General features: G+C 42.4%; 1 protein-coding gene across 3 annotated transcripts; it reads left to right on the top strand.

Annotated features, from left to right (window-relative positions):
- Positions 1–17,468: 17,468 nt before the first annotated feature.
- mtf2 (metal response element binding transcription factor 2) lies at positions 17,469–45,881 on the top strand. Of its 3 annotated transcripts, none has more exons than XM_033028937.1 (15): positions 17,469–17,634; positions 24,559–24,785; positions 28,232–28,313; positions 29,724–29,819; positions 29,909–30,009; positions 31,067–31,215; positions 33,382–33,477; positions 34,482–34,550; positions 35,062–35,185; positions 36,836–36,903; positions 37,594–37,776; positions 38,639–38,750; positions 41,558–41,649; positions 44,252–44,359; positions 44,893–45,881. In XM_033028937.1, the coding sequence occupies exons 2-15, from the start codon at positions 24,579–24,581 to the stop codon at positions 45,239–45,241; spliced, it is 1,836 nt and encodes a 611-aa protein (XP_032884828.1). In that variant the 5' UTR covers positions 17,469–17,634; positions 24,559–24,578; the 3' UTR covers positions 45,242–45,881. The 3 variants fall into 3 exon arrangements, with proteins under 3 accessions (XP_032884828.1, XP_032884827.1, XP_032884826.1); XM_033028936.1 differs by lacking the exon at positions 17,469–17,634 and adding an exon at positions 17,690–17,770 and having other exon boundaries at positions 44,908–45,881; XM_033028935.1 differs by lacking the exon at positions 17,469–17,634 and adding an exon at positions 17,692–17,770.
- The last annotated feature ends 9,286 nt before the right edge of the window (positions 45,882–55,167 follow it).

Below are 55,167 nucleotides of genomic sequence, written 5' to 3'. Positions count from 1 at the left end.
AGGTGAAAACAAAGGAAGATCTGGCGTGGGGAAACCGCCGCGGGGGAGGAGGGGAGAGGGAGGGGGGAAGGGGGAGGGGGGAGGGGGGACCGCCGAGAACTAAGGGTGACCACAAATGGAATGTGTTAAAAATGGTTCGTATAAAATGGAAAACTTTGTAACTTCTCCGCCTTTTATGTGGCGACTGCTCACCTTGGGTCCTTGGGAATGCAACACAAAGAATGTCTGAAGAAGGGTTTCGGCCCGAAACGTTGCCTATTTCCTTCGCTCCATAGATGCTGCTGCACCCGCTGAGTTTCTCCAATTTTTTTGTGTACCTACAAAGAATATCACTTTGGCTTGTCACATGTGACAATAAAGTGTCATTTATTCATTCCAAGCTGTATAATTTGTTTCTTTTACTGAAGATGGGATTTTCAGCTAATGAAATACTGTGTGAAGTACAGCCATCGATGCAAATGAAGTGTAGCAGACAGTCTTGCACAGCAATGTCATACTGGAATGAGATAAATGGGTACTTGATTTAGCCGATGTTGGCTGTGGCATAAATATTAGGCAAGACGCAGGAAAAAATATCTGCTCCAATTACGGCATAAATTATCGGCTCCAATACCCAGATTGGGATTTGAACCCTGCAATCTTTTGATTCTGGGCTTGTTGGTTGTTGTTCTTCATCTGTTCTCCAGGACATCTAGTCTATGGAGTTGTGATGTGTTCGAGATGGCTGATTTGACAAATCTCGGCTAGAAAGTTCCTTCCAGAAAGGTGACAAGATGCAGAGAAGCTACTGCATCACCGATTTTGATATTCAAGATCAGTAAATGCAAGACATATATTTAAATGTAGGGGACTGTTATTTCTCATTGGTGGCTTGACTGAGAATCTGCTTGCAAAATAGTTAATCCCACTATTTTTACAGACAATTTTAACTATTTCCAATTTTAAAAATCTGATTTTCAAGTCCAGACTTAACTTGGCAACAGATTGATAGAAATTAGAGTATGATAGTTTTATTTATGATGGCTACGTTTAAATACAGCACCGCAATTAACAAGGCAAGCAATATGCTTTTGATAATAGCAGTTCTAGACAGGCGCTGTGGAAAAAATATCTGGTTTGGCCCGAGACAGAACTTAGTTTTGGTCACCAAAGCACAAAAATGTTCTTCAAACCTTGGATGAAGTGTAGAGCAGCGTTTTAAAGCTAATCCCTCATGTCAAAGGACTGCATTCACTCCAACATTTAAAACACAGAATGGCTGACAAATAACCTAAAAAATGCTGACAGTTCATAAAAATATAACCGATCAACATGTCTTGAATTAATGCCTATGCAAACTAATGAGTCGGCTATTTTAAATGCAGTGGATGTTGCTGAGTTCATTCACGGTCTGTTCTATTGGGTATTTTAGTATAAACACTGAAAGCCGATGGGCGAGTATCAGAATGAAACAGGTCAGGAGATCACCCTGAATATTGTTTTTGTGCCATCTCTAGAAAGAGCTTGCTAAAAACCCCAAATCTTTGCAAAATTCTCCCAGTCGAAGCAGTAATGCAATTTCTTGTCAAATGCAATAATTGAATCTGTTTCAAACACCAGTTAATAAAGCAGTGCATGCCTGCTTGAAGCCAGACTTGGTTTGGGCTGCAAAAGTGCCAGAGGATGAGCAGCCAAATAACGGTTAACCATTGTTTACTGGCATTGAATCACCACTGACCGGAAATTTACTCAGACTGACCACATATTGTAAAAACAGGTCAGAGCCTGGGTATTTAAGCGTGGAAACAATGGGCTGAAGGGCCACCTTCTTTGCTGTAAATGTCCATGTTTCAATAGTATTGCCATGGGGTATCCACCTCCTGTCTTCTCCTAGGTCCTTTTGCCACCGATAAGGTATCACTCAAAATACATGTCTTTGCTTCTTGGATCTAACTGTGAAAATTTAAAATAACCCAGTCCACAACCTTACATATTCATTATTCGGCTGCATTTGTACTGTTTTTGAAAATGAAATTGTGCAGCCCTTCAAGGCTCTTCAATGGGAAATGGCACACACATATCTCTTCCACACTTAGAAGGACAAAGAAAGAAGGTACAGTACATAGTATCACAACCATCTCCAATTTGTCCTCCATGTCACACACCATTCTAAAATCTTGGAAATATATAATCATATTTCTTGAATGCTACTGGGAAACTGGAAATGACTAACTGCTCAGTGGGAGAATTATTACTTAATTAGTATTTGAAGGTTGCTGTCTACTACTTTCTCAATGCAATGAATGCTTCCTTTGGAAGCTTTCAAAGCTGATGATTAGAGAGGGCTTATGCCTTCTTCAAATCAGATCTGCACCATATATTGTTATTTCCCTTTTTTAGTTCATCTTCAAGAAAATCCAATTAGATGTATCAAATATAATATTCCTATCATAAAACCACATTGATTCTCTCGAATCAAACAAAAGTTTTCTGCATTGATAATTGTTAAATAAATTAAGACAGGATAGTTGGGCAAAATGTCCACCTGTGTTGCAGCATATTTACCTATATACTGCAAACTATCTGAGGTCCACTTACAGAAACATTGGACATGCACAGTCAAAGACGTGAAAGTCCTGATATACTGATTAGTTCCTAAATGGGTCTGATGCTGTGACTGACATATGGATTTTTTTCATAAGTAATGGGAGCAGTTAGGCCATTCGGCCCATCGAGTATAGTCCACCATTCAATCATGGCTAATCTATCTTTTCTTCCCAAACCTATTTCCCTGCCTTGTCCCCATAATTTTTGACACCCCTTCTAATCAAGAATCTGCCAATCTTCGCTTTAAAAATACCCAATGACGCCCTCCATAGCCGTATGTGGCAATTAATTCCACAGATTCACTACCTTTTGACCAAAAAAATGAATCCTCATCTTTCTAAAGTATGTCCTATTACTGGCTGTGTCCTCTGGTCCTAGACTCTCCCACCAGTGGAAACATCCTCTATGCATCTACTCTATCATGTCCTTCTCTTGGGATCCAGTACCAACCTGATTTCCCAGTCTACATGCTTATTGAAATCCCCCTTGACCACTGTAACATTGCCTTTTTTTTATATGCCGATTGGATCTTCTGATGTAATTTATACCCTACATCGTGGCTACTGTACTAATGTAAGTGTGCTCCTAAACATAGATACAAGAGCCACATACAGGAACAAATTGACTGGAAGAATTGAAAATAGACAATTCTAGAAATACTCAGCAGATCCGGCAGCAATTGTGGAAAAATAAACAGAAATAATGTTTCAATCAATCAATCAATCAATCAACCTTTATTGTCATCTTACAAGCAACAGTTGTACAGTGCAAAATGAAAAGACGTTTCCCAGGGAATACCGGAGCATCGCACATGAAATTTAAAACATTTCACACATAATAACACTAAAAACAATCCAGTCCCTGATGGAACAGTATAAATAGTTAAAAGCAGGTAAAACAACGTTAAAATATAGTAAAACCAATCATAAAAATGTCCGGGGCAGCTGATTTGAGTGGCCAGTGCCAGTTATTAAAGTGGCCAGTGCCAGTTATTAAAGTGTCCGTGCCAAGCCTCAGAATCAGGTGACTGTGAGTACAGAGTGACTGTTTAGCAGCCTCACAGCCTGTGGCAGGAAGCTGTTTAGCAGTCTTGTAGTCCGGGCTTTGATGCTGCGATATCTCTTGCCTGATGGCAGGAGATCCAGGTGTATGTGGAGGGGGTGCAGTTTGTCCTTAGCAATTCTCTGAGATTATTTCAGACAGCGGGTCTGGAACATTTCTTGTACCGAGGGTAGGGAGACGCCAATGATCCTCTCTGCTCCCCTCACTACCCTCTGCAGAGCCTTCCTGTCCGAGCAGTTGCAGGTGGAGTACCACGTATTTATGCAGTATTTATGCAGTTTCAGGTCAAAACAAATTCAGTGTGAGGGTGACTCATGTATTCCATATATTTGCATGGATCAAACTGAATCTTTCTGTTCATATTTTATACAAATATAATTATAGGTAAATTAATCTGACCGGCTTTTAAGAGTCAAGAGTGTTTAATTGCCATATGTACCAGCAACAGAAAAATGAAATTCCTGCTTGCTGCAGCTTTACAGGCCCATTAATGTGATGCCATACAAATAAATATGCACTAATCAATTGTACAATAAACTAATAATCAATAATATGAAGTAACCAGACGATAATAGTGTAAAAATGAAGTCCTTACTGCAACCAAAACAAAGTGCACAGTTGATCATAGTTGCTGAGGTAGTGTTGTGCAATGCTCAAGAGCCTGATGGTTGCTGGGAAGAAGCTATGCTTGAACTTTTCAGGCTCCTGTACCTTCATTTCTAAAGCAGAGATTGATAGTTTCCTGATTAGTAAGGGTGTCAAAGGTTATTGGGAGAACGCATGAGAATGGTGTTGAGAGAGAAAGATAGATCAGCCATGGTTGAATGGTGGAGTAGACTCAATGGGCCGAATGGCCTAATTCTGCTCTGAATTACATAGGAACTTATGAACATCTTCCTGATGGTAGTAACGAGATGAGAGCATTGTGTAGGTCTTTGATGATAGTTGCTGCCTTTTTGAGGCAGCACCTCTTGTAGATCCCTTTGATGTTGGGGAGATCATACCCATCCTGCCAATGTCCACCATTTTCTCCAGCCTTCTTCATTACTGGGCCGCCGAGTTACCAAAACAAGCATTGATATGACCAGTCGGAATGTTCATAACCATATGCCTGTATAAGTTCGATATAGTATTCAGTGAACTGGCAAATCTCCCCAATCTTTGAAGGAAGTAGAGGTGCTGATTAGCTTTCTTTGTGATTGCACCAATATGCTGGGCTAGGTCTTCACAGACATGCACGCCCAGAAACTTGAAGCTATTGACCCTTTCCATTGCTGCCTGGTTGATGAAGACAGGTTCATGGATCCCAGGCTTTCCTCTCCTGGTCAACAATCAACCCCTTGGTCTTGGTAACATTCAGAGCAAGATTGCTGTTTTGGAACAATTCAATCAGATTGTCAATCTCCTTCCTGTACTCTGATGCATCGTTACCCATTATTTATCCAACAATGTTGTTATCATCTGCCAATTTAAATATGGTGTTTTCTAGCTCAGTCTGGATACACAATCATGGGTATATCGAGAGAGTAGAGTAGGGGACTGAGCACAGAAACTTGAGGTGCCCTTGTGTTGTTATAGAAGAGAAAATGTTGTTGCCAATTCCTACAGATTGTCTATGACAAAGTCGAGGATCCAGTTGCCTCGGGTAAAGTTTAGACTCTGTTCTCTGCAGTTGATGATAAGTTTGGAGGTGATGATGGCACTGAATACCAAACTGCAGTCAATGAACAGCCTGACGTACATGTTCTTATTGTCCAATTGGTCAAAAGCAGAGTGGCGAACCAGCAAGACTGCATCCCCTGTTGTGGTGGTAGAATTACAGTGGGTACAGATCCTTGTTAAGGCAGAAGTCTATACGTGTTATAACCATCCCCCAAACAAATTCATCATGTTAGTACACTAGTTGGTAGTCATTGAAGCATGTCACCTTACTCTTCTTGGACACCTGGATTATTTGTCCTTTTGCAGCAGGTATGAAGCATGGACATTACTAATCAGAGATTGAAGATATCCAGAAAAACTCCAGCCAATAAGTCCATGCAGGTTTTTAGAATGTGTAGATACACCACTGGGGCAGGATGCTTTCCGGGGGTTCAGCTTCATAAAGGATCTTCTGACATCACGATTATTGAGTTGGAATACGTATGCATTTAAATTACTAACAGTATTACTACAGTATACATCAATGCATCTATAAGGACTGGAAACAGGTGATGGCAGACTGACTGGTCTGTTACATGTTTCATATAATTTTATTTACTACAAAAATAACTTCTATTTTCATTATTTAGCATAGAAAACACATCCCAATATGATTCACTGCTTCACAAATAAAACTGACACTGAACCATTTTAGAGCAGATGACAAGATTATAGCAACTGTATTTAGGGCGGCACAGTGGCCCCAGCGGTAGAATTGCCGCCTTACAATGCCAGAGACCTGGGTTTGATCCTGACTATGGGTGCTGTATGTACAAAGTTTGTACGTTCTCCCTGTGACCGCATGGGTTTTCTCCGGGTGCTCCGGTTTCCTCCCATACTCAGAGGATGTGCAGGTTTGTAGGTTAATTGGCTTCTGTAATTTGTAAATTGTCACAGGTGTGTAGGATAGTGCTCGTGTACGGGGGTGATCGCTGGTCATCGCAGACTCAGTGGGCTGAAAGGCCTGTTTCCGCGATGTATCTCTAAAGTCCAAAGTAAAAGTGAAGTATTTCTTAAAGATGAAAAAGAGAGATGACGAGACTTAAGGTCTTCGTAAATAAAGGCACGGTAGTCAATAAAGTAATCAAAAAACTTAGAGAATAGAAAGGAAACATTCACCTTGGGGTGCAATTGCAATCTGCAGCAGCTATTGTCAGCTCTTTTGATACAGTGCCAAGCTACCCGCCACCAACAGGAAACAACAGAAAGGAATAAAAAGGGAAATGAACTACAGCATAAGAAAGAAACGAAACATGAAGAGGCTTTCATGTCTTTTGGACGGTAAAATCCTTGGCCGCCAATAAGTGCTTTTTGTACTATGATCCCTATTAAACAGAAAAAGTTATAATCATTTTGCTGAAGGATAAAGGTAGCTGCACCAAGGTTACTCTTTTGCTCTGCTTCAAGAAGTACTTTGGAATATGTGATGTCCATTTGTGAAGACATATGGGACAATGGATAGAACTCCCTCACTAGTGCAGCAAAATTTCAGTCTATGTCTCTGAGATGAGTTTGAGCTTGTGAAGGAGTATCGGTCGGTGGGGCGCTGCAAGCCCGTGCTCTGTCAGCAGCGTGTTAGTTTTTTTCAAATTTTTTGTTGTTGTATGTTTTAAAGTATGTTTTTAATGTCTCTGTGTGTGTCTGGTGTGGGGGGTAAGGGGGAAACCGTTTCAGTCGCCTCCTCCATGGAGAGGCGACTTTTCCCATGTTGCATCCCTGTGGCCTAACAGCAAGGATCGGCACGGCCTTTCCTGGAGATGTGCCCGGGGCTTCAGCGGCGGGCGCAGCGCGGACTCTCGGCAAGGAGCGGGCGAGCCCTCGCTGGGGCTCGCCGGAGGGGAACGCTCCATGCGCTGGCCCGTGGCAGCCGGCAGCCTGGAGCCACGGTCTGCAGAGCTCCAGCTGGCGCGGCGTCCTTCGTGGGGGACCCGGGAGAAGAAGCTCCGAATGCTGACCCGTAGCCAACTTCTACCGCGGGCCCGGCGTGGACTTACCATCACCCCTGGAGGGGAGCTTCGACTGCCGGCCCTGCGGTCTGCAGTGCTTCTGGCTGCGGCAAAAACTTTAAATCTTTGACCGCCGGCCTGCGGCCTACACCAACCTAAAGCCGCGGTCTACGGTGGGGAAGAGCCGACTCTGGACTTACCTGGACTTTTACCTGTCTGCGCATCTGGACGCCCGCAGCGACGGCTGCGGAGGGTTGAGGTCCCGACCACAGAGGAAAATGGAGGAGGACTGGCCAAATCTTTGTGCCTTCCACCACAGTGATGAATGCTGTGGTGGATATTTGTGTTAAATTTTTATTGTATATTGTGTGTTCTTTATCATTGTACCGCTGCTGACAAATTCATTTCACTTGCACTTTATGTGCAATGTGACGAATAAAACCGTATTGTATTGTTTTGTATTGTATTGACCTTCTGACTAAGGTGAGTTATTATCAAGACATGTTTAATGCTAATGAGATAGGACCCAAAGAAGCAGAATGTAACCCCACTTTTTAAGAAGGGAGGGAGAGAGAAAACGGGGAATTACAGACCAGTTAGTCTAACATCGGTAGTGGGGAAACTGCTAGTCAGTTATTAAAGATGGGATAGCAGCACATTTGGAAAGTGGTGAAATCATTGGACAAAGTCAGCATGGATTTACAAAAGGTAAATCATGTCTGACGAATCTTATAGAATTTTTCGAGGATGTAACTAGTAGCGTGGATAGGGGAGAACCAGTGGATGTGGTGTATCTGGACTTCCAGAAGGCTTTCGACAAGGTCCCACATAAGAGATTAGTTTACAAACTTAAAGCACACGGCATTGGGGGTTCAGTATTGATGTGGATATAGAACTGGCTGGCAAACAGGAAGCAAAGAGTAGGAGTAAACGGGTCCTTTTCACAATGGCAGGCAGTGACTAGTGGGGTACCGCAAGGCTCAGTGCTGGGACCCCAGCTATTTACAATATATATTAATGATCTGGATGAGGGAATTGAAGGCAATATCTCCAAGTTTGCGGATGACACTAAGCTGGGGGGCAGTGTTAGCTGTGTGGAGGATGCTAGGAGACTGCAAGGTGACTTGGATAGGCTGGGTGAGTGGGCAAATGTTTGGCAGATGCAGTATAATGTGGATAAATGTGAGGTTATCCATTTTGGTGGCAAAAACAGGAAAGTAGACTATTATCTAAATGGTGGCCGACTAGGAAAAGGGGAGATGCAGCGAGACCTGGGTGTCATGGTACACCAGTCATTGAAAGTGGGCATGCAGGTGCAGCAGGCAGTGAAGAAAGCGAATGGTATGTTAGCTTTCATAGCAAAAGGATTTGAGTATAGGAGCAGGGAGGTTCTACTGCAGTTGTACAGGGTCTTGGTGAGACCACACCTGGAGTATTGCGTACAGTTTTGGTCTCCAAATCTGAGGAAGGACATTATTGCCATAGAGGGAGTGCAGAGAAGGTTCACCAGACTGATTCCTGGGATGTCAGGACTGTCTTATGAAGAAAGACTGGATAGACTTGGTTTATACTCTCTAGAATTTAGGAGATTGAGAGGGGATCTTATAGAAACTTACAAAATTCTTAAGGGGTTGGACAGGCTAGATGCAGAAAGATTGCTCCCGATGTTGGGGAAGTCCAGGACAAGGGGTCACAGCTTAAGGATAAGGGGGAAATCCTTTAAAACCGAGATGAGAAGAACTTTTTTCACACAGAGAGTGGTGAATCTCTGGAACTCCCTGCCACAGAGGGTAGTCGAGGCCAGTTCATTGGCTATATTTAAGAGGGAGTTAGATATGGCCCTTGTGGCTAAGGGGATCAGAGGGTATGGAGAGAAGGCAGGTACGGGATACTGAGTTGGATGATCAGCCATGATCATATTGAATGGCGGTGCAGGCTCGAAGGGCCGAATGGCCTACTCCTGCACCTAATTTCTATGTTTCTATGTTTCTAATTGGAAAAGAGATAGACTGAGAAATAGCGAGCTGTAGATGATGAATCGGGTGAAACTGGACAAATATCCTGGATTCGATAGCTGCAACCAATAAGTCTAAAAGTGGTAACTTACGTGATAACCCAAGAGGCACATCACATTTGCCAGGCTCAATTCTTAGATTCCTTTTAAGATTTTCGCAGCGTCCAAGTTATGATAAATTATTCACATTGTGATCGAAGGCAAAATTACAGATGTTTGTAATATTAGGAATAACTTCATCATCTACAAAATCCACTGTAGCAACTTGCCAGGTAGTCTTCAACAATCTAGATGAAGGTGTCATCTGCTCATTTCCACAGATGCTACCTGATCTGCTCAGTTCCTCCATCTGCTCTCATAACCATATAACAATTACAGCACGGAAACAGGCCATCTCGACCCTTCTAGTCCGTGCCGAACACGTATTCTCCCCTAGTCCCATATACCTGCGCTCAGACCATAACCCTCCATTCCTTACACGTCCATATAACTATCCAATTTATTTTTAAATAATAAAAACGAACCTGCCTCCACCACCTTCACTGGAAGCTCATTCCACACAGCCACCACTCTCTGAGTAAAGAAGTTCCCCCTCATGTTACCCCTAAACTTGTCCCTTAATTCTCAAGTCCCCTTGTTTGAATCTTCCCTACTCTCAGTGGGAAAAGCTTATCCACGTCAACTCTGTCTATCCCTCTCATCATTTTAAAGACCTCTATCAAGTCCCCCCTTAACCTTCTGCGCTCCAAAGAATAAAGCCCTAACTTGTTCAACCTTTCTCTGTAACTTAGTTGCTGAAACCCAGGCAACATTCTAGTAAATCTCCTCTGTACTCTCTCTATTTTGTTGACATCCTTCCTATAATTAGGCGACCAAAATTGTACCCCATACTCCAGAATTGGCCTCACCAATGCCTTGTACAATTTTAACATTACATCCCAACTTCTATACTCAATGCTCTGATTTATAAAGGCCAGCACACCAAAAGCTTTCTTTACCACCCTATCTACATGAGATTCCACTTTCAGGGAACTGTGCAGTTATTCCCAGATCCCTCTGTTCACCTGCATTCTTCAATTCCCTACCATTTACCATGTACGTCCTATTTTGATTTGTCCTGCCAAGATGTAGCACCTCACACTTATCAGCATTAAACTCCATCTGCCATCTTTCAGTCCACTCTTCCAACTGGCATAAATCTCTCTGTAGACTTTGAAAATCTACTTCATTATCCACAACCCCACCTATCTTAGTATCATCTGCATACTTACTAATCCAATTTATCACACCATCATCCAGATCATTGATGTACATGACAAACAACAGTCACTGGCCTCCAACCTGACAAACAACCATCCACCATTACTCTCTGGCATCTCCCATTCAGCCACTGTTGAATCCATCTTGCTACTCCACCATTAATACCCAACCATTGAACCTTCTTAACCAACCTTCCATGAGGAACCTTGTCAAAGGCCTTACTGAAGTCCATATACACAACATCCACTGCTTTACCCTCATCAATTTCCCGAGTAACCTCTTCAAAAAATTCAAGAAGATTAGTCAAACATGACCTTCCAGGCACAAATCCATGTTGACTGTTCCTAATCAGACCCTGTTTATCCAGATGCTTATATATATTATCTCTAAGTATCCTTTGCATTAATTTGCCCACCACTGACGTCAGACTAACAGGTCTATAATTGCTAGGTTTACTCTTAGACCCCTTTTTAAACAATGGAACAACATGCGCAGTACGCCAATCCTCCGGCACTATTCCCGTTTCTAATGACATTTGAAATATTTCTGTCATAGCCCCTGCTATTTCTACACTAACTTCCCTCAATGTCCTAGGGAATATCCTGTCCGGACCTGGAGACTTATCCACTTTTATATTTCTCAAAAGTGTCAGTACTTCCTCTTCTTTGAATCTCATAGTTTCCATAGCTACTCTACTTGTTTCCCTTACCTCACATAATTCAATATCCTTCTCCTTGGTGAATACCGAAGAAAAGAAATTGTTCAATATCTTCCCCATCTCTTTTGGCTCTGCAGATAGCTGTCCACTCTGACTCTCTAATGGACCAATTTTATCCCTTGTTATCCTTTTGCTATTAATATAGCTGTAGAAACCCTTTGGGTTTACTTTCACCTTACTTGCCAAAGCAACCTCATATCTTCTTTTAGCTTTTCTAATTTCTTTCTTAAGATTCTTTTTACATTCTTTATACTCCTCAAGCACCTCATTTACTCCATGCTGCCTAAAATTATTGTAGATCTCCCTCTTTTTCCGAACCAAGTGCCCAATTTCCCTTGAAAACCATGGCTCTTTCCGATTTTTACTATTTCCTTTCAACCGAACAGGGACATAAAGATTCTGTACTCTTAAAATTTCAGCTTTAAATGTACTCCATTTCTCTTCCACATCTTTCCCATAAAACGAAAAGTCCCAATTTACTCCTTTTGCATCTCCTCAAAGTTAGCCTTTCTCCAATCAAAAATCTCAACCCTAGGTCCAGTTCTGACCCTCTCCATAATTATATTGAAACTAATGGTATTGTGATCACTGGTCCCGAACTGTTCCCCAACGCATACCTCTGCCACCTGACCCGTCTCATTTCCTAACAGGAGGTCCAGCACCGCCCCTTCTCTAGTAGGTACTTCTATGTATTGCTGCAAAAAACTATCCTGCACACATTTTACGAACTCCAACCCATCCAGCCCATTTACAGAATGTGTTTCCCAGTCTATGTGTGGAAAATTGAAATCTCCCACAATCACTACCTTGTGCTTACTACTAATATCTGCAATCTCCTTACATATTTGCTCTTCCAATTCTCGCTCCCCATTTGGCGGTCTATAATACACCCCTATAAGTTTTGCTACCCCTTTCCCATTTCTCAGTTCCACCCAAATAGCCTCCCTAGACGAGCCCTCTAATCTATCCTGCCAAAGCACTGCTGTAATATCTTCCCTGATAAGCAATGCAACACCTCCACCTCTTGCCCCTCCAATTCTATCACACCTAAAGCAACGAAATCCTGGAATATTTAGTTTCCAATCACAGCCCTCCTGCAACCATGTTTCACTGATCGCCACAACATCATACTTCCAGGTGTCAATCCAGGCTCTAAGTTCATCCACCTTTCTTACAATGCTCCTAGCATTAAAATATACACATTTAAGAAACCCACCCTCTCTTATTTTCTGTTTATTGTCTTTTTCTTCTCTCCCCTACATTTTGGGTCAGAGTGCTACCATTCTCTGCCTCCTGCCTCACACACTGACTGCTAGCTTTCCCAATTTGAGTGCAAGCTTTCCCAATTCCCCCCAACCATACTAGTTTAAAGTCTCCCCAGTAGCCTTTGCAAATCTCCCCGCCAGGATATTGGTCCCCCTCGAGTTCAAGTGCAACCCGTCCTTTCTGTACAGGTCGCACCTTCCCCAAATGAGGTCCCAATGATCCAGAAACTTGAATCCATACCCACTGCACCAGACCCTCATCCACTCATTTATCCTCCACCTCGCTCCATTCCTACTCTCACTGTCGCGTGGCACAGGCAGTAATCCTGAGATTGTTACCTTTGCAGTCCTTCTCCTTAACTCTCTACCTAACTCCCTAAATTCTTCTTTCAGGACCTCTTCTCTTTTTTTACCTATGTCGTTGGTACCTTTATGTACCACAACTTCAGGCTCCTCTCCCTCCCATTTCAGGATTTCTTGGACCCGTTCAGACACATCCCTGACCCTGGCACCAGGGAGGCAAACTACCATCCGGGTCTCTTGTCTGCGTCCACCGAAACGCCTATCCGACCCCCTGACTATAGAGTCCCCTATTACAATTGCCCTCCTCTTCTTTTCCTTACCCTTCTGAGCAACAGGACCGGTCTTTATGCCAGAGGCCTGGCCGCTGTCGTTGCCCCCAGGTAGGCTGTCTCCCCCACCCTTACTCAAACATGAGTACTTATTTTCAAGGTGTACAGCCACCGGGGTACTCACCAGTCCCTGTCTCTGCCCGTTGCCCTTCCTAACTGTGACCCAGTTTTCTGTCTCCCGTGGTCTTGGAGTGACCACCTCCCTGTAACTCCTATCTATGACCTCCTCGCTCTCCCTGAGCAGACAGAGGTCATCGAGTTGCTGTTCCAGGTTCCTAACACGGTCCCTTAGGAGCCCTATCTCGACGCACCTGGCGCAGATGTGGACGTCTGGAGGGCACTCAGACTCCATGACCTCCCACATCTGACATCCAGAACAGTAAACTGCCCTGGGCCTCATTCTCCCCCTTATCCGAATACAATAAAGCCTTACCCGGGATACTAGCCAATCAGCTGCTTCCTCTAGTCCTGTGACGGCTGCTTCCTCTAGTCCGTTTGACCAATCAGAGGCTTCCACCAGCCCCCTTAATTTGAAGTGTGATCTGCGAATGGAACGTTGCAGATTTTGGTAGTCCTCCCTCTGTAACGGCTCCTGGGCCTCTGTTGAGACAAGCCCCGCGATGGATTTTTTAACTCACCACACGAAGGTCGCTCCTCCCTCTGTAACGGCTCCTGGGCCTCTGTTGAGACAAGCCCCGCGATGGGTTTTTTAACTCACCACACGAAGGTCGCTCCTCCCTCTGTAACGGCTCCTGGGCCTCTGTTGAGACAAGCCCCGCGATGGGTTTTTTAACTCACCACACGAAGGTCGCTCCTCCCTCTGTAACGGCTCTTGGGCCTCTGTTGAGACAAGCCCCGCGATGGGTTTTTTAACTCACCACACGAAGGTCGCTCCTCCCTCTGTAACGGCTCCTGGGCCTTTGTTGAGACAAGCCCCGCGATGGGTTTTTTAACTCACCACACGAAGGTCGCTCATCCCTCTGTAACGGCTCCCGGGCCTCTGTTGAGACAAGCCCCGCGATGGGTTTTTTTAACTCACCACACGAAGGTCGCTCCTCCCTCTGTAACGGCTCCTGGGCCTCTGTTGAGACAAGCCCCGCGATGGGTTTTTTAACTCACCACACGAAGGTCGCTCCTCCCTCTGTAACGGCTCCTGGGCCTCTGTTGAGACAAGCCCCGCGATGGGTTTTTTAACTCACCACACGAAGGTCGCTCCTCCCACTGTAACGGCTCCTGGGCCTCTGTTGAGACAAGCCCCGCGATGGGTTTTTTAACTCACCACACGAAGGTCGCTCCTCCCTCTGTAACGGCTCCTGGGCCTCTGTTGAGACAAGCCCCGCGATGGGTTTTTTAACTCACCACACGAAGGTCGCTCCTCCCTCTGTAACGGCTCCTGGGCCTCTGTTGAGACAAGCCCCGCGATGGGTTTTTTAACTCACCACACGAAGGTCGCTCCTCCCTCTGTAACGGCTCCTGGGCCTCTGTTGAGACAAGCCCCGCGATGGGTTTTTTAACTCTAATACATTCACTACATTTATCTAACAGCTCTTCCCTAATCAATTATTTCTGTTGCCACGGGTGGCTAGTGCATGGGAAGAATATGGCTTACCAATTTACCACCAACTCACACTATTCCAAGCTGGAAATTCATTGCTGTTCCAATATCATTGCTGGTCTTAAATCTGTGAACTTCTTTCTTAACAATACTGTAATACTGCCATCAACAGAAGAGTTCAACAAATTAAGACTATGGCTCTCCATCTGTTAAAAGAATATTAGCGATGGATATCAAATGGCAGGATTGCTAGTAATGTGTTGGTAAATAGTTGTTAGAAAATTAGGACGTAACTTCTGCACAATTGTTTTTTTGATTGCCATTACATGTGTGCTATTTTCAATACCATAATTTAAAACATAACATAAGGCATTAACTTGTTCAATGCCAAATGTGAAGTCACAATTTACAATTGAGCAATCAAAAACTGACCATTCTTCTACATCATCTTCACCTTCTAAATGTGCACAAAGATAATTTATAAAAGTCAACAGCAAACTAGTATCTACTGATACATTTTCTTTATGTTGTTGGTCTAGCAAAACTTTAACATTGTCACTCCACGAAGCACTGCTTCCCAGATACTGCTTTCTGATCTTGTTTATTTTGCCTTGCGCAAATTGAAGTGCATCAATTGGTGTCAAGTTACTCCTTTGCAGAATCATGCACAATGCAGCTAGTTCTTCAAAGACATAATTTAAAACCTGTAAAACTACTTTATGTTTGTTAATTTCTTGTGCAGTATTAATTTCTTGTGACAGCCATTTAAGTTATCTTCCTCAAAATCTGTGACTAGTCCCTCATAATTTATTATTATTGTTGGCTGCAATGCAAAGTCTAGATAACCATCTGACTTCAGTAAGTTGTCTGAAAGCAATCACTTCATTTTCAGAGGCCTCTGCAATTTCTTTAAAATTTTCCATATGTTCATTAATGTGTTGAACTGAATATAAAGAGTTATTCATTTTAACAGCTAACAACACATTATCGATAAGAACTTTGATCTGCTCTGGGTTTGATCGTTTTCGCTCTCGATAATCCGCACTCTCACGTAGTATGCGTAGCACTCCAGTAACAGATAATGATGGGTTTTGTCGCTTGAGTTGTTCAGCATCCAAATGCGATTTATTCACCAAATGCCTCTTCAAAAAGTCACGCTTCCAATCCTCTGTTCAGGGTGAGGGGGTTGGAGGTATGTCTCCCCATCTTGACCACCTGAGGCCTGGCGGTGAGAAAGTCCAGGACCCAGGCACACAGGGGAGTGTTCAGTCCCAGTTCCAGCAGCTTCTCAGCAAGTCTGGTGGGGACTATGGTGTTGAAAGCTGAACTGAAATCATTGAACAGCATCCTCACATAGCCCCCACTTCTGGCTGTCAAGGTGAGAGAGTGGTGTGCAGAACCTGGGAGACCGCATCATCCATGGATCTGTTTGGACGGTATGCGAATTGCAGCGGGTCCATGGTGCGAGGGAGGAAGGCGCAGATGTAGTTCTTGATCAGCCTCTCGAAGCATTTCATGACTACCGAGGAGAGGTATTCCGAGTAGGCATTCAAGCAGGCTGGAGAAGCATTCTTTGGCACTGATACAATGGTGTATCTCGTGAAGCAGGCATGGACCATGGACTTGGCCAGGGAGAGGTTGAATATTGTGGTGACTACTGGAGCTAGCTAATTAGCACAAGACTTTAGTACTCGCCCAGATATAACATCTGGGCCTACAGCTTTCCTCATGTTCACACGCGTCAGAACCCTCCTCACATCGTGCTCAGACACAGAGACTGTGTGCACATCCCCAGCAGTGGAACTCTCTCCAGCCTCGCTAGCCAGCGCGCTGACGATGTTGTTGTTAGCCGGCGAACTAGGGGTGTTGTTGCCCGCCTCGAATCGTGCGTAAAAAGCAGTGCCGCCATTTTTGAGGAGGGCGACCCTGGCCCTCCGCCGGGTGAAGCGCGCCCGCGGACCGGATGTGACCCGCGAAAGGGGTCCAATTGATGATTTCCCCGATGCCAGAGCGGGCAGCAGCTGTCCCCGGTGCTGGATCGGGCTGCAGCTGCAGCTATATCATTTATAGCGGAGAAATTTTTTTTTCTCCAAATTTCCAAATCCGCGGAAATCCTTTTGTGCGCACATAAATTTTGTTTGTGCGCTGGTTGCAAAACGTGAATGCGCGCGCACACCGCACAGCTTAGAGGGAACATTGCAGACAGGAATGAACAATTTCTGGAGTTCATCAATGCAGTCTTTAAATCTTTGTCATTGCATCTCCACCACAAACTGGAGACACAAGGAACTGCAATCGCTGGAATCTTGCTCAGAACAAAAAAAAGCTCAACATGAGTGCCCCTCTTTGCATCTGGGTTATTGTGGTCACGAGTACCGAAGTACAGTGAAAAGCTATTGTTGCGTGCTAACCAGTTTGCGGATCGACAATACATGATTACAATCGAGCCATTCAGTATACAAATACATGATAAGGGAATTACGTTTAGAGCAAGATAAAGCCAGTAACAGCTATTATTGTCACAAGTACCAAGGTACAGTGAAAAGCTTTGTTTTGCCTGCTATCGAACTAGATCGGGTTACTCTTGCCTCCTGCAGAATGTTTGGGAAGAGGCGGAGTGAGTTTGCTCCTGGGCTTGCTGAAGGTGATGGACGTACATCTGTGCTCATCACCTACCTTCATCCCGCGCCTGTGGGCAACGCGCATGCGCCGGCTTCCTCCTCCCCACCCCCACAATGCACAGCCGAGCCCGCGGGAAACCAAAATGGCGACGGTGTGAGTGGAGCTGGTGTTGAGTGAGAGTGAGAGAAACGGCTCCGATGAGAGGGGTAGCCTCGTACAGCTCTGCATGCTTTTAAATAGACAGGTGTGATTTCACTACAGTGGCCGAATGAGGTGAGCGGCGCCATCTAAATTATATTTTCTTTGTGTGTTTTTGTTTTAAAGAGAGGAGAGGGCTTCTGGAGCCAAGAGAGAGAGATGGGCCTCTCGGTTCTCGTTTCCGTGAGAGGAAGTAGCCCCGGGGTGTCTGGTCAGTAGATGGGGAAACTGCGGGTTACTTTCATATCTTCCGCGCCTGCTTCGTTGTGGCTCGCAGAAGTCGATTTTGGGCGCGTTATTTTCTTCATTGTTTACATTTGCCCACCGTCTTTGTTTAAGATGAAGTCAAACAGGTTGGAGGGGATTCGATTTCTGCCCATTTTAATCGACTGAAGGGAGTGGCCAGGGGTTCACCAGCCTGAACCTTTATTGATATCTTAGTGAGGTTCCGTTTTCTTAAAAAAAGTTTAACGTTCGAATTCATTGTACATTTTGTACAAGATACTGCAAATTGGGCAGAATTTCAATGAATTTGCGTGAATAGGATGCTACTATAACATGATGTAAGGCAATTTGTTAGTATGAACTTGCCTTTAAATGTTTTGGATTCAATTTTTGTTAGTGGAATTTTAACTCTGGGAAGCTGCATTTAAAGTTGGTTTAACAATATCCTAACAGTTATAGCATGTTCTATTTTATGTATTATGTGGTGTTATCGCGATGAACACATTTTTTAATTTGGGTGAGATTTTAATTTAATTTAATGTATTTTGATGCAACTAAGTGAATCAATGGCCCTTTTCATTGTTACATTTTGTAACAAACTGTTTTAATTAAAGCAAATACCTTGGAAATCTGGTTTTAAAGCTTCAGAAAGTCAAACCCTATATGCACCATTTATTCAAAAAAATTAAAATTATTGATTATCTTCACTTTGTCAGTTGAAATTATTAAATGTTTTCATGAAAATAATGAAATGATTTGTGTCAGTTATTTAAGAAAGAACTGCCGATGCTGGAAAAATCGAAGGTAGACAAAAATGCTGGAGAAACTCAGTGGGTGAGGCAGCATCTATGGAGAGAAGGAATAGGCAACGTTTCGGGTCGAGACCCTTCAGACTGACAATTTATTTGTTCAGTTTATTTTTGTGGGCTTGGAAGTTTGGAAAAGTAGCGCCCACTGCTGCTGTGCCATTAATAAATAAAATCAGGGAACTTGTTGATGTCATCAGTACAAACTTTACATGTGTCCCCATAGCCTCATTTTATGCAGGTACAAGAGACTGCAGTCCTGGAGTCTGGAGAGAAAACAAACTGCTGGAGGAACTCAGCAGGTCAAGCGTCATATGTTGTATGTGTGTGGTGGGGGGTTCTTTGGCAATTTGGGTTGAGACCCTACATCATAACTGAGAGTGGAGAGGGAAGATAGATAGCCAGTATGAGGAGGGGTGAGATGGGCCAGTAGGTGACAGGGATCCAAGAAAGGGTGCAAAATGGAGCAAGATGGGGGATGGAGAGGGTTGTGGCGTCCCCTTCCACCTGCAACACTCCCTTTTCTCTTGGCATCCCTTTTGGGCTTTTTAATTTCCAATAGCTGTTATGTCAACTGCCTCGACTTCTCCATTCCTCTCAGTCACTAACCTCTCCCCTACCAAACATGTAACACTCCTCTCACTTTGTACAAATCCCAATCTAGTTATTCCACCAGGGGAGGGGGAGGGGTAAACATGGTGGTCAGATTGAGTGACCACTGCCTTGTTGAGGCCAGGCACCACCAGCAAACACAAGTACGCTGTCTCCAATGCAGTTTGACACCTCTTCACATCAGGTGATCTCCCTTTCATAGCTTCTATAGAAGGGTCCTGACTTAACTTCACATTCATGTTTTCTGGAGATGCTGCCTGACCCGCTGAATTATTCCAGGACACTTTTTTGTAAACCGTCATCTACAGTTACTTGAAAGTAGACACGGAAAGCTGGAGTAACTCAGTGGGTCAGACAGCATATCTGGAGAAAAGAAATAGGTTGTTTTTTGTGTCTTCCAACCATTTTTCCCCAAGTCACTGTCTCCACTGCATCTGTTCTCAACATGAGGCCATCCGTTTTAGGACATCTGAAATGAGCTTTTTCAGGAAACATGATCTCTACTGTGGTTGATGGAGCCCTCTCATGCATTTTCTTTCATTCTTAGATTTCTGATGTTAACTCTCCCACGAAAAGAGATACAATAGTCCTCTCCTCTCGTCCTACTAGCCTATGCACCCAGTACACCATCCTTCACATCATTTTCACCAGCTATAACAGGAACTTACCATTAGCTGCTACCTCTCCATACCCTTATCTGTCACATCTCAGCAAGCACACTGTGCTTATTCAAATTATTGGGCAGAAATAGCTGTGCACTGCAAAGAAGGAATGGATGACGAGAAAAGTAAGTAGAGCTAAGATAGACACAAAATGCTGGAGTAACTCTGCGGGCCAGGCAGCATCGCTGGAGAGGAGGATTGGGTGACGTATCGGGTCGAGACCTTTCTTCAGACTGACCTGAAACGTCATCCATTCCTTCTCGCCAGAGATGTTGCCCTTTTCTGCTGAGTTACCCCAGCATTTTATATCTATCTTCGATGTAAACCAGCATCTGCAGTTCCTTTCTTCAGAGTAAGTAGAGCTTTTTAGTTGAATTAGTTTAGTGATTTAAATGTATCTAATGGTTTTGGGGATAGCTGTTAGAGTTAATCTAAATTTTTGATACTCTTCCTTCCTTTGTGCTGTTGAAAATGAATAAATAAGTTTATTGGCATACAAGGAATTTGCCTTGGTGTTCCGCCTCCAAGTGACAACATAACATACAGTGACAGTTAGGAAATGCACGTAAAACATTATCGATTAAACGTGAATTAAATAAACTACCAGAGTAAAATGAGGCTACAGATTTTTGGTTATTGAGTAGAGCTACTACTCGTGGAGAAAAGCTGTTTTTATGTCTGGCTGTGGCAGCTTTGACAATCCGGAGTTGCCTTCCAGAGGGAAGCGATTCAAAGAGTTTGTGGCCAGAGTGAGAGGGGTCAGAGATGATCTTACCCGCTCGCTTACTGGCCTTTGCAGTGTACAGTTCGTCAATGGAGGGAAGGTCGCAGCCAATCACCTTCTCAGCTGATCGGACGATTCGCTGCAGCCTCCGGATGTCGTGCTTGGTGGCTGAGCCAAACCAGACCATGATGGAGAAGGTGAGGACAGACTCTACGATGGCCGAATGGAATTGGAACTTCATTGCCTGTGGCAGATTGTGCTTCCTCAGCTGCCGTAGGAAGTACATCTTCTGTTGTGCCTTTTTGACTGGAGTCGATGGTGGCCCCCCATTTAAGGTTCTTGGAGATGATGGTTCCCAGGAACTTAAAAGACTTGAAGCTTAACAAAATTGTGAATATTTAAAAACGAATGAACATTCAGTTTCATAAACAGTAGTTGAACCTCGGTTCCTCTGGCTGTCAGTGTTGACCATTTGTATTGGTCAAATATAAATTAAGTTGGAATAATTGAATCACTTTTAGGTTAGCAAGATAGTCGGATGTCACGGGAATCAGTACTGTGACGTCAACTAATTATAACCCACATAATGTCTTGAATGAAGGAACTGTGCGTTTGTAGTCACATTTGCCAGTGATGCAAAGATGGGTGGTAATGCATGTTGCGAGGTGGATACAGGTTAAGTGAATAAGTAAAAAATTCATAGCTGGAATAAAAGTGGAAAACACCAGAACTTACTCTTTGGTGGAGGAATTGCAGAATATTAAATGGAGGGAGATGACAAAATTCAGTACAGAGAGATCTGGGTGTGCTTATGAATGAAACAAAGTAAGCATATAGTACGCAGGTAATTAGAAGAGTGAGGCATCAGTACTGATGAGAGTGCGGTTCTGCAGTGTGGCCAGTAGATGCATTTGATCTCTAATGTTTTTCCAGGCTTGTTTTGTGGGCCTTGTCAATAGAGAACTTTAAAGGTTAACAGACAGAAAAGTGCAGTTTAGTCAAGATCAGATTTGATGACTTGATTGAAAGGTGCAGCAGGTTCAAGGAATTGTATGACCTAATTTGTTCAACTAGATTATGTTCTTTATGTACAAGCAAACATTTAGAAAAAGACTAGACCAAGTGCAGACCCGTTGGGTCTGCTCCCCAAAAGTGCTGTTCCCCCAGCGCTAATTACCCCCCTTGATATTATATTAATATTATTAATTTGCTCCTTTTACCCCATAGCCACCCTATCTACTGACGCATAGCCCCCAACTTGCAGTCACATCTAGAGAGGGGGGGGGGGGGGGTTAGAGAGAGAGGGCAGAGAGAGAAGGGGCAGAGACAGAGAGAGAGACAGACACAGAGGGGCAAGAGGGATGGGGGGGTGGAGAGGAGGAGAAGAGGGTGGGGTGAGGGGGGAAAAGGTGGGGGAGGAGAGAGGGGGTGCTGAGAGGGGGTGAGGTGGGGAGCAGGGAGGGTGGAGGGAAGGGGGTAGGGGTGTGGAGGGGAGGGGGGTTTAGGGGAGGGACGGTGGGGAGGGGGAGGAGGGAGAAAAAGAGGCGAGAGAGGGGGAGGAGAGGAGAGGGGGAGGAGAGGAGAGGGGGAGAGAGGAGAGGGAGGGGAGAGAGGAGAGGGGGGGGAGAGGAGAGAGGAGGGGGGGTGATAGGGAGAGGGGGGAGAGAGGAGAAGAGAAAGAGGTGGGGAGAGAGAGGAGGAGAGAGAGAGAGTGCCGTTTTACTTCAACCCAAACAACCATTTGCAGGCACACAAAATTGCTGGAGGAACTCAGCGGGTGCAGCAGCATCTATGGAGCGAAGGAAATAGGCGACGTTTCGGGCCGAAGAAGGCCGAAGAAGTCTGAAGAAGGGTTTCGGCCCGAAACGTCGCCTATTTCCTTCGCTCCATAGATGCTGCTGCACCCGCTGAGTTCCTCCAGCAATTTTGTGTACCTTCGATATTCCAGCATCTGCAGTTCCCTTTTGAACCATTTGCAGGCAGTGCTTTTTTCCTCAAACTAACCATAATTTCATTTTCAAACCACATTATGGGTACTCACAGCTGTGGAGACATTTGTTCAGTGTTATTCAGAGCTCTGATTGAGGCACACCACTTGCAGAGACTGATTGAGGCACACCACTTCCTGGTTTTATAGTCCCTCCCCCTCCCTCCAGCAGGGGCAGCAGAGAGAATGGGGAATTTTGTAAAATCATTAATATCTCTGTCATTTTTCATCGACGGGAAAATTCCTCGGCACACATGCGGCGGAGGGGGGCTCTGAGCGAGGTGGCCAAAAATGACGTCCGTAGGTGGCGGCGTTCTCTCGGAAATCGCAGCACAGAAGGCCAAAGGCGGTCAAGAACAGAGATTTAGTAATATAGATGTGCGAAGCTGTGATGTATAAGCATTGCCAATTAAACTAGAAACTGACCTCCAGCTAAAGAATGTGATTTGGACCATATCGGATGAAACGAGCTCATCAATGGGAGGCTGTTAGTGATCTTTGAGATCAGCACTCATGTTTCAGCAGTGTTTGGGCCATTAATATTGGGTAGGGCAAGGAAGTCTTGTCTCCTTTATAGGATTCCGAGTGACAGCCCGATAGAGCAATCCAAATTCTATTTTTATTTCCTAGTTTGGAAGAATATGTTGTACCGGAGCTCACAGTTTAAGAATAAGGGGTGGGCCATTTAGGACTGAAAATCTGTGGAATTCTCTGCACAACAGGTAGTGGAGGCTAATTCACGATGTTTTCAAGAGAGAGTTGGATTTAGCTCTTGGGGCTAAAGGAATCAAGGGGTATGGGGGGAAAAGCAGGAATGGGGTACTCATGTTAGATGATCAGCCATGATCATATTAAATGGCTTGAATACTCCTGCACCTATTTTTTTCTATGTTTCTACATTTACTCACTAACTTTTGTGACCATTTTCATAGCTCCACTTTTGATTGGGACCTGCCAACTGATGAACAAATTTCGCAATGGAGCGGACAAAATGTGTAGGAAAGAACTGCAGATGCTGGTTTAAATTGAAGGTAGACAAAGAATGCTGGAGTAACTCGGGTCAGGCAGCATCTCTGGAGAGAAGGAATGGATGACGTTTCGGGTCGAAGTCTGTAGAAAGGTCTCGACCCGAAACGTCACCCAATCCACCTCTCCAGAGATGCTGCCTTGCCCGCTGAGTTACTCCAGCATTTTGTGTCTATCTTAGCTTTACTTACTGTTCTCACAATGGCTGTTTCGGGTTGAGACCCTTCTTCAGACTATGTTTCTACTTTTAGTCTGAAGAAGGGTCTCGACCCGAAACGTCACCCAATCCACCTCTCCGGAGATGCTGCCTGGCCCGCTGAGTTACTCCAGCATTTTGTGTCCATTTTAGCTGTACTTACTGTTCTCTCAATGGCTGTTTCTGGTTGAGACCCTTCTTCAGACTATGTTTCTACTTTTAGTCTGAAGAAGGGTCTCGACCCGAAACGTCACCCATTCCTTCTCTCCAGAGATGCCAGCATTTTGTGTCTATCAACTGATGAATAAATCGGCACTGTTACTTGCTCTTGGCTATTTTAGTTTTAGAGAGCTAGGAGAGCATTTTAGCTGGTATAATGTCATACCTTTATCTTTGTCATGAAGGAGCAAATGTTTGGTTAACCTTTGTTTATATTGTTCTATTTCAACATTGAGGGAAATAGTGAATATGTATCAGAATTTTTTTTTTTGTTAAGTACAAACATTTGAAATGTTCTGAGAGACACCACAAATCCAATCTTGTATTGAACCTTTCACTTCCCCTCAAATATGGTGTAGGTTGGGTCTTATTTCATGGCAAATTGGGTGACGCACTAGAAAAATTTCAGATGAAATGGAAGTATGATCAAATTTCATTGCGTCTTAGACTGGACATACAGGAGCTCCATGCTAGATGTGACTTTACAATGCAATATGGTCGATAAATAATAAAACGACTTAATTTTGAACTTTAATTTGCAGCTGATGATGCCATTTTCCTGATGGACAGAGACGGAACGGGAGTAGGTAACTCATCTCTCCACAAACTATCTCCCTCCCATCGTAACCTGAAGACGCCAGTGTCCTCGGTTCACTTGTCATTACAAGATGGATCAAAAGGAAAAAGACCAGTATGCAAGTTTGAAGAAGGTCAGGATGTCCTAGCCAGATGGTCAGATGGCTTGTTTTATCTTGGAACAGTCAAAAAGGTAAAATTAATATACTCTTGTTCTTCAAGTGTGTTTATTGTGAAACAAGACAGGATCATGCAAAATGGCTAATGTAAATGTAAAGGATCTTGTCTCAACTTTTCTAGCTTTATGGAAGAGGTACAAATTATTGTCTGCAAAAATGATAGCCAGAATTCAAGAATGAATCAACTTTCATTTTCCTCCTCACTAGAATCAGTTACAAAAATTAACTGAATGCATAAACGTTCTATTAAATTCACAAATATTTCATACTGTCAAGTGTTAATATCTTCATTTTATTTCATACATGATGCCCACTGCTTACTTATGATTGGTGTTACTTTTTTTTATAACTCTAGTGTTTTGAATTTTCTGATGGATTGATTATTTTTTGCTATTGAGGATCGGACAATTGCTCGAGGATCTTAATCTAGCCGAATTACTCTCCCAGTGAAATTAAGTTGTTAAAAAATTGGAATGGACAAAAGTAGACAGGTTGTGTGATTAGTATAATAGTAAATTACAGAGACAGTATTAACTACTTTTGAACTATACGCTGAAAATAAGAAACATGAGTTTAGTAATGCTGAAGAAGTCAATGGGATTGACACCTGACTTGCTCTGTGGCTTTGATATACACAAGGCTTTTAAGTATCAGTGACCAGTATAGTAAAATACTCAGATTTTGATCATCTAGCCGCAGAGATTATGGAGCACTTGGATTGAAAGGTAGAAAACATTAAATATAGACAACTATTCAAAAGGAAGAACTAGAATCACTTGTAAGGAGGTTCCTGACATCTATTTGTGACACTTTTAAAGTATGGGTCTGAGTTGATCTCGTGAAACTTTTTTCTCAAACCATTTTCTTGACGTTTTGGCCGGAAGAGTGGTAAAACCAGGCATCACTTCCTGGTTCGGGAGCTGCAAGGCGTACGAACGGCACCAACTAGACAGGATTGTGAAGACCGCCAGCAGGATTATTGGTGCTCCACTCCCTTTCCTGCTGGACATATACAGGAAGAGATGTATCAGCAGAGCCATCTCCATCATCAAAGACCCCTACCACCCATCGCATCACATATTCTCCATCCTGCCATCTGGGAAGAGGTACAGGAGCATTAGCTGCAAAACCAGCAGGATGCTCCTCAGCTTCTTCCCGCAGGCTATAAGACTGATAAACGGACTTTGCCCCCTGCCAAAGTATCGCGCACCAACCACCAACCTGGACACACTGCAGCAGAGCCACTGTCGTGCCGCTGCCGATCGGAACGCCTGTTGATGTTTAGTAGAGAGTAGAGTGTTTAATTTGTTCATGATATATGTTTTTTTATTTCTATTTATTTTTTACTGCACACTGAATGGACACTTGAGCAACGTTTTTTTGTTTCCTCTGGGTATGTGAGTACTCAGGAAAATGACAATAAAGATATACTATACTATTCTATACTAAAAAGAGCCAGTAAATTAAGGCATGTTGATCTTCAAAAAACATTTATGCTGCAGGATGAAGTATTATTACATAAATACGGGCTTGTTGCCTTGGAGATAATAACATGGATTGAGAATTTAAGAGTTTGAATAGCCCGGTCACTTTTAGATTGACCATTTAAAAACCTTTTTTTTTTTTTTTGCTGTTATGACTCCAGGGAATGAAATTTTGTTCAAACTTTTGTTTGTTTGAATGACAATAAAAGGCATTCTATTCTATGCTGGAACTAATATGGTAATGAAAGGATCAATCCTTGGGTTTCAAATTTCTGACCAACCATATTCAAAGGTTTTGAAGAAATTATGGGGTATAATGTTTCTGAGTTTGATGCAATGGTAGGTGAAAAATAAAACTGGGATACAATCGGCAAAATAAATATGTAACTTAGGTGAGTACGGTGACTAAGAATGTGGTTGATGGAGTATGAGAACCATAACATGATCTAATGTGGTAGGGAAAATTGAGAGTGCAATTGTCTTTTCAGCATTAAGATTCAGGGAATGCCTGTTATTCAAGAAATCTAGGAGTTCCTGTTCATTGTTTTTATTGTGGCTATTTTCCTTCTGCAGAAGCTTACGCATGCACACTGTATATTATGGATTGATTCAAGTTTGATCTTTTTTGATTGCCAAAGCAATTGAGGGACGTACAGAAATTGTGGGAAGGTGAAATTCAAATTGATTGGCCGTGGTGTTTTTATGGCAGTGCAGCCGTGTAGGGTCATTATTGCTGTTTGTCCCCATTTTCTCGGGCATCATGTGAATATTTTTGTATTGTATCAGTTTCTGCATATTTGTTCATCCAAGCATTTTCCTGATTGATATAATAGGGGAACTACTTCAAATAGTGCTACATTGTATTGGGAATTTGAGTTTTGATTGTGGCATGTGTAAGGAACGGGCAGGAGGAGGAATACAGGAACTTGACCAGTTCCTTTTGTGCCTGGAGTGAAGAGAACTGTCTCATCCTGAACACAACTAAGACTAAAGAGATGGTGGTTAACTTTGGCAGGTCCAAGCTCCCCCTTCAGCCGGTCAACGCTGCAGGGGCTGACCTTGAGGTGGTGCAGACATATAAATACCTTGGAGTGCACCTTGATAACAAACTGGACTGGTCTGTCAACTCTGACTCCCTCTACAAAAAAGGCCAGAGCAGACTCTTTTTCCTCAGAAGGCTCAAATCCTTCAATGTGTGTAATGAGATGCTGCACATGTTTTACAACACTGTGGTTGCAAGTGTTATTTTCTACGCTGTTGTCTGCTGGGGCAACAGCATTAGTGCAAAAAACAACAAGAAGCTGGTCAAACTGGTTAAACGAGCTAGCTCGGTGCTGGAGGGGAGAGTAGACTCTGGGATGGATGTGCTTGAGAGGCGTATGAGGCACAAGGTGCAGGTCATTCTGAAAAACCCCAGGCATCCCCTCCATATAATTCTGGAGAGTCAAAAGAGCACTCGGAACAACAACCGGCTCCTCTCCCTGCCCTGTAGAACGGAGCGCTTCAGGAGATCCTTCACCCCTGCAGCCATTAGATTTTATAATTCGGACCGCTAGGCTGTAGGGGGATGCATTTTGCAATTTTTAATTGTTAATTATTGGTCTTTTTAAGTATTTATTGCTCTCAGGTAGTGTCCACATTGTATTCTATGTATTTTCTGTCTGCGTTCGTTTTGAATCTGTGGGTTTGTTGGTTGGGGGCTTCTGGACATCTGAATTTCCCTGAGGGGATCAATAAAGTATTTATTATTATTATTATTATTATTATTGTATTTTGTAATGAGTAAACGCCCAAAGCTACTACTCATACTTTGGGGCCAGGGATTTACTTTCCTTTACTAATTGAATTGAAAATTACTTGGCTTGGTGAGAAAAGAGGTGTCTACGAATGAGGTGAATATAATTGGGAAAATCAAGGGAGTATTTTAAGTCTGCATTTCTATAAAATATAATGTTTCTTCCCAATTTCCTTTAAAGGTAAACAAACAGAAAGAGAGCTGCTTTGTCATCTTTGAAGACAGTTCAAAATCTTGGGTCTTGTGGAAAGACATACAGACTGGTAACTATTTCTAATTTTCTTAATGCTTTGTTGGAATCAAGTTTGTTGAGATTAGTACATGAATCTGGGGTAAGTCGTTTCTGTTTTTTGGCATCAGATTTGTTAGTTTAGTATCGATTGTATATCAGGTTCCCTGTGCAGACTAAATTTGGTGATCACTGATATTCTGCCATGGTGTGTTTTTTTCCCCCATGGTGGAGATTGTAAAGAGTGATTGATTTAGGGGAAGTATTATGCAGAAAGGTGAAAATTATCACAGAAAAGATCCCCAGTATGGGTTGATCTATAGTTTGCACATCTATGGGAATTTAAGCAAAATTTTAGTTTTCTCAGCTCTTATTTGTAATTGAATTTATTTTTTACACATTTAGGAATGATCAAAATCAAATTTCACTTCCCATATAATATTTCGGTCAAAGATGTCACACTTGCATTCTTTGTAATGGATTTGAACAGGCAGGGAATGAAATGGCAAAGCTGCATAATTCAAAATGTTGTTAGTTTAGATTAGATACAGCACGGAAACAGGCCCCTTGGCCCACCAAGTCCGCACCAATCAGTGATCCCTGCACATTAACGCTATCCTACACACACTAGGGACAATTTACACTTATACCAAACCAATTAACCTACAAAGCTGTACGTCTTTGGTATGTGGGAGGAAACCAAAAATCTCGGAGAAAACCCACGCCATCATGGGGAGAATGTACAAATTCATTACAGACAACACCCATAGTCTGTATCGAACCCGGGTCTCTGGCGCTGTAAGGCAGCAATTGCTGCTGTGCCACTGCCGCCGCCCTCTTTGTGTGGCAAGTACTCAAAGAACTTATTTTACACGGGTTTCTCTTGATTTGGCTTTTTGCGGGCATTGATTTTCCACTTTATTTTTTGACTTGCAGATTAATTTGAGCTTGTATGAAAAATATCTAGCTGTAAAGAGTAGACTCCATTTTGGAACAATTATTAAGTCAATCAGATCATGGCCATCCTTTCCGTGGTTAGGTTTAAGTTAGTATGCCTCATATGCTGTGTTTTTCTAAGTTTGCTAAAAGTGAAAGCTATAGGAAAATTTAATGTTCTCTGAATGTGGTTGCTGGTAGCAATGTAAAATTCTAGAATTGTCCTTCTGTATATGTCCATGAGCTGCCGATGGGCATCTTTCTTGGAATGGTTTAATTATTGGCAATCATCATTTTGATCCAGCACCAATGATTGAAAAAGTTACTATTACCATTGGTACTGTAGTTTCGGTACAATGACCATATTAATCTTTAAATAATTTAAAATTTTAATCATCTGAGGTAGCTGAAATGTCAAAGCAGGTTCAACACAATCTTGAATTATTTTTGTGAACAACTGTTTGATTGTTAAAATGTGGGCAAACGATATCACTGCATTTAACCCCAGGAGCCTGTGGAGGTGGAGAGATGGTTTGCACAATATGCCAGGAGGAGTGCTCTGAAGTACCCAATGAAATGGTTATCTGTGACAAGTGTGGACAAGGTAAACTGAAAATCTAACTAAAATTGGGGTTTTGAAAAGGTAATTTTTAAACAATGAAGTATTTTAACATTCTAATTATTTTTCAATAGGTTATCATCAGAAATGTCACATGCCTAACATAGATTCAAGTGTGATTGCCTCGGATGCTAAGTGGTTGTGCCGTCAGTGTGTCTTTGCCACTACCACAAAGGTATTGTACATTGATGCTCCATTTAGTACTGCCCCACAGACCACTGATATGTTATAGTGCGCTTGGTCCTTCATATCAACTGTATTTTTAAAAGGGCATCTCTTTGGGATGTGAGCTGTTACACCGGGAGCCTGGCACAATCCCCTCTGGTGCTCCTGATGCAAAGGAATGGAATAGTGACTTTATTGCAGCACTGTGTAGTGTCGAGTGAATAGGGGTTCAGGCTAGCAAAGTAATGTGCTGGGCTGTACCTGGTGCAACAATTGAGGGGGCCTTTGCTGGGGACAAGCTGCTGCACCATATGTTGACACAATGTTGGGATTTCTTTCTTTATCTCTTGCTATGTTGGAAATGGCTATCTCTTTTTCACTGTGCAGCTCGATCTAGTTCAGAAATGTTTTGATAAGAAATTTAATGGTCAGTCACCTGTTGCGAACTTGTCATCAAAGAGATCTGCAGGCTGCTGAAAGTTGTGCAGTGAGACAAGAGCTTGGGAGTCGGCAATTTCCATCATATCCAAAGAAGGCGATGAGAAAACTATAGGATTCTTGTGCACTGTCAGGCCAGTCCCCAGCAATGTAACTCACCCACTGCCAGCCAGGATGCTAAACTCAGCCCTGCATCCTAGCATTGAGCGGCTACATCACTCATCCGACACCAGCCCTGAAAGCATCATTGCACATTGCTTCCATGGCTCATTCCACACTGAATCGTGCAGCGATGAGCTCACTTTAACTGTTTCATTGCTACAGGAGAGCTAAACCCTCATCCTGGCACAGCAGCACATGACAATGGTCAGGGCTACAGAATGTAGTAATGTAATACTGTAATTACTTTTAGTGGTCATTCCACTAAGTTTCTCATTGCAGAGGATGCATCTTGAGTGCTGTGAAGTACCCGTCCGTGCTCTTTATTTGATAAATATTCCAATGATGGAATAATTACTACATTGTCAAAATAGTTGAAACTAGGATACAGGAACTGTACCTGGGCATTTTCACCCTTGGGGTTTGTAGCTTTAACTGATCAGTTATGATTTACTTTGCTTCCATTGCAGAGGGGCGGAGCTCTTAAGAAGGGACCAAATGCCAAAGCTCTGCAAGTCATGAAGCAGACATTGCCATATCAGTTGGAAGATCTTCAGTGGGATGCAGGCCATAAAACAAATCATGAGCAGTGTTATTGTTACTGTGGAGGCCCTGGGGAGTAAGTGAAATATTTTGTGATTTAGATTGAATGTGATATTACTTGATATATAAAAACTGTTCATCTATTCCCTATGAAGGAGAGCCCATCCTTCTGTCCTTTTCTGAGTTAAACCGATTCAGGGCACTCATGATCATGGAAAATGACATTGTCCTCCTAAGAGAGTAAAGCACTCTTGTTTAATTTTGGCGTAAACAATCTTCAGTTGAATAAAATATTAATTGTGTAGGAAGGAACTGCAGATGCTGGCTTAAACCGAAGATAGACACAAAAAGCTGGAGTAACTCAGCGGGACAGGCAGCATCTCTGAAGAGAGGGAATGGGTGACGTTTCGGGTCATGGCCCTTCAGACAAATATTAATTGAATATTTTAACTTAATTCGTGTTCTGATCCTTTTTTTCTTTATAGCATTAGCTTCTTGGTACTATTCAAAATTGATGCATGTGTTTGCCATTCCAGTGTGTTTCACTTGGACAGAAGCAATGCAGCCAAATTTGTCTTCAAGTGGGGTGTTGCAAACTTGCCTTAAATTTTAATTTTGATTAATTTTTCTTTTGTGGCTATAGGCTGAAGTTCAATTGGCAATGAAGATGTTCTCATGTCATTTACATGACCAATCCAGGACATGGTCATCAACTTACTGTAGCTGTAGTTTCTCAATATTGGGCTGTTGGTATGCAATCTATGGGTACACACAAAGCAAATGGGTTGGCCTATGACAGTTCAATTACTTTTATCTTTGTTATTTGTGTCAATCGACTTTTAACTCAGCACCTGCTCTTTGGAGTGCTTTTAGGCTGTGGGCCGAGCATCAAATATGTGTCTAGAATTTAAATTTCATGACCCATGTCTCGGAACTACATGAAATTTTTCACAGATTTAGATAAAATATAATTGAGAAGGAAGTCATAACTCGTCAGTGCCAAAAGTTGCACATTAATTAATTAAACTAATTAGAAATTGAGATTGAAAAAGTAGGCGCCATCTAGTGTCCAATGCCCATGTCACACCATGGGGAGCCTAATTCAGCGCTGCGGTCTATTTAAACCATAATCAGATATAATTATGTATAATTATATTATATAAAAATAATATAATGAATATAGTTGTGAGTGTGTATTTTGAATGAGACTGCCGCAGAGGTCCGGCTCCTGAACCGGCCTAATTAATGGGTGAGGGCAGTTCCTCTGGGTTCCCCCGTTTACTGAATCCCACTGACTGCCAGTGTGCAGAGTGGGGGTCACAGCCATAGTGGGACTGGGGCAGTGCCAGGCTGGGGGAAGGCTAAGGCATCTTCCACTGACAGGAAAATGCCTAACCCTAACTCGCCCCCCCCCCCCCCCCCCCTTTCCAGAGCTGCCCACGGCTGGAGCTACTTTGGGACCGGCTGCGGGCTCCGTACGTGTGGCCCTGCAGCACGTCCACCTCGGCTAGCATGCCCTTCTGGATCATTGTGGTAATGATGGTGGGGAGCAGCACTGCCCTGCACGCTGCCCGGGTCTCCTTCAGCACCCTCATAGCTCCGTCAGTCCGCCCGCTCGCTCGTTGCAACACCAGCCTACCGACAGCCGGACTGACCACTCACAGAACCCACCGGCGGCCCAGCCACTCTCACCACCCACCGACGACCCGACCGATCCTCCACAGCATCCATCGGCCTACCGACAAGACCGACCCACAGACTGATCGATTGACCGACCAACCGTCCTTGCTGCCTAGCGACCATAAAACAAAGGGCGTAATTGGTCAATTTGTGTCCGACCTCAATGTCAAACGTGCATTGATTGGACAATTACTACTCGGAAAATTGGAGCATGTTCTCATATTTAAAAAAAAATGTGCAGGTTTTGTTCTTGACTAGTTTCAGGTATGATTGATATAATATTTTTACACAATATGTTAAAAATTCAGGTAGTTCCGTGAGTTGGGTCACAAACTTGAATGGAAAAAGCTCCTCGGCGCACAGCCTATTTGGACAAATTTATTTTCGAAGTGTGAAACAGGTGTGAAAAAGTGTGAAACTTATTCATCAGTGTTTTAACAAGAACATTCTTTTAAAAATGTTCTTTCAATGTAAAATAACCTTTATTCATGGTGAAGATATTTTCATTGTGGTAAATGTTTAAATTACACTGATGCCTGATTCTGATTTTTTTTTATTTAAGTTGGTACCTGAAAATGCTGCAATGTTGGAGGTGTAAACAGTGGTTCCACGAAGCCTGTATACAATGCTTGCAGAAGCCCATGCTTTATGGAGACAGGTGATGCCTAATGTTACTGTTTAATTTTAACTCTGAACGGTGAACTTTTGACAGGACTGTAATGGCACGAAATGCATGCTCATTTCATCCAGGTGACTACTAACATTCAATTGCTATAATTTGCATACTTTTTGAGACATAGGCAAACTGAAAACCACTTCACTTTGGCACAAACTTCATAGTATTATGGGCACATAAATTAAGATATTTTTGTTATTCAAGCAAAATCTGAAAAGGCTGGCTCTCCTTTAATTAGAGGACAAAAAATGGGTTCAAGTATCCATCTTTAATTCTAAGCAAATTATTTTTAATTTAGTGTCTTTCATATTTACTAATAGCTACTTGTATATTTAATTACTTCAATGCCTGGAACCTATGCTGCATTGAGGGTAAATGGAGGATAATGAGAGGCCTTAGAAAACCTTGAACTCTATATTTAAATGGCAAATTAAATTAATGTTCTAAGGAAAAAATAGGAACGTTACCTGTATCATACAAATAAAAATCTATTTTAGATGTAGGTTTGATTGCAGGCTGTGTTAATTTGAGAAAAATAGACAATGCTGGAGTAATTTAGCAGGTCAGGCAGCATCTCTGAGAATCTAGGTGTCATTTCATGTCAGAGCTCTTTTTCAGACTGCATTGTTTTGGGAGTGTTACTTTGAACTTTTTCCATTACGTTGGACAGTTGTCTAACATTGAGTTTGGTTTTCAAGTTTAAAAGTCTGATATAAAATGGAACTAATGCAGGAAATAGTCAGCAATAAATCCCAGGAGTCTGATAACCTGCATCCCATGGTACTAGGAGACCTACCTATGCAAATAGTGGGTACATTGTCATCTTCCAAATTACATAACAGACCATGTAAATTGAAGATGACAATGTAACCTCACTGCTTTTAAAAGGAGGAAGAAGAAAAATGAAGATCCACAGACTGGTTGGGGAAAATACTAAAATGTTATTGTGAAGGATGTGATAATAAGACTTTTTTTTCATTCATCAGGTTCTATTTATTTATTTGTTCTGTTTGCAATTCTGGACCAGAATACCTCAAACGTCTACCGTTACGATGGTATGTTGTTACATTGTCCAACATTTAAAAACAAATTGTATTACTTTCTGGTTTACATTAAATATTTTAAAAATGCTCATGGACTCTACCATTGATCAGTATGCCTTTGTTCTTGGAGGATTAGTTTCAGATAAGCAAAAATAAATTGATGTTTGTGTTAAGACATACTTTGATCAGATATGTGCCATGTATTTATTTTCCGTTGTATTTTTACAAATTCAAAATACATTTTCCAATATTAAATGTTATTTAAAGAAACAGCATGTTAACAATAAACAGTGGCTTATAATGAACTGAATTATCTGTTTTTTAAATAGATTTTGTTTGTAGTTTAGCCAGTAATATTGGTCAAATTTATCACCTTGGTAATTCCCTGCTTCCTCATTTTTCTTGGCCCTTTGTGCAGTAATTGTTTTCAGTCAGAAAACAAATGTAAACTAAATAAATATATTCAGAACTATTAAAAATAATTGCTTGTGCCTGGATGCTAATGTTAAATTTTTCTTCCCAGGGTTGACATAGCACACTTAAGCCTTTATAACCTAAGTGTTATTCACAAAAAGAAGTATTTTGATTCTGAGCTTGAATTGATGACTTACATTCATGAAAATTGGGACAGACTGCAAACTGGTGAGGTAAGGCCCAGTTACAGTTTAGAATTAACTTCAATTGATTAGTGATTGTTTAAAAAAAAAAAAAACAGAATGCTGGTTGTGCTTTGTGCTGCAATATTTTAATATGCACTAGTTCCTTGCTTAGCATCACCTTGCAGAAGATGGAATGTTATACTATCTTGGCCCCTCCTCTTGTCAGAATAATCCTGGGTACATGTCCATGGTTCTTTTAAAAAAAGGTGATCCACGTATAACGTCTTTGCTGCTATGTGGGAGAGCTGATGTGACTTCCCCCAGCAACAAATTGAACATGATTCAGTTGTGGATAGACACAAAAAGCTGGAGTAACTCAGCAGGAAAGGCAGCATCCCTGGAGAGAAGGAATGGGTGACGTTTTGGGTTGTGACCCAGCTTCAGACTTTGTGTCTATCTTCGGTTTAAACCAGCATCTGCAGTTCCTTCTTACACATTCAGTGGTGGATGATTGTCTCTGAGGGCTGATGTTGGCTGAGCCAGTATGAGAGATGTGGCAGTTCAGTGCTGAAATGTGGGGCTCAAGTCTGCATCGTGGCCATCTTAATGAGTGTGGGCCACCTTTGGGGTCTAGCAATAGCGGCTTCATGTGTTGATGGACTTTTTGGATCCTAGGGTCTCTTTCCCCCCCCCCCCCTCCCTTTACAGCTGCATTGCTGTACCCAGCCTGGAGATTTCTGTATAGTAGTAAGCCCAACACTTGTTGCTTAGGAGGGCAGAAACAGTTTCTCGGAACAGCAATGCTGTCGGTGCCACTTGTCTGTACGTAATGACACCTTTTAGCGTTGGCCATTCCGGAAGACACCAGGATATCCTAACTTCTCAAATTTAGGTGCTGTCTATTCAACACCAAAACTTTAGAAATAACACTCATTCAAAATGAACTTTGTATTGTGCTGAGATTTACTTGATTCATTTAATTGTACTAAAGTTATATTGAATTTTATGAATCATCTAATACATAAAATCATACAGCATGGAAACTGACCCTTCAGTCCTACTTGTCCTTGCCGACTAAGATGCCTAATCTCGACTAGTCCATTTACCTGTGCTTGGCCTGTACCCATCATAAACTTTCCATTCCACGTACCTGGCCAAATGTTTTTCAAATTCCATTATTGTACCTGTCTCAACTGCTTCCTCTGGCAGCTCGTTCTATGTACCCACCATCCTCTGGTTTTTCCTATTACATTTACTCCCTCACCTTAAATTTGTGCCTTCTAATTTCCATCTATCTTATAGCACGGACCAAAATGAAATACAACATCCCTAAGGCGACCTCACCAATGCCTTGTACAACTGCAACTGTTCCACGTTCTATACTCAATTCCCTGACTGATGAATGCCGAAGTGTCAAAAACTTTCACCACCCTATTTCCTGTGATGCTGCTTTCAGAGAAAAATGCACTTATACTCCATGATCCTTGAACTCCGTAACAATGCAGTATTGTTAAATAAATCATTAAAGACCATGTTCAGAAATGAAGTGTTTGGTTTAAGAACAAAACCTCGGTACATATTGGAAAATGGTAATTAATCAATATGTTAATATACATAATACATTTAATTTGGTAAATGTTTTGATGGGTTGTGAAAGTAAAACATGAAATTTTAAATTTCTCTTTTCTTTATTTGCAGCTTACAGATACCCTAAAATCTGACCGATACGACTATGTTCTTGAAGCCCTGAATGAGAACAAGTGCATGTAAGTGCAATTCCTACATATCGCTAACCTACATTAAGAGCATTACCTATGTTTGGGGAATAGGGATGAGAAAATGTTGTTCATTTGTTAAATTTCTGTTTTTGCCCTGCATTTGAAAAAGCTGTCAGAATAGGATTTTTTCAAGTTATTTGTTATCCCTGTTTGTCACACTAGTCAATAACGCTGCTTTGTTTTATATCAGCATTCTGTGTGTTTCTACAAAGTCTACAACAGCATTTGGAAAAAAAACTATTTGCAATAAATCAAGTCGCAGGCAAATGAGAGAGTAAATTATACAAACTATTTCTGGATGAGTTCGAACCATTTGGACTGTTAGTTTAATGCTGTAATTTATTAGAAGCTGTGAGTGGAATTTTTTTTGAAATATAAAATCACAAACAAATTCTAATCTCTAGAAGCATCCTTGAAAAATGAAATTGGGCATGGTTGAGATTGAATAAAATGGTGGCTGGGTAGAATTTATTGCCTCATGGTATTTTCTGATTTGGAAATTCTTATTAATTCCTGCCAACGCAAGCATCTGTTCTCTTTACTCCTCTCATTTCTTGTGGAAGTGTATTGGGGTCCCCACAGACAAATGTCGCACAATACCTTGTACACCAAGAGGATGGATGCTTTACAACGCAGCGCAAACATTGTTTATGTTTCATCTGACAATAATTTATTTAGGTTTATGTCTGGAAAAGAAATCAAGAAGAAGAAACATTTGTTTGGATTGCGAATTCGGGTTCCTCCCATTCCTTCAAATGGTGCAATGAAGACCGAGGAAAGCACTGAGGAAGTTTCTCATGAATTTAAAATTAAAGGGAGGAAATCCAGTAAATCTGCACCCTTACCTGCAGCTGCAAAAAGGTAAAACACTTATCTATAATTACTATCCTGTGATCCTTTTTATAAAAAAAACAAAAAACTGCCTTTTCTGTCTTTGGGAACGGTATTAATTGAGATCATTCTGATACACATGAATAATGTCTGTGAAACAAGGGACTGACCCTACATTAATTTAATAGTGATAAGACATTTTATTTAAAAAATGTTAAATCTTTTTAGTTGACATTCTAACAGCCCATTCTAACACAATTGAAGGTATTAGTCCCTGCACAGCTTCACCAATGCTTTTAGATATACTGTCAAATGAATTGTGGAAGTTGTCTAATCTGTGACACAGATCAGAATGGTAACTCTGGGTGAATGGTCGATCTTTAGATGCAGGTCCTGTAATGCTTGTTCATTAATAATTATAGCAAAGAAAATCACTGACTGAAATTGTTTCTGAACATTGGAAATTAAAACAAGAAGTCTTGAGACACGCAAGAGGAAAGTAAAATTAAAGTCTGAAAAATAAATACTGGGAAAACAATGTGCTGGAAGTGTAGATGAATAGCATTTTCATAAGAAATGTGTCCGGACTCTTTTTTTTTGTGATCACATGGGACCTAATCTCAGTAGTTTTCAAATATTTTCTAAAAATCCTTTTTGTCTTTGGAGCTTTTCTAATTGTAATCTAAATGAAAGCTGGTACTGGCAATAATTAGGGAATAGATTATCGGTTCTGAAAATCTGTTGGGAGACTTATTACATCAGTAGTTTTGCTTTCTTATTGGATCAGCTGCGCCTGCCTTCTCTGAAGAACTTGGGTGTTGCAGACTGAAATTAATAAGCAAATACATTGATTTTTTTCATGTTAACTACTCAAGGTATTTTCTCTCATTAGTCCATTAAATAATGGCATAGAGAAAAAAGGCAACAAAAAGTCTTCAGTTGAACCTTCTGAACAATATACAAAATTGAAGAAAGTCAAGAGATTTTCTAACCCAGCAACTGTGGTAAGAATGTTTGTCCTTAATGTTTTTCACTAATTTGATGCATGCATTCAAACTGCTAGATATAATTGCGGAGATGGAAACCACTTTAGTAAAGTGACATCACATGCAAATCTTTTATGACCACCCAAATTGAGATTATTTTGATTGTGGGGCTCACAAGTGTAGAACTGATTGATCTCTGCATGTGCATTTCTAGCTAGCCTCACTGTGTACAGATTAGGAGTAGGTAATCTGAGAACTTTTGTTTAAGATTAGTACAAACATGTGATACTTAGAAGCAATCTATATAATTTAGTTCCGTAATGGAAATCTTTCCTACTATGTTAAAGTTATCTGAGCTGATTTTGTTTTTAAAAAAATGATGTAAAGATTAGGTTTGAAGATTTCTTAAAAATAGTTTGGAAATAATACTCATCAACATCTGTGAATATAGAACTTTCTTATAGTAAGTATAAAATACCTGAAAACTGCGCTTTAAACCAGTTGAGGTTCATTGCTAATCCGTTTCTGGTTAACTGGCATATTGGTGAATCTCTGGAACTCTCTGCCACAGAAGGTAGTTGAGGCCAGTTCATTGGCTATATTTAAGAGGGAGTTAGATGTGGCCCTTGTGGCTAAAGGGATCAGGGGGTATGGAGAGAAGGCAGGTACAGGATACTGAGTTGGATGATCAGCCATGATCATATTGAATGGCGGTGCAGGCTCGAAGGGCCGAATGGCCTACTCCTGCACCTATTTTCTATGTTTCTATATTAGAATCCTTACATTTCTAAACCAGTTGCAGCTGGAAATGTTGAATGAAAATTTTATTTTGAAATTACATAACATTTATAATATTTAGTTTGAAAAGCATATAAAATCATGTGGGTTGTACATTAACTACAAAGATGTAGATTTTGAATGTAAAAGTTACTAGACCAATGGCAGACCCGTTGGGTCTGCTCCCCCAACGCAGCCGTTCCCTACCTGTAGCCCCCACGGTTCGACGTGGTCCTCGAAGTCGGGTCAGTTTCCCCAACGTGCGATTGCGGAGGGGTGGCGGGGCGGCATCACACACACCAAGCACCCCCACACACAGAGTTTTAAAAGTATAATGCCCCAACGCAGCCGTTCCCTACCCGTAGCCCCCACGGGAGACGTGGTCGTCGAAGTAAAGCCGTTCCTGAAAGGGCGTTTTTAAATGGCGTCTCTTGAGGTTGAGATGCGGGCGCCAGCAGCCTTTATGGTCGCTGGCCAGCAGGAGGCGACAACATGAGTGAGTGGGGGGGGGGGGGGGGGAGAAGGATTTGATTAAAAACGTGTACTTAAAGAGGACGAAATATAATGCGGAGCGGATACTTAGAAAGAAAAGCGAAATCTCTAGCGAAATGGAAATAATGTCGGAGATTGAGCGTCTGGATTCGGCGTGGCAATGAATCAAAGGAAGAAATGCAGCCGGCAGATTCCGATTGGACATCTGCGAGCATCGGCCATTCCGATTGGACATCTGCGAGCATCGGCCATTCCGATTGGACATCTGCGAGTATTGGGAACGAATCAAAAGGCAGACAGGCAGCCAGCCAGGCGGCAGGCGGCAGGCACAGAGTTTTAATAGTATACTAGACCAAGTGCAGACCCGTTGGGTCTGCTCTCCCAATGGTGTGATACCCAAACCCAATATTCCACCATGCACCTGTCTCCTCCAATGGAACTGAAGCCGTCCCCAAATGTAAGATTCCAGCACTCCCCTGCCTCCCTCAGCAGTGGATTTAAAAAAATCCAATTGCACCTCCCCTGCCTGCTGCAGCAGTGAAAAGTTCAGAGTGTTCCTGTCTTGCAAGTTTGTTTCGAAGTGTGTTGGAAGCTGATAGGAAGGAGCAGCCGTCAACAAATCAAAAGGCAGAAAGTCAACTAATCAAAAGGCAGCCGGTCGGATGGCACGAGAGTTTTATATATTAACTAGACCAAGTGCAGAATATTAACTAGACCAAGTGCAGACCCGTTGGGTCTGCTCCCCCAATGGTGTGATCCCCCAACCCAATATTCGACCATGCACTCGTCTCCTCCAATGGAACTGAAGCCGTCCCCAAATGTAAGATTCCAGCACTCCCCTGCAAAAAAATCCAATTGCACCTCCCCTGCCTGCTGCAGCAGTGAAAGGTTCAGAGTGTTCCTGTCTTGCAAGTTTGTTTCGAAGTGTGTTGGAAGCTGTTTCGAAGTGTGTTGGAAGCTGATAGGAAGGAGCAGCCGTCAACAAATCAAAAGGCAGAAAGTCAACGAATCAAAAGGCAGACAGGCAGCCGGACGGACGGCAGCCGGTCGGATGGCACGAGAGTTTTATAGATATAATAGATAATAATAGATAGATAGATAGATAGTCATTCCTTACCGTCAATCATTGAAACCTGGCCTGCTACATACTATTTTGGTACATAAAGAATTATAATACTTTAAAATTAAGAGTAATTTCTCTAACTGGTAACTTAAGGCAAGTGAGCAGGATCAGGTAAACAATGTACAACTGGAATCCCAGAAGAAAAAAATTGGAGTAAAGTTGTAATGCTGTTTTTTTTTGGTTTTTTTTTGCTAGATATAGTTAAGCAGACTAAACATTTGGGGAACTGCCTTAGCTCATTATAGCTCATTGAATTTGATTCCAATCAACATCTTAATGGTATTAATGACTGCACGGACTGTTCATGGATTTGCACTTCAATGAGCTGTGTGTTAGTGAAGAGCAAGGCAGATAATGATGCACGTTTACAGTTGAACTTGAAATCCAGTTGTTTAATAGCCATTTTGATCCAGCACTGTTTCTTCACTTCCAGGAAAGTGAGAAAAGTAACCAAAGCCACTGTGATTTTCAGGACCAATCTGCAATGTTGGATTCACTTGCCTTGGATCTTCCTGGTCCCAAAAGGTATTTTTTAGGTTCTGTGCAAAATAACTTTTTGAAATAATGCCAAAAATTATTTTGAACTGAATTCACCATGGTTTTTGTGGACTTTTATCAGTGACCCTTTTCAACAAAAATGTAATGTTTAGTATAGGGGTACAGCATGGGAATTGGCTCACAGAGTCCATGTTGACCATTGATTATCTGTTCACACATGTTCTGTAATCCCATTTTTGCATTCACCACCCACACACTTGGGGCATTTAAGAGTCCAATTAACCTACAACCCCGCATATTTTTTGGCTCTGGAAAGAAACCAGAGCGCCTGGAAGAAACTCATGCAGTCCCAGGGTGAACGTGAAAACTCCACACAGACAGCACCCGAGGTCGGGCTCGAACCTACGTCTCCTGGCTGAGGCAAGAGCTCAAAAGCTGTGACATTGTGCTTCCCTTTGTTTTAGCAAAAACTTGAATATACAATTGAGTAGACATTCTACTTTGCGCACAAATTTTAAATCCTGTAGAATGCTAAAATATATTACTACCTTGACTGAGAAACTATGGCTCTGAAGGGTAGGGAATTCCAAAGATTGACAAAGCTCTTCATCATAATTTTACTCTAGGCAGTTCTAGAAGGTTGATTTTTCTATCTTCAGACTTGCTTTTATTCCAAAGCACTCCAGCCAAAGGAAATTTCTACTGCCCTGTTAGGTTCTTTGGGAACTTGTTAGTAAATCAGCTCTTCCCTAAAACACTAAGGAATTATCTAATTTGTCAATCATTTCCTTAACAATGCCCCTCTCATCTCAATTATATACATGTTTGTTAATACGCCACAGGAGATCCTTTTTCCCTGTGGCCATCAAACTGTACAATTCCTCCTTCTGTCTTGGGGTAGACGGAGACTGACTCCCTTCCTCCCCCTTCTCCACTTCCCCCCCCCCCCATCATTAAATCCCCCTTAAGTCACTTGTTTGGGTAATGTGACCTCTGTTCCTGGTGTCTTTCAATGTGCTATAGCATTGCAGCAACATCTGCTCTGTATAACTATCCATCTTCCCCTCTAGCCTACTTGCTTGATATACATTGATATTCTTGTTCTGGGAGGTCAGAATTATTCTCAAATTCAATAAAATTTCCTGAATTAATTTTATTCCATAGCAGTGGATAATTTCACACGTCATATTCTATATAATTTCCTTATCCCGTCTACATTACCTTACCTTGCACTGTTTGTCCCTTCCCCCTCCATCCCTGCCACCGGCTACACAATTCACAACTTTCCTATCCTCGAGTTTCACAATTCGCATCTCTTTATTCTTTTGAGCTCAGGCCTTTTTTTCATCTCTGGCCTTTGTACAACAATCAGCCTATTAGGAAAAAACCCTCACCTGTGTTCACCTATTAAAGGCTATGATCTATACTGTCCCGTCTCTCTTCCAGCTTTCTTTTACACCTGACCACCCACCCCCCCCTTGCATTCAGTTTGAAGAAGGGTCCCTTCCATGTTGCCCATCCATGTTCTCGAGAGATACTGCCTGACACGCTGTTACTCCAGCATTTTGTCTTTCTTTGGTAAACCAGCACCTACAGTTTCTTGTTATTACATTTTTTTACTGTCCCTTTCAGGTTTGCTTAATTTATGACATTTATCAGCAAACTTGAATATATGCCATTGTCATCGATATTAACAATAAATATCTGTAGTGCTAAATTGGTTGCATTATACCGCTTCAGGTGTGGTTCTTCTCCCCCCCCCCCCCCCCCCCTTAATCCATGTTTGCATTAATCCTGATTAATTGAGACTCAATCTTGTCCAAAGGCGTGTTGCATCAGTTGCCCCAAAATATAAATGTTGCGTTCCCTGAGTTTCTTGCTAATTAAGCACTTCATATAAAAAGTATGACCAGTTAATTTTCTAATTAATTTCACAAGTTTCTCCCACCGCATCTTCACTGCTTTGCTCACCTCCACTCTGCATTTTTGAACAGTTATGTTTTGTATCAAGAAAACCTTTGCTCTTGCAGCCATTTTGTGCCTAATTACCTACTGTTTTTAATATCAATCCTGGATTATCCTTTAATTTAAAAATCAATCTTGATCAATGCAACCATCTTCAATACAGCAAGTTCCTACAAGCAGCAGTATATTTGTGATCAGATGATTTGGTTTCCTATTGTTTATTTCAGATGAAATTTGCCCAAGATGGTTAATTTATTCGCTTCTCTTTGAAATACTGTTGTATGGCCCAAACTATCTTCAGACCTGGCTCAAATTCTACATCCAAGACAGAACTACATTCTTTTAGAATAACATTTAAATATCAGCCTGTTATCTCCTGGGTAGAACAAACTTCAAACCTTATGATTTTAAATTAAGAATGCTGCCTGTTCAGCCACCGCTTGGCATCTAATATTTTATCTAACTTCTCTAATTGCATATGCATTTATGAATTGGACATTTTTCAAACATTTCCCTTTTCTTAACTACAACCATGTCTTAATTTCCCAAGCTTCCTTAGTCAGTTTGAGTCTAGGTCCCTAATTGCTTTTTAAATGTAAGATTCTAGTTTGTTTAATTACATTGCTCTTGAATATGAAATTATTTAAAATTTATTTTATGACAGGAGACTTGTTGAGCAAACGGCACAGTCTTCTAATACCTCTGATGTAGAATCCACTGGTGCAGCTAGTACCACAGAAACTACCTCAACTAGTCTGTCTAGACAGTCCGGGTGAGTATTATTTTCTGAAATAAAGATGTTGGATTACTCTCCCTAATCCAAAGAAACCAATAGATGAGATTGGGATTTAGAATAGTACTTTACAGCACAGGATTATAATTTTTTTGCCCACAATAAATTTGAGTGGAATTGATCGCTAAAACTGTGTTGTTTGTTAACATCAGTAATATTCATTTTGAGGTGCGGTGGAAGTGGGATTGTGCTAATTTTTAGTCATAGAAACACTTGATTTCATGGACATCTGTGTGTTTTGCGACATTCCATGCAACCTGAAAACAAAGGCATTTGTGATGTTAAGATTTTAAACATTGCTTTTGATCAAAATTGTAGATGGCATTGAGCTTAACCTAATTTCTCCACTCTAATTTAGTTACCTAGGAATTTTTTACTAAATAGGTACAGAATCTTAAGATTACTTGCGTTTATGCCCTCTGGTATTGCTAATATTGCAAGTAATGTTGCAGTTTTAAATGCTTATTCTTTTTTAAGAAATTTGTGTTTTTGACTGTTTTAACATTTTTTAGTCTTTCTGGTCCAAGAAGGAGAACTCGCACTGGTAGATCTTGGCCATTGACTTTGCAACGCTTGAAAAAAAGACGTGGCCGCACTTCTGCAAGAACCTTTCAGACGCAGACGTCAGAAAGTGGGAATGATGCTGATGAAAAGGATGATTGCCAGTATGACGGACTTGATACCGAAATCATTGAAGATCGGGATATGCACCTGAATCATTTAAAGTCCTCAATCACCAACTATTTTGGTGCTGCTGGTAGACTTGCCTGCGGTGAAAAGTATCGAATCTTAGCTCGTCGTGTGACTCTGGATGGCAAAGTTCAATACCTGGTGGAATGGGAAGGAATAACTGCATCTTGATTCTTTCTAATCAAGTTTGTTTCATCTTGTGAACACTTGAACCTTTAAAGATGAGTTTCAGATAAACCAAAAGGTGATTCTGAGTCTCTCCTTTGTATTTCTAGTAAACTTTATTCCTATGCAACTGAGGTTTAACCCCTGGGAGTGGGTAATTGAGTGTAAATGTTAATTAGCCATAATTTTCAAAAATTTCAGGAACCATTTGCAATATTTTAGTGACTTTTCCACTCAGGCTTGATCTAAGAATTTTGGTGCTACTGCTTACAACTGTGTACTTAAACTATGCCTGCAGGGATTAATCTGTAGGTTTGTCTGTACCAAAATGAAGTAATGTAGCTTTTTAATATTGTCTGTAGTACTGTTAGATGTTGGGAGATTTTTTAAGTGTGTTGAATTCACAGGGTGAACAGAGTATTGCCTTTTGATGTAGCAGTACTGTACCTGGCAACTTGCTGTATCTTGATGATCACATTGATACCTCTGGAATTTCTGAAATGTTACCTTGGATTGTTTTTAAACTGGCAATTTTTTTATGATGCTAGTGTAAGCAAATCCGTTATTTCTATTTGTTTTTAAGATTTGAAATGGGCATGTTTAGCCAAAGAATAAAATATTAAATCTACATGTTGAGCAGAAATGAGTAACTATATTCATAGCATTTACTTTGAACCTTGTTTATTCGTATCGCGTTCTACTCTTTTCCCCTCTTCAATTATTTTCTCTTCTTTCCACCTATTCTATAAAGAAAACTTCATTTGTTTTCATATGTCTTGTAAAAACCTTGCTATATGGCAAAGGTGGCCGTTGACAATTTCCCAGTACATTTTGGGTCTACTGAGATGTATAGGAAGTTCTTTCCCATGGTAATATAGAGGTTCTTGGTGATGTTTGGTGAAATACCCCCAAATTCACAGTCCGAAAATTTTTAACCTGGTCAGAATGAAGAGTAAATGCTGTCTTAATCTACATTATGAAGTTTTGACTTGATCTGATGTGGGTATTATCTATGGTGTTCTAATGGACTGTAGGATTTTGCTTTAAGGTCATTTGTGAATGTGAAGAAGTGATGAATGATTGCAGATTTGGAGCAAGGAATATAGTGCAGCCTAGGTTAAACATATTAATTTGATTAATGTTCAAAAAATTGACAATATTGACAAATTTTGCGTAGGCAGGTAGGGAAGGTGTGATAAATTTCATGTGGCTGTTTCTCGAGGCAAGCTTATTTGATTAATTCTCAATTTTTATAACTCTTGTGTGCAAAGATTAGCCTTTACGAATATAAGTTAGCCTCTGGCTCCACCAGAAGTTTCCACCGTGGAGTTTTGGCTCATTCGTGTTGATGGAAAATTACTCTAGGGTTTTGGTAACTCTCTTAACAAATTGAGATCTGTATAATCACAAATGTTCAAGACTTCTGTCACTCAACAGTTGTTTTGGAGCAGTCTGATAGGGTAACAATCGACCAGATTGAACTTTGCACGCTATTGGATGGTTGCCAGTGTTGTACTTAAATTAGGACAGCTTATTAGAGCTACATGTATTCCTGGAACTATGTGTACAGTAACACTTTGGACCAAGACCAAAAGAAGCAAAATTAATGTCTTTAATTGGGTTGAATTTAAGTTATAAATACATGCAACCAATAAAAAGGCAAACTGTTAAGAATCTTGCAAAAACTTAAGGTTACATGTGCTCGTCTGAAATGTGTTAAACACTGCTAATACTGTAGGGATGTTAGATTGTCTAACTGCTCGAGCATTCAAACTAATTTCAGAAAATTGTTTACACTAGTCTCTTTTCCAAATATTTTCAAAGGAAGTTGTAACAGTAAACTGACATGAAATGAGGAATAGCAAGTTACATTGTGAATATTTATGCATGTACAGTTAATGAGCTTCCTGTGGCATTGTATAGATTCAGGTTAGTTTATTATAATGTATACAACTGTGCAGTGAAATCTCATGTTTACACAAAGCTCGTAGTAAACAGTAATGATACAACAATAATACAACAGCTGATTAATGCAAGATTGTGGTGCAATATACTGTTTACAGGAAGAAGATAGAGCTTAGAAACATGGTGTCAAGACAACTTAATGTTAGCAAATGTCATTGTAGGAGCAAATGGAAAGGTCATGCAGAGTTGGCATTCGAAGTAATGGGTGATTTATTAAAACTGGTGCATACCAGGGAGACCAATCAAAGCTCATCTCCAGTGTGCCTTTGGTACGGCTTTTACATTTTTCAGGTGACAAGATTACACAAACTTGATTTAAAATAAAACTAGGTCTTGATTACAGAAATACTTAATTAGGTAACACACTAGGTCTTGATTACAGAATAAAATGGTTATGCACAAGTCTAACTTAGCTGACAATAAATCCAATTTTCTGTTACAACGATGGGTATCGTTTCTCCAGCATCTATGGCGAAAGGGAGTAGGTGACGTTTCGGGTCGAGACCCTTCTCCAGAGATGTTGCCTGACCCGCTAAGTTACGCAGCATTTTGTGTGTACCCCCGTTGATGACTGGTGTTCGGCTTTCAACGGCACCGAGGGGGTTAACCGACAGCCACTGGATAAGGCGAGAGGTGCAGCTGACGGTCCCCGTCCTGTTAGGGAACGGGTTCCTCGGGAGTTGGAGCAGAATTGAGCTGGAGTTAGCGCTTCTCCGTGCTGGCTGTCAGCCTGGGGCCGCCAATGCTCCGGGTCAGTGTCCCTTAAGTCCAGGGTCAGCCCAGACATCTCCGATCGCCCCGGACAGGGATGGGACACTCGGGATTGTACAGGGATGGTCCCAGTAGCAATTCAACAGTGCTTGCAGCACCGGAGACTCTGGTTTGATCCTGACTACAGATGAAACGCAGGTCTGTACACACGCAGCAGATCAGCTGCCGAGAATGTCTATCTCGAGTGACCTATGACCAGGGCATGCGCAATTGAAATACGAAACTCGCTTATTCTACATGTGTAAAGAGCATATTGACTAGTTACATTACGGCTAGGTTTAGCAACTTGCAAGCTGCATAGACAAAAAGTTTTGCCCCGGCAGCAGCATTACCTGGCGATGAGATGCCCCTTTCCTCTTTTCGCCCCCTCTCTCACCGCCCTCTCCACCCATCCTCCCCCTGGACTTTCAGAAAGCATTTGATAAGGTCCCACATAGGAGATTAGTGGGCAAAATTAGGGCACATGGTATTGGGGGTAGAGTGCTGACATGGATAGAGAAATGGTTGGCAGACAGGAAACAGTAGGGATTAACGGGACCCTTTCAGAATGGCAGGCAGTGACTAGTGGGGCTGCAGCTATTTACAATATACATCAATGATTTGGATGAAGGGATTCAAAGTAACATTAGCAAATTTGCAGATGACACAAAGCTGGGTGGCAGTGTGAACTGTGAGGAGGATGCTATGAGAATGCAGGGTGACTTGGACAGGTTGAGGGAGTGGGCAGATGCATGGCAGATTAAGTTTAATGCGGATAAATGTGAGGTTATCCACTTTGGTAGCAAAAACAGGAAGGCAGATTACTATCTAAATGGCGTCAAATTGGGAAAAGGGGAAGTACAACTGGATCTGGGGGCTCCTTGCACATCAGTCTATGAAAGTAAGCATGCAAGTACAGCAGGCAGTGAAGAAAGCGAATGGCATTTTGGCCTTTATATCAAGAGGAATCGAATATAGGAGCAAAGAAGTCCTGCAGTTGTACAGAGCCCTAGTGAGATCACACCTGGAGTATTGTGTGAGGAAGGACATTCTTGCTATTGAGGGAGTGCAGCGTAGGTTTACAAGGTTAATTCCCGGGATGGCGGGACTCATATGCTGAGAGAATGGAGCAGCTGGACTTGTACACTCTGGAGTTTAGAAGGATGAGAGGGTATCTCATTGAAACATATAAGATTGTTAAGGGTTTGGACAGGTTAGAGGCAGGAAACATGTTCCCGATGTTGGGGGAGACCAGAACCAGGGGCCACAGTTTAAGAATAAGGAATAAGCCATTTAGAACAGAGACGAAGAAACACTTTTTCTCACAGATAGTGGTGAGTCTGTGGAATTCTCTGCCTCAGAGGGCGGTGGAGGCAGGTTCTCTGGATGCTTTCAAGAGAGAGCTAGATAGGGCTCTTAAAAATAGCAGTCGGGATATGGGGAGAAGGCAGGAACGGGGTACTGATTGGGGATGATCAGCCATGACCACATTGAATGGCGGTGCTGGCTCGAAGGGCCGAATGGCCTACTCCTGCACCTATTGTCTCCCTCCCCACCCCCCATCCTCCCCCTCTCTTCCCCCCCATCTGTCTCTCACCCCTCCCCCCCCCTCTCTCCTCCCCCCGCCCCGCTCTGTCTCCCCCCCCCCCCCCCCCCCCCCGTCTGTTTAACGGCCGCCCGCACGTAATGAAAACGCGCGATTGTGGCCGCTGGAGGCGGGTACGGGGGCCGAGCTCACTGTTGGTTCTCACTGGTCAATCAGAAGCTACTCGGCGCCGAGTTCAAAACGGCCCCTCCGGCGCCAGCACCGACACCGACCCGAGCGACGAGATGGCGGCTACAGGACGCCGCCTGCCCGGCCCCGGCCCCATGTGTGAGTGTATCACTGGCTTCCCTCCCGCTCCATGATAAGTCACTTGCTGTGCTGAAGGTAATGAACCGCCTCTGTAAGTTTTTTTTTCAAGATGGAGTGGTGATTTTGGCCTAACTTTCACTCCCCTCCCGGCCCGAGTTCGTTGGGAATAAATAAAGGCAGGTGATAAGAGTGATACAGTGTGGAAACAGGCCCTTCGGCCCAACTTGTCTCAGCTACCCCAGTCCCAATAAACCTTTCTGGCTTAAGCCCTCCCTTCACCACCTCCAGTTTAAATTCCATTTGGAGGACCAAGAAACCAAGAACCAAGAAGAACCCACCTGCCCACGTCTGGTCCAGATCCCTCCAAACCTGTCCCATCCATATACCTGTTAAACTGTTTATTAAATGCTGGGATAGTCCCAGCCTCAACTACCTCTTCTGACAGCTTGTTCCATAAACCCACCACCCTTTGTGTGAAAAACGTTACCCCTCATGATTTTATACACCTCAATAAATCACCCCTCATCCTTCCTGCGCTCCAAGAGTCCCAGCCTACTCAACCTCCTATAACTCAGATCCTCTAGCCCTGGCAACATTCTTGTAAATGTTCTCTGTACCCTTTCCAGCTTGACATCTTTCCTATGACATGATGCCCAGGACGGAACACATCGCGGCTTCACCAACGTCTTATACAACTGCAACATGACCTCCCAACTTCTATACTCAAAACTCTGACTGATGAAGCCCAAAGTGCCAAACGTCTTTTTGACCACCCTATTTACCTGCGACTCCACCTTCAAGGAGCCATGCACCTGCACTCCTAAATCCCTCTGCAGGACCTGCCCATGTTAGACTTCCCAAAGTGCAACACCTCACATTTTGCTATATTAAATTCCATCAACCATTCCTCAGCCCACCTGGCCATTTGATCAAGATCCTGCTGCAATTTTTCACAACCATCTTCACTATCTCCAAAACCACTCACTTTTGTATCATCTGCAAACTTGCTGATCTTGCCGTGTATATTCTTATCCAAATCATTGATATTTTGTGTATTTATAGTGACACTAACTTCAGGAGTTCAAACACCCATACAACTGGAGCAAACAAATAAACCCTGGAAATGATTTTGGGAGATTTCCAGGAGATTGTAAATGGACAAGCTTTCTCTGGATTACTGAGTTGTTGGGTTTCAGAAATGATTTTGTTTTCTTTTGAGGCAGATTGATTATAGGTAAATCAGGGCTGTCAACTCTCACGCATTGAGCGTGGGAGTCACGCATTTCACAAAATTCTCACGCTCTCACGCTGATCACAAATTTCTCACGCTCAAATCTGCAGATGTTGGAAGTTCAAAATAAAGCAAAAATTGTTTTAGAGGTGAGTAAAAACCATGAGGGGGAATATATAAGGTGAATGTAGTCTTTTTCCTGGGATACGTGATTGGTATTGGTTTAGTGCAGGGCTGTCAAACTACTGGCCCGTGGGATGATTTGGGGAAATAAAAAGTAGTTTTGTTTCTCCCGTGCAGATGGTGTGATAGGTGAGACACGGCGGTGGTCCTAGCACCGACCCCCCCCCCACCCACCCGAGGCACTGCTCACACCTCCCACCCTCACCTCCGGTGGCTCTGTGTCCGTCGGCCGCTCTGTCCACACCCCATGGAGTTTTAAACCCCGGCCCGGAGCCAGGAGTGGACCGGGTGAGTGGGGGCGTCGGTGCCGCCTATGGAGCTGCGGGGATGAATCTCGTGCTACGGCTCCGCTCCGATGCACGACCCCCGGGTCACTGACCCTCACCTCCCCTGGACCCCAGCTGGACTCAGACCACCTGGGCGGGCCCGCAATCCTGGGGGGGGGGGGCAGGGGGAAGAGACGGGGTGGGGGGGGGGGGTAGAGAGATCTCTGCTCACTCCGGATGTTGTCGCCACTTCACTGACATACACTCTCACACACGCACTGGCACACACAAGGTTTAAAGGGATATGGGCCAAATGCAGATAAATGGGACTAGTTTAGATTTTCATGCAGGCACCTTGACCTGCATGAACAAGTTGGCATGAAGGGCCTGTTTCCATGCTGTAAGTCTATGACACATTGTAGAAAGGGTGCAATTGCTCTGGAGAGGATCCAGGGGCGATTTCTGAAGATGTTCGCAGGGCTGGAATTTTTTTTTTCACTTTGAAGAAAGATTTGATAACTGGGATTGTATTCTCTGCAGCAACGGAGGTGAAGAAAAAACTTAGTTGAGGTGAATAATATTATGAGAATAGGACATGGTTCGCTTAACAAAGAGTGAGGGAAGGAACTGCAGATGCTGGTTTAAACTGAAGATAGACACTCGGGACAGGCAGCTTCTCTCGAGAGAGAGAAAGAATGGGTGATGTTTTGGGTCGAGACCTTCAGACTGAAGAGGTTTAAAACCAGCCATAAAACACAATGACTGGAGATGTGTGTTATCCAACTAAGGGAACAAATCAGAATCATGTGTTCATCTTTATTGACATGACACCATAATAAATATATTACAGAAAAAAAACAATTTAATGGGGTGGAACGGTGGCGCAGTGGTAGAGTTGCTGCCTTACTACCACATGGGTTTTCTCTGGATATTTCGGTTTCTCCCACGTCCGAAAGAAGTGCAGGTTTGTAGGTTAATTGGCTTCTGTAAATTGTCCCTGGCGTGTAGGATGGAACTTGTGTATGATAGATTGCTGGTCGGTGTGGACTTGGTGGGCTGAAGGGCCTGTTTCCATATCTTAATTTCATTGAACCATATACGAATGAATATGTGAATTATTTTCATCTTGTTTCTATAGTCAAAGGGTAAGGTTGATTGATTTATTTGTGCAGGACAATGATGGAAGTCTGACTCTTGCCTTGTTTCTCTTTTTTTCTTCTCTATATATGCATAACAGCATGAATTATAATCTGATTTCCATACATGAATATAGTCATTGCTGCTGTGCTGTACCTGTTGCTCAGAGCCTGGCTCTACTGTGGAATGTAATTCGGAATGTAATTTAGCCCAACCTTATTCATATCTAATCCAATATAAAGCATAAATATTGCATTCAAGTGTAAGTTAAAAGACTCGCTACAGTATGTACCAGATTGCCAGGGCTCAAAATTAACGGTTGCCCGGGTGCCAATGAACACCCAAAGTGCAACTTAAAAGCCGAGTCATTTTGCCCGGCTTGGCACTGCAGATACTGGTTTATCCCGAAGATAGATACAAAAAACTGGAGTGACTCAGCGGGTCAGGCAGCATCTCGAGAAAAGGAACGTGACGTTTTGTGTCAGCGACGGCTATATTGCGGGACAAAGATATTAGGTGCGTGGTGACGGAGAGTCGGAGCGAATGACGGGCCCCGCACAGCAGCAGCTCCCCTCATTAATCCTGTACTGATCTCCCATTCATCTTTTGCTGAACCCCATTCATCTTTTACTGATTCCCCATTCATCTTTTACTGAACCCCCCATTCATACTGTACTGATCCCCTCATTCATCCTGCAGTGATCACCCATTCATCCTGCACAGACCTTCCAATCCACACTGTACTGACTCCCCCCCCCTCCCATTCATCCTGCGCTGATTCCCCCCCCCCCATCCATCCTGTACTGATCCCCCCCATTCAAGAAGAATGGGGGGAACAGTCTGAAGAAGGGTCTCAACCCGAATGTTGCCTATTTCCTTCGCTCCATAGATGCTGCCTCGCCCGCTGAGTTCCCCAGCACTTTTGTCTACCCCATTCATCCTGTACTGAGCCCCCCATTCATCCTGTACTGAGCCCCCCCATTCATCCTGTACTGAACCTCCCATTCATCCTGTACTGATCCCCTCATTCATCCTGTAGTGATCACCCATTCATCCTGCACAGATCCACCGATCCACACTGTACTGACCCCCCCCTCCCCCCATTCATCCTGTGCTGATCCCCCCCCCATCCATCCTGTACTGATCCTCCCATTCAAGAAGAATGGGGGAACAGTCCAAGAAGGGTCTTGACCCGAAACGTTGCCTATTTCCTTCGCTCCATAGATGCTGCCTCAACCGCTGAGTTTCTCCAGCAATTTTGTCTACCCCCATTTATCCTGTACTGAACCACCCATTCATCCTGTACTGTTCCCCTCCATCCATCCGGTACTGATCCCCCACATTCAACACCACTGACATCCCCCGTGCTCTCCCCTCACAATTTACATACTCCAACCAACATGTACTAATTCACCTGCCTCAATCCATCCATTCCACATCGATTGCCTTCTCAAAACCGCAGTGCTCGATTGTCATTGCTACCGTTGACACGTTGTTACAGAATTCATTTTAACGGCAAATCAATGCTCTTAATATGGAGTATCAGTACTGTAGTTTTTAATGAACAACATTCACAACTATACGTTGGATTTATCCAGTTTTACTTCTATAGTCGGCCATATACATCACAAATTTGGTCAGGAGAGATTTCAGTTGAAATTAGACAATAGACAATAGGTGCAGAGCAGGCCATTTGACCCTTCGAGCCCACACCGCCATTCAATGTGATCAGGACTGATCATCCCCAATCCGGACCCCGTTTCTGCCTTCTCCCATATCCCCTGACTCCGCTATTTTTAAGAGCTCTATCTAACTCTCTCTTGAAAGCCCCAGAGAACCTGCCTCCACCGCCCTCTGAGGCAGAGAATTCAGACTTTAAATTTTAACGTTAATTCTGAAGTGGGAATGATGGAAACAGCGTTTATCAATAATTTTTTTTAAAATCTGGTGCGTCTAAACTGGGTATCTTCATTGCTGTTCACACATGCACCTTGAAACATATTACCAAAAGAACATTTGCTGCAGTTATGTCCTTTGGCCATCTCTTGTCAGTTAGTGTAATGTTCAACCTATCAGATGGTATAGTCCGTTATAACAGCTATTATCATAAAATACCTTTAGAAATTTCCTTGCAACCTGTATATTTTGTTATGGATAAATTATGTGGGAAGCGAGAGTGTTTCTGTACCAATAGCAATAGCGACCCATGCTACGGCCATGTCATGGTAATTTTTGGTCCCTTCACAGAAACATGCTTGCATCAATCTGTAGTGTGCATGGTTAAGCATAAATGTTACCATGGTCCAGGATTTTTGACACAGGTTGATCATACGCTGAATAATCCAACCACATTTTTTGTTTGGAAGTGGAAAGAACTAAAAAAATTGTATTCATTGCAATGTGTAAAAAGAGTTGAGTTGTATTAAATTTTGCTGCATGTCATTGTGGTATATAGATGTCTTGATTGGTGAATATGTTTAGTTTGTGACTTTATTTGAAGCAGAAATAATATGTGAATGTTTCATTGAGCATAATTCCGACTGGT

This window comes from Amblyraja radiata, chromosome 10 (assembly GCF_010909765.2).
Source record: "Amblyraja radiata isolate CabotCenter1 chromosome 10, sAmbRad1.1.pri, whole genome shotgun sequence".
Taxonomy (NCBI): domain Eukaryota; kingdom Metazoa; phylum Chordata; class Chondrichthyes; order Rajiformes; family Rajidae; genus Amblyraja; species Amblyraja radiata.
This window is presented reverse-complemented; position numbering and strand designations above follow the sequence as displayed.

Bases quoted from the DNA above. Each gene is read 5' to 3' on its own strand.
- mtf2 (XM_033028935.1), top strand. From the start codon at position 17,719: ATGGGCCTCTCGGTTCTCGTTTCCGTGAGAGGAAGTAGCCCCGGGGTG. The intron at 24,786-28,231 runs GTAAAATTAATA...TTTCCTTTAAAG, and splicing joins ATCTTGGAACAGTCAAAAAG to GTAAACAAACAGAAAGAGAG. The intron at 33,478-34,481 runs GTGATGCCTAAT...TTCATTCATCAG, and splicing joins CCCATGCTTTATGGAGACAG to GTTCTATTTATTTATTTGTT.